The sequence below is a fragment of the Phragmites australis genome, chromosome 5 (assembly GCF_958298935.1).
Source record: "Phragmites australis chromosome 5, lpPhrAust1.1, whole genome shotgun sequence".
Lineage (NCBI taxonomy): Eukaryota > Viridiplantae > Streptophyta > Magnoliopsida > Poales > Poaceae > Phragmites > Phragmites australis.
This window is the reverse complement of record NC_084925.1, coordinates 29975975-30047751: the sequence shown is the minus strand read 5'-3', so window position 1 is coordinate 30047751 and position 71777 is coordinate 29975975. Positions and strand designations below refer to the sequence as shown.

Here is a 71777-nt window from a genome sequence, read left to right as displayed (position 1 = left end):
TAGCCAGTCGGGGTGGAGGACTTCTCGGATAAATCCGGCGTCGAGGAGCTTGCTGACCTGCTCGCGGATAAACTCCTGGCGCTTAGGCGCCTGCCGCCGGACCTTCTGCTTCACCGGGCGGGCGTCCGGACGCACCGCCAAGTGATGCTCGGTCACCTCCCTAGGGATCCCGAGCATGTCGGACGGTTGCCAGGTAAACACGTCTGTGTTAGCCCGGAGGAAGGCGATGAGCGCGCTTTCCTATTTGCTGCCCAGGTCACCGCCGATCCGGACGACCTGGGTAGCGCCTTCGCCCACCACGGCCTCCTTCGTCGGAACAGAGGCGTCGACGGCGAGTCGAGGTTTGGATGAAGAGGGTCCCGGAACCCCTGGAGAGCCATCGACCTCGGCCTGCGCTGAGACCAGAGCCATGTATGACTGCTCAGCGCAGGAGACGGCACCACCGGAGTCGGCGATCACAGACGACCTGGGTAGCGCCTTCGCCCACCACGACCTCCTTCGTCGGAACAGAGGCATCGGCGGCGAGTCGGGGTTTGGATGAAGAGGGTCCCGGGCCCCCTGGAGAGCCATCGACCTCGGTCTACGCTGAGACCAGAGCCATGTATGACTACTCAGCGCAGGAGACGGCACCACCGGAGTCGGTGATCACGGAGATGGGGCCCGCGGGGCCCGGCATCTTAACCATGAGATATGCGTAGTGCACGGCCATCATAAACTTGGCGAGCGCCGGACGCCCGAGGATGGCGTTGTAGGGGAGAGGGAGCTCCGCGACGTCGAAGAGGACGCACTCCGTGCGGAAGTTGTCCCGGCTCCCGAATGTTACAGGCAACTCGACCTGCCCGAGGGGCAGGGAGTGCCCGGGGGTTACTCCACAGAAGGGGAGTGACGGCTTTAGGCGCCTGGAAGACACCTGCAGCTTCTCAAAGGCCTCCTTGGAGAGGAGGTTGAGGCCGGCACCACCGTCGATCAGCACTCTGCCGACCTTAACATTGCAGACAGTGGGGGACACTACTAGAGGTAGTCGCCCCACGACTGTAGTACTGGCGGGGTGATCGGTCATGTTGAACGTGATCGGAGCATCCGACCACCTTAGGGGCCTCGCGGCCTCCTCACTCGGGGTTACCGAGCAAACCTCGTGTCGCATGACCTTGATGCCACGACGTGAGGAAGGCGTGTACGCGCCTCCGTCGACGAAGGCGACGGTGTGCTCGGGCTCCCGGAAACCGAGCTCGGCATTGTCGGGGGCAACCTCAGCATCGCCTCCTCCGCGGGACTCGTCGCGCTCCCTCTGGCGCTGCTCCACGAGTCCTTTGACCGTACGACACTCCGTGAGGTTGTGCCATCTGGTCTGGTGTATGGGACACCATTTACCTGGCTCGGGCCCCGCGGGAGCGGGGGCCCTTGCTGGAGCAGGAGCTCGGCCGGGGGCCGGGGCTCTTGCGGGAGCCGGTGCCCTAGCTAGTGCCGGGGTCCTCGTGGGGCGTCGGTCGACGCTCGGCCGGCGCTCTTGCCGGCGGTCGGGCGCTTGCGGTGCCATATGGGTGGAGCCTTGGGTCGGCTCGATGGGAGCGGCCTCGCGCTTCCTTCTTCTCTTCTTTTCCCGCTTGTCGGAGCGGGAAGAACTTGGCTGGTCGGAGGCGGGGCGAGGAGCATGCCACGCCCTGGCCTCCGCAGCCTTAGCACACTTATCGGCCAATGCGAAAAGCTCCGCAGTGGTCTCGATCTCGTGAGTACCTAGCTTTTCGAGCATCCGCTCGTCGCAGACGCCCTGCCGGAAAGCGACAATAATAGCATGGGGGGCCACTCACAGAATAGTGTTGCGGACCTGGCTGAAGCTCTGTATAAAGCGCTGTAGCGTCTCCCCTTCCTGCTGTTGGATGGTGTGGAGGTCGCACTCCAAACCGGGGCGCGTAAACGTGCCCTGAAAGTTGGCCTCAAACTGGTGGCACAGGTCATCCCAGGAGCTAATAGACCCTGGGGGTAAGTTCATAAGCCAAGAGCGGGCGGAGCCCCTCAAGGCAACATGAAAATAGTTTACCATCACCTTTTCGCTGCCTCCGGCCGCTTGGACGGCCGTCGTGTAGATCTGCAGGAACTCAACGGGGTCGATGGACCCGTCGTACTTCTCCGGTAGCTCGGGGCGGAACTTGGAAGGCCACCTGACCCGGCGGAGCTCGGCGGTGAAGGCACGACAGCCGGTGCTATATCCCGTAGCGCGAGCAGGGGTCCTCGGTGGCGAGTGGCGGTGAGCCGGGGATTCCCGGTGGCCTTGGGCCGGGAGAGAGGAAGCCTGGTCCTCTGCCCCAACCCCCTGCCGGGTCTCCCACTGGCGCTCGAGAGTAACTCGGGCGTCCTCGTGGCCCCTCCGTTCGTCAAGGCGCAAGCGGAGGTCCCGGGCTTCGGACACGGCAAGGGGGACGGCACTCCGCCTGAAGGCCCCTCAACCCGCGTGGGTGTTGCCCGTTGAGGAGCCGGCTCTGGCGGCACCACGCTGAGAGGTGGTGCGAGGACTCCCGGCCTGCACCTGGCGACGGGCAGTGCCAACCAAAGTGACGACATCTTGGATCCACCGGCCTTCCGGAGTGTTCGGCGTGGCCTGAACGGGCGGGTGCCTGAGGAGAGCATGTGCTGCAAGCAGCGCGCTCCCCGGGCCGGCCTCGCTGAATGCGAGCCTGCACCGGGATGGCACCCGACGTGGTCCAGAGGCAGACCTGGCGGCCGGGGTCCCGACCTCTCGCTGGGGGTCAGAAAGTGCATCAGCAGCGGCGGCGGCGGCCCTGCCGGGCCCAGCACCTTGATCCCCTTGAGCGGGAAAAACCGCGCACGTGGATAGCGGCTGCTGATGGAGCGCAGCATCGACTGGGCTCTCCCGAGTGTCGGGCAACACTCCGTCACTGGAAGTGGAGCCGGAACGCTGGAGACGGTGCCCACCAGCCATCTTTTCCTGTGAAAAAAAAGCAAAACAAACAAATCCAGGGATATTCCCCCCTACCTGGCGCGCCAGCTGTCGAAGAATGAACTCCTGTCGCAGGGACCCGAGAGACCCCTTTTTAGAGATTCGGCCGGGGGGATGATCCTGAACGAGCTTGCTGGGGAAATAAATGGGAACGGAAATAAATGCAGTGGCTGGTGGTGGGAGATGATCGACCTAGTGCAAGAAAGATGGGTGCACCGGGGTTTAGACAGGTTCGGGCCGCACGGGGGCGTAACACCCTACTCCTGTGTGTGTTATATCTCTTCTTGAAGGGAATTCTCCAAGGATGTATCTGGTTACAGGAGTGAGCTGTCTACAGAGAGCTTGAGGCTCTCATGTTCTAGCTTGGCTTGAGTTTGTTCGTGACGTTCTCTGTCTTTTGATCTGGGCTTCGGATGCTTCTTGAGGGCTTCCGGATCTGAGGCGGAATTCTCCCAAGATGAGTCGTGAGTGTGTGCCTCTTCAGCTGTCTGTCTTGTGAGCTGTGAGCCCCTTTCCTTTTATAGGTGCGCCGACCTTGACTTATCCTGAATGGGAAAGAGGGTGCGTACGTGCCGAGGTGCCACGGAGAAAGACGTCATCATTCCGTCTCGGCGAAGTGACAGGGGCGGTGGAAGATTGCGGCGTGTATCCGACCACCCGCCACTGCGGAGGTCCTCCGGCGCCATTAAGAGGGCCCACCGGACAGCCGCAGAGGTGCCCGGTGCGCCCACCCTGTCTTGTCCTTCTGCCGGGGCAGGGTGGCAGGCGGAGCGCTTCGATTCTGGCAATGTTATCCCGAGGCACCCGGGCGAAACGGGACGGGACCCGTGCATTTAATGGACCCACGCCCCCCTGCCAGAACATGGCAGGGTCTGACACTAGGGCGTGGGCAGCTGAGAATGTCAGGATGTCAGGATGTCAGGCCGCGCGTGCCTATTAAATGCGGCATGTGCGTCTTTGACTGGCTGACACCCCGGCGAGGGGACCCTTCGGGTCGTCGAACGATCTTGCGCGAACCTTCGGGGAACCGAGTCCTCGGGGGCTGCCACGTGCAGCCCTGAGCACTCTCTCCCGAGCACTCTGGTGAGACCTTCGGGGAACTGAGTCCTCGGGGGCTGCCACGTGCAGCCCCAAGCACTCCCTCCCGAGCACTGGGGGAACCTTCGGGGAACCGAGCCCTCGAGGGCTGCCACGTGCAGCCCCGAGCACTCTCTCCCGAGCACTGGGGGAAACCTTCGGGGAACCGAGCCCTCGGGGGCTGCCACGTGCAGCCCCGAGCACTCTCTCCCGAGCACTGGGGGAAACCTTCGGGGAACCGAGCCCTCGGTGGCTGCCACGTGCAGCCCCGAGCACTCTCTCCCGAGCACTGGGGGAAACCTTCGGGGAACCGAACCCTCGGGGGCTGCCACGTGCAGCCCCGAGCACTCTCTCCCGAGCACTCTGGTGAGACCTTCGGGGAACCGAGTCCTCGGGGGCTGCCACGTGCAGCCCCGAGCACTCTCTCCCGAGCACTGGGGGAAACCTTCGGGGAACCGAGCCCTCGGGGGCTGCCACGTGCAGCCCCGAGCACTCTCTCCCGAGCACTTTCTTCCCGGTACTTGGACTCCGCGGATCATCGGGGAACTGGGGTGCTCGGGAACCAGAGGCGGCGGCCCCGAGCACCTTCTCCCGGGACTTAGCTTCTTCTTATCTTGCAGGGCGGACCTCGCGGGATGGTGACGCGTGGCGGATGGCCGGCCCGGTCTCGGGACTCAGGGACCCCTGGTTCCTGATACACCGACACCATACAATTTTATTAGATAAGGATAGACTGTTGAATGCCCTTGCTTGAATAACATTCTCACATATGTAAGCATAATAGTGGACAAGATGTGCCTCTTCAAAGCCAGAGATACTCATCAAGTTATCATAAAGACCATCTTGAATATCAACATTTGTAGTGGTAGTCTTCTCTATAGCTTTGGCAATTTTAGCAAGACTTTTGATCATCACATACCCCAAATCATCATCACCAGCTATCTTGGCCCTCGTTGGTGTCTATTGCCTGAGGACTCCCCACAATAGTGCCTGATGTTGTAGCTTCACCAATGTTGGCTGACATTGTAGCTTCATCGACACCTTCTCGTTCATTTGTTGCTGTACAATTTTCATTGCTAGTTTCTTTGGTTGCATCCTCTTTCTCTAAATCAATCACATATGTAGCAAGAGGTTCACTGCATCCCTTGACATACTTGCCAGTTGCCATAGCATTTCCAAAGATTGTTGCCATCTCATGATAGTGTTCCAATGGAGTGTTCAAGAATTTGGCATCATCCTTGTGATCCCGCCAAGTTCAAACAAATGTAAGTACATGCAGCAAGTATGTATGACATGTATAAACATTACTATACTCTTAAATTTCTGTAACAAGAAGTTGTATGCATTTTTTTAGAGTATATTATCGTTCTTTTCATCTCGATGGGGTGTGTGATTATCTGGTCGCCATTAGGTGCAGATGGTATTCATACTTTTACATAACAGCTAACCTAAGTATCAAATTGATGTATCACATCATTAGTTGAAATTGGTGCTATGAAAGCTACCACTAGAGAACAAGATTTGGCACCTCATCAGTTCCAGATTTCAGGGTACCATGGGTTGAAAGCTACCACTAGAGAACCAGAGAATGTTATGAAATGAATGATGCATTCATAAGTGAATTTTTTAGCATGAGTTAAGGAGAATTTATGAGCATTTGAGTTAAGGACCATGAAACTGACTACAAATTTGTGAGCATCATATAAGAAACTACCAATTGGATTAAACATTTAACCCAAATATATCTTAGATTTTTACTGGTTGCAATCATTCAAATAAAATTACCACAATCTTAAAGCAAGATGCAACAAGCTTACCATAACATGATCTTTGTAACGCCCTAGGTCAAGCTTGATGGTGCAAGTGTTTTCATCCCAAAGAGCGGCACTTAGGTTCTTGAGCTTTTGAATCTTTTTTATAGACCTTTCTCCACTTTCTAAGGTGGTTACCAACCTGGGTGCCAGTAACAAAGAACACCAATTTGCTCATTTAAAGCCTTAGAACAAGCATTAAGATAAACTTGCTTGAAGCCAGAAGAGGTTCAAGTGCCATTAGCCACAAGTTGAGATAAGTAGGACAATACGAAGGATGATATTGCATTCGTCCACACAATCAGACCGGTTCCAGCACCTTTAGACTTAGAGACATCCCCATCATGTTCAAGATCCATTTCCAAACTCAACACTTAGCATATATTGATTTCAGAAAGTAACAGCACCAGCATAAGTAATATAAGTTCCTTGCATCAATACACCAACCTCAAAGGCACTTCTTTTTTCAACCATGTACGTGTATAGGATAAAAGGTTGATATCGATCACACATCACAAATCCATGGTATAACAGTAGTCTCAGCAAACCTATTCTCACAGATCATCATGAATCAACAGTACATCCATTTGATCAAACACAAGGTACCAAATATTGCCAGTACATCCATTTGAAAAAAGACAATACAAATTCAGAACATTACTAACTCATTATTACATAAAAGAGCTAAAGTTAATGGCCATAATGGTTTTGTTGGTCCTCCCACATTCTCTCAGCAATCAGTTGCCTCTTGTCAACCATGAATCTATGGTTGTTTGCTTGCTCCCTAGCTGACCTATGGGGGTTAGGTGTCCAAATGTTTTCATGTAGAATGAAACGATCAGTCCCTTGAGAAAGAACCTAGTTATGGAGGATGCAGCAAGCTATGACAATATCGACTTGAGTAGGGTATGAGAAGAACAGGATAGCATCATCTAGAACTTTGAACCTCCTCTTGAGTGACTCAAAGGCATGTTCTATGGTCACACGTGGGGAGGAGTGCCTGAGATTGAACAATTCCTTCTCATTTTGGACCGGATTGTTCCCCCACTCATTCAAGTGATAGCGCACACAGCGAAAAGGTGGCAAGAACCCAGGTTTGGCTCCATATCTCGCATCCACTCAGTTAAATTTTCTTATGATATGAGGGACACGATGACTACATTGTTTTCCAATAAATTGGTGTAAGGACACATCTAACTATAATAATATTACCTTCTGGAACTCGTAGGCCATTCTTACGCTCTAGTGCATCTGCTAAAACCACAACATCATGTGCTATCCCCTCCCAACCAGCCAGAATATATGTGAATTTCAGATCAAAATCTACAGTGGCCATCACATTTTGAGTAGCGAATGACTTTCTACCACGAAAGGCTAGCTCCATAGACTTACCAACTGATGCTCTTACATGTGTTCCATCAATAGCTCCAATACAATCAAGTGTCATACCTCTAACTCTAAGGTATAATTGTCAAGTGTCATACCTTAAAATATGGATCCCATCTTAGGTTCCCTGTAATTTTGGTTGGGGTATCCAAAGAAGGTGGCTTGATAAGCTTATTTCTTAGCTCACCTATGGCATGGAGGACTAGTCTGAAATATCGGCTAACTGTTTCACTTGATCTACCAAAGTTTGTACCAATTACCCTATTCCTAGTGTTGTGTCCAACTATATCTAAGAATATGGCAACTTGCTCCTCAACACATACATATATAGTATCGCGGAGCAAATACCGTTCCCTCAAAACTTGACACACTTGAAAGAAAGATGCTATTAAGCCTAATCATATTTGTGCAGGTTGTATCATTCATGTAAATTTTACTGTTTATATAGTCGATTCTAGCCTTATCCCTTTCCTCCATTGGACCATATGTAATAGGTTCTCTCTTGTTCCTTAATCTAGACCGGACATACAAAGCAACCATAGAAGCCACCACATATGCAGCAGTACTGATCAGCAATAACTTTCTCCTTTTAAGCTTCCTCTTGTCCATCTACATGACCCAAGGCAATGCAAACATGTATGAAAAAGCAACATATAGGTTACATGCATAGATTCAAAAGCTACCAAATTTTGCTGTCAACATATAGGTTACATAAAAAGGGAGATAGTAAATTATCAGTTGATCATAAGATGCTTCTGTATAAAATACATACAAAAGTTAAACTAACATAGCAGAAATCAAAAGAGAAACACCAAAAGATATAAAGTTGATTAATCACATCCAAATCAAAACCTTATAAAGTTATTGCAATCACCAGTGATAAATGGCTAGATCGATTTTTAACAGATAATAACAAAACTGAAGTGAAAACATTTTCTAGATGTTCCACACTGCATGAGAATCCTTATTGTGTATCTACGGAACAAGTTAATATTAGCCATCTGCCTGGTCCAAGCAATCTTTAGGTGATGCAACGCAGATATTTTGTGACTACCTTAACTGTCAAACAAGGCTAGCATTCAAATGGACAGAGACACAGTAAACAGCAATTTTCAACGATAGATTTAGCATATTTTTCAGATAGTAGATGTAAAAGCAAGAAATCAGACAGCTGAAATCACTACAATTATACTACAAATTGGAATGTTCTTGCAAGCGCTCAACACCAGTTCCCACAATCAAGGCCCATAATTTGAACCATATCATGGTCATGCTTCTAAAGCAAGAAAAAAGGTGTGGTGGCCATCTCAGAGTAACATAATATTAGCTCAAATTTACCGGAACGTACGCAGAAATCACAATTATAATTGCTTAAAAATATCCCAGGTTGCAATCCACCTAACCGCAGTACCTCTAACCACATTTCACCAACGAGAAAAAGGATGCCAGTCCTGCTGACAATTTGAAAAGTTGCTACGGCCGTGCATGGCATGTTTTAGATTTTTGCTGAAAGAAACACGCATGACTAGATTAGATTTACAGGAATGTACCCAGAAATCAAAAGAAATCTTCTCAAAAGCATCATCTAGGCTGAAATCCATCTCACTGCGGCATCTATAGCCCCATTTCCCAACCAATCGCGCCCTATGCACAACCAAACCAAATCTCTACCCCTGCAGCGAACCACAGCAAAAATGACAACATCTTTCAGAAACGTAAATGCTAGAATCTAAAACTGCATTATTGCGCCAATGACCAAATAACTAAAATTGATACACACGAAAAAGCCCAGTAATGCAGTAATCTGAAATTGCATTATTTAGTGGTGCACTTCAAAGAACTAGTAATCAGATCTATCAAAAGTTTCAACATATCAAGATATGTAACAGCATAATCTACCACAAACAAGCACGAAGCCTCCATTAATCACAATTTAGGGTACATGAGTACAATTTCGGTTACATACCTTATGTTTGCGGAAAAAGCAAGTCAAGAATGGAATGAGAAAGGATGAATCTTTGTGCCCAATGCCTCAAAATCCCTCTGCCACCAACGCCGGATCGAATCAGAGTTCACACCACCCGCCTGCAGTTCTTTGCCGGGCACCGACACTCAAAATCTTGGTGCCCGACATTGCAAAACCCCTCTACCACCGACGCCAACCTTTCTGTTGCCGCTGCACCCACCGTAACCCTATACCATGCATAGGGTTTGCGGGTTTGTGAGATCACACGATAAGGAGGGAAGGGAGGAGGAGCACGTGGTCGTGCCAGGCATTCGATTGTCGTCGGCAGGGTTCCAGCGAGAGATCTGGTGAAGGGATCGATCCTTAGTGACGGGTCACACGAGAAAGGGGAAAGGAGCGACAGGTCATAGGAGAAAGGAGCGACGAGAGGATCGCATGGTTCCCGGACAGTGTGGTTCGATCGATTTGGACGTACAGGATGGTTCAGCATCTTCATCGAATATTCTCCAAACCCGGATCTCTCCGTCCAGGATGGATTGGTTCCATCTAACGAACCAAACGTGGGATGAGGTCTGATCCTGGACGGTTCCGTGCATGAACGCCATGGTGCGGGCATCCAAACACATGCTTACAGAACCTCTCTGTTCATGGACAGAATGCCAGTTTATCTATATGCATGTTCGGTGTTCCTATGTGTTGTCGTGAGCTAATCAAGAAGCGTCTTCGAGTATGTTTCCAGCTTCGCTCCTGCATCCAAAATCCAATAGGCCGACCTTCCACGCTAGGGCCAGACGGCCTTTTTGACCCGATGTGCGCAAGTAATTTGTTAGTTGGCCTGCGGCCAACACATGATCGCACATTTCTCTGTAGCTGAATTTTTTATATATTTTATTTCTTTAATATTTTTAAGAATATATGGTTGTTTTAAAAAATCGCAGGTCTAACCAACCGTCGTCCGTTCATGTCTCACCCGTTGAACGAGCGAGATCTTATGGGCCATAGTGGTTAGCGAATTAAATAACTGGAGAGAGAAAGATCTCACCCGTTCAGCGGGTGAGACCTTCGTGGCGTCTCCGCCGTGTGGGCCCAGGGTGAGACCTTTTGGGTATTTAAACCGGCGTAGCCGGCCCTACCGACGTCACGCCTCATTTGTTTCCCACTGAGCTGAGAGGAGAGGAGGGGAGGGGAGGGGAGAGGAGGGGAGAGGGGGAAATTTTGCGGTGAAGCTCTACCGAAGGAAAAACGTATGCTTTTTTCTCTGATTTTTTTTATAAACTCATAAGGATAGTCATTAGTGTTAGGTTTTGACATAGGTGAGATGCTAGATCTAGAATTTTTTTTACAAATCTAGTAGGATATCCACTAGACGTAGGTTATAATTTAGATCTAGTTTTAGAATTAGGGTTTGATATAGTTTACCAATTAGATCATGTTTATATGTATATTTTAGCAATTAGATTTAGTATTTAGAAATATGTTTGGTATTAAATGTAAGTTTTAGACATAGTGTAGTCATAACTTATGTGGTTGATGTAGGATTTAGAGGTGTTTGATGTACGGCCCGGGAATATTTTGTTCTAGTATAAATTACATATTAGGCTATGTTTGTAATGAATTTTTCATTGTAGATGTAGTTTTACATAATTATTTATGTTCTGTTGCAATAATGTTAGGGTTTTCATTGATGGTTGCCAGGTATGTCAGATATGTGGTAGTTTTGGATTTTTTAGAGGACAATGAAATATTATATGGTCCGAAAAGGGTAGTATTGTTCATATTTTAGTCAATGGACAAGAGTATCTCCAAATCTATGAACAAAGGTGTCGAACACTTTTATGTTTGGTTGATGCGGAGTTTCAAAATAGAACCCGAGATTCAAGAGATGACAATTAATATTGTGGGCAACAATTACAGAGAAGGTGTGTACTGGGAGGTGTTCCTGCTCTGGGAAGATAAAGTGTGGAAGAGGTACCTACATGATGTTGCGCATAGAGGTTGGCCTCCTATGTTGCTTGTGCAATGGAAGAATAAGGAGGTATTTGGGGAGGTGCAGGGTGGGGTACACGGAGGAGGAGGGTGCTGAGGAAGAGTATGGGGAGGATGTCGATCCAGATGGTGCACATTCACCGAATTATTTGAATGAACCTACCGATGAGGCAGACGAGGGGGAACGAATCCCTTCTCTAATTGAACAGATGGAGCGGGATGATTGTGGGGCTAACGAATCCCCTGAGTATGACATCTCAAATGATGAGGATGATGCTCTAGTTCCTGAGGACAGGGACAATCCCAACTTCAAAAATCTTGTGGTGAATGAGGAGAATCAAGTGGCCCGAGAGTATACGCAGAATGAGGTAACTCATGGTGCTAGGTATCCTACCAGTCAGGGTATAAAGGATGCTGTGACTCAATGGACGACATCACTTCGATAGTTTTATATTGTCAAGTCAAGCAAGAAGGAATATGAGGTCAAGTGTGCGAATGAGGGTTGCAGGTGGTAATTGCATGACTTCAAGGGGAAGTGGGTTGATTATTGGAAGGTGTTGATTGTGGTCGAGCACACTTGCATAATGGACAAATTTGAGCCTAGCCACAGGAACAAAACCTCATCCTTTGCAGCCAATGTGATGTACACACATATTGTGAATAACCCGAACTACGAACCAGAGTACATAATCAGGCAAATTGAGGAGGAGTACAAGTACACTATCAGCTACAACAAGGTATGGAGGGCAAAGAGAAAGACAATTGAGATGAGGTTTGGGACCTATGAAGCGTCGTATGAGAATCTGCCACATTTACTACAGACCATTGCTCAAAGGAATCTAGGAACATATTACGACATTGATAAGTACACATTATTGTCCAAACCTGGCAAGTACATCCTAAAGCAATATTTCTTCGCAATAGGGGCATGTATCAAAGCTTTCAAGCATTATCGGCCTATCTTGTGCATCGACGAAACTTTCCTTACCAGCAAGTTTACGGGATAGGTCCTAATTGCTATTGGGGTCGATGGAATAATCAAGTTCTACTGTTGGCCTTCACATTTGTGGAGGGTGAGAACAACAGTAATTGGTATTGGTTCCTGTACCGTGTGATGATGATAATTGTTTGTGGTCGGTCGAATGTGTGCTTTATACATGACCGGCCTGCTGGGATGCTCAAGGCAATTCTGGATCTCTAAAATGGAACATGCAATGGCTTGATTGTATATGCGTAGCCAGATCTACAGAGTAGGTGGTGCATGATGCATTTGGGTGCAAACTTCTTCTGCCAATTTAAGAGCAATAATCTCACGAACATGTTCAAGCGGTCGTGCGGTCAAAACCAACAACGGAAGTTTGATGCTATTTGGAAGACACTAGATGAGCTGACAAAAAAGCAAACATACGAGCGTGAAGGGAAGCCCATGAGGGGGCAGATGATGAACCAGTACCTTTTGAGTCCCTACCAAAGGATAATGAAGCAGATATCACGCGGAGGAGCAAGTCATCTACCAGGTCATTTAGCGAGTGGATTGAGATTGAGCTGAAGGAGAAGTGAGTTCTTCTCTATGACACAAATGAGGCTAGGTATGACATTATGACTACAAATTTAGCAGATGTTTACAACTGGGTGATGAAAGGTGTGAGGGGGTTGCCGCTGGTGGGGATTATAGAGTTAATACTTCAAGGAAAATGCAAGTATTTTAGGGACAACTATGCAGTAGTGCACACGACGCTAAATAATGCTAGTATGATTTATTGGACGAAGATGACTAAGTACATGAAAGACAAGGAAGAGAAGGCAAAGATGCACCGGGTAAAGATCATGGGAACTGCACATAACAGATACGAAATTCTATGTAGGGACAAAGGAAGGAGGGGGGGGGCAAGCGTGAGAGATTTATCCACCATCTTTGATGACAGGTGTGTTTGCACCTGCTACAAGCCGTTACTGCAGAAGCCATGCTCCAATGTGATTATCGCGTGTGCTGTGATGGGTATGAGGACTCGAAGGTACATCTCCGACCACTTCAAGAAGGAAGCTTTGTTCGACACATGAAACCATGAGGTCTACGGTTTCAGGATTTATGGTTCTTTCATGAAGGAACCTGAGTCCAATTCTGTGTTTATCCCTTACCCCAATAAGATGAAGTAGAAGAAGAGATGGCGGAGAACTACGAGGCTCCGTAGTGATATGGATGAAGTAGAAGCTGGGCGTTGCGTGAAATTGTGCATCAAGTGCAACAGAATAGGACACACTTACAAGAAATGCACCGTTGGTGTCCCAAGTGTGAACCCCGCGGAAGCAGGTCCTTCCGGGTCTGGTGCAGATGGCAGATGTCCTCAGAGTCATCGATCATCGGCTTCATCGGCTCATTTAGATCGATTAATGTTATAATTCATGGTGTGATGGATATTCATGTGCACAACATTGTATTTTACTATTTTAGTATTGAGATTGTCACTATGTGCGAGGTTGTAACATGTTAGGTTGTGATTTGTTCATATATTTATGTACGATTTGAACAATCTATTATATTATGTTATATGTTGGGTGTTTACTTGTTCAGTTCCCATAAATAAAGACCAGTTTAGACCAGGTCTAGAGTGGTCGATACTTCTTACTCTGTATTTGTTTTGCATATACAAATGTAAATAACTTTTGAACATGCAGGTATGACGCATCTGGAGCTGCTTGACCTTGAGGTTGATGTTAGGCAACGTTCATACAGCATCGCGGTGCAGGCTGAGGAGCTCCTGGTACTACTACCTTGTATGCCGGATGAGCTCATGAGGATTAAAGAGTGTTAGATTTTGAGGTTTGTCCATTTTACATTTAACATTTCATACATATTTTTATCTTTATTCATCGCTAACTGTATTATGTTTGCAGGTTACGTGTAGCTGGCCTACTTCCGTTGTGCCGGGTGGTGGAGGTGGACATGTTGGCGGGGGCCTCCGGAGGCGGCCAAGCGGTTCAGCTACAACAGGGCCTCCCTCGCGGCCCTTGTCGATAGGTAGTGTCCCGAGACTCAAATGTTCCACCTGCCGTGAGGTGAGATGGCACCTATGCTCGAGGACATCTCGCTCATGATGGGCCTGCCTTGCGCGGATGCCACTGTTGGTGTTAGGGACATGGGCGTGGGCTGGTGCGACGAGATGCTAGCCCGCTTTTCGCCGATTGATGAGCTGCGTAATGTTGTAATTACATTTTCATACGACCCTCTTCTACACATGTTTTCATGTATATTTATTTTTGCAGGTTGACATGGAGGGGGGCTCATTCCACGAGCACGTTTGCGTCACGTGTGTAGTGGTGGGTTGACAAATGGGACCAAGCTATCGAGCTCGTTGTTGATGAGGATCAGCAACACTCTGAGGAGGCGTACACGGCGTACCTCTCGTGGTTCATGCCTTGGACACGAATCCGGGTTACGTACACATCGGCTGAGCTTCCACGACACGTGGCGAATGTGCGCGACAAGTACCTGACGCACAGGGATGAGGCACATTCTCTTGAGGTACGAATAACACTACGCAAGTACGTATTTACTACAATAGATGGTAAAAAATGTTCAATTAACTGAATGTTTCCTTTGCAAAGGGACATACTGCGCTAGATTGACGCTGAGGCACGTGCGTCGAAGCTGTGGCTCGACAGTGACGATGATGTCCCAAGGGCGGAGATGAGCGTGACGTTTGGCCGCATTATCCGAAATGTGGCCAAGGTCTTCCGATCGATGAGCTGTAGTTCATCCTCGGATGTTACGACAAGACCACGAGCGTCAGCTCATATCCCATCACGCACGTCCTCCACCTTCATTGAGCCACCGCACCCACCGGAATGTTCAAGCTTCGTCATCGAGGACGTCTTCAACCTCGGCTTCCTCTTCAACCCCTACTATGGCGAGGCGATCCTTCACCAGGACTGGTCACCCCTAGTATAGTGGCATGTTGTCTCGGCTTTCATTCTCTAGCACCGTTGACCCTCACTATGGTATCACAACATCTAGGCCAGCCTTCACCAGTGGTGGTGACCTTTTCTACGCCACCAGCGGGGTGATGCACCCTTACTCCATGGACCTAGGTCCTTTGAGTTCTCGCGTCCCCGGGACAGGTACGACACTCGCTTCATGCATAAAAAATTGTTACATATGTCACAGTTTATCGATGCTAACATGTTCTCTTCTTTGTTCCATGTGCAATGATCGAAGATCTCCATGACATAGAGGCACATGATAACTATATGGAGCTACTTAGTAGGGACGTTACTCAGTTCCCTTGGTACTACTTCATCTCTGGACAAGGCGATAAGCTCAGTACGTCACAACTACCTAGCGTGCCACTCTTGGAGGCATAGCCCTCCCAGGACTAGTACGTCACTCCACCACCGGCTGGATGTCCTACGCGACCGATCATTCGACCAAACCACCTCACATACTCAGCTAACCAGGTGAGAGTGAGGAGGTGCAAGGTCCTGAGGATGGATGCAACCAGGGACCTCGTCACTAAGAGGGGACGTAACTTGTAGGTAACTATGTTATTGCTACTTTCATGGTCTTATGTAATTGTCTATCTTCAAAGTACTATATTATTGTTACTGTCATAATATCTTTCTTCAAACTACTTATACAACGACCATTTCATAATAGTGGCATGAAAAACATATTGACTGAACGTACGATGGCATATACGATACCCCTTGTGGTGTATCGATGCTTCAACTTACATGTCTTAGGGAATGAAAAACAGTACACATCAAATATGAAATTAAATCCTCTGCCTACCGCATGATCACATTGATATTATTCGCAGTTGTTCCTTTGACCTGCCATGCGAGGCGACATATAGCTTCTTCTGACGTTTCTGGCTCTCTCTTGGCGCAATTATTTTTGTAGTTTCTCGATGACGACGTGAAGGTGACGGATATATTCTTGAATGTGTGGTTCTATGCACGGGTCAATCCAATACTGGAACCCACAATCATCCGTCTAGAAAAATTATAGATGAGATAAGTAAATGGTGTTGCAAAAATAGGAAAGAAAGTGAGTATTATTTTTTGTACTCTGAAATGTGGACAATGAAATAATCGACATCCAGAGTCACCGAAATGCTCATAAACTTGGACTACAACATCATCTCCATGTCGACATGACGGCCAAAATGAGCAAGGAAGAGCATGTGGTTTCCATATAAATCTCTACCATAGACGTCTAAATGTGGGTGTGGATGTGGTGGATCGATGGGACCATCGAGAGGATGAGGATACGCCATTCTCTCTATTCAATTCGAGGTCAAGAGATGTGTGAGTAGATAATGATTGGGTTGTGTTTATATACAAGATGTCTTGGCGGTAGTGGACTGATGTGGCAACACATGTTCTTTCGTTACATTATTTTGCAAAATAGATGCAATCAGATGTATACTCAACTTTCTGTAAATATCATTTATGATTGAGTAAAAAGGCATCAGAGTCACAGGATCCAAATAAGAACATAGTCTTTAGATATGAATTGACCACACGCCTCAGCTTTTAACATGAAATGACAACAACTTGCTGCAGCACAACATCTCTATCGTGACTCACACTTTAGACATGAAGTGACCACACGACTCATCTTTAACCATGAAATGACCACACCTCTATCATGACTCAGGCTTTACACACAAAGTGACCGCACAACAGAGCTTTAAGTATCCTATCCTATAGCTTGGACACATCCTAACTGCAATAAAACGATGAGGAAACACTTGCCCGTGACCTTATCCCTTCGTCTATAGTACCACATATCTTTCTCTCTCTATCGGCGGACGTTTTCAATATCTGCGCGAAAGGAATCCCTGAGACCCACCCTGGCATCGCAATAACTCTCCCTCCAACACACTCAACAATTCCTATAGTATAACCCCTTGTGTATATAAGGGTAACCCATCCATAGCTACTTCTTCTCCAACATAGTCCAACACAATCCCTTCCATGGCTTCCGGGTCCGGGTCTGGCTCCGGGTCAAATAAGGGTAGGGGTAAGATGGGCCCTTACAAGCTATGGTGTGACATCCTTGCCAGATGCAAGTGTGAGGATGAAAAGCGAAAGAGAAATGAAGACTAAGAGTAGAAGAAGAGGGAGCTGGAGTTGGAGATAGAAGAACACGAGGTATGCATACCATGGTGCGACTGTGATATAATAGCAAGTCTGAAACCGTTCCCGCTTGCCATAGTTTCTTGATTCTTTTGTGTGGTAAGTGTGCATGATATCCTACCTTGCTACAAATTTTATCTAATTCACCTGCTTCCCTCCAGTAGTATGAAGAAGAGTATGCGAACATCAACTACTGCTACGATGAGGCTGAGGCAATGAGGTGTGCGGATGTTGAATGGCTGAATATGAGGCTACAGTAGCTCAATGAAGAGTGGTGGGATAAGTGACTCACTACACGCGGTAACATGCAAGTTCCTCCACAATACGTGTGTGGCGTACCGACTGTGCCGGGGCCTATGGCACACAAAATGGCACAAGGGTACATGTGTAGCAAGTCCTACCCCATGGATTCAATTGGGAATATCTGGATGAGAAGCCTCCATCTTTTTCACCTACCCAGTAGATATTTTCTTGCACTCGGCAATCTATCTTTCCATAAGGCATGGTTTGTTTAGCGATAGAGCACTACATGCCATTGTAACTTATCGTAGAATGTGTACGAGTCGATGCATATTGCCTTATATACTGTATCCACGGACAGGCAATGAATGCTTACGATGACCCTTACTTGTGATATACTTTACTTTCTTCAATGAAATGACCGGGTTTTATCATTGTACCAATACGTTTTTTCTGAGCCCAATACTTTCATAGTATTCTCTGCCTTACATGCAGATGCAACAATAACACCTTGCTGAACTTTTGCAGAATGAAATGACCACACCAAGTAACAACTTTTATAGGAAATCTTTGTCAAGTATCAATGCCACAACTTTTTTAGCTTTCACAGCGAATCATATGCTCCAGCCCTCATGCAAGCCAATGCACCAACCCCAACAACTATAAATAACCCCACCCTCATCCATTGATACACCACTCCTTCTTTAGCTCTCTCATTGGCAATGTCTTCCTCTACTCTACCAAGCCCACCCAAGAAATATTAGGGGATTTTCATCCCTTAGGGGTTCGGACCGCCGATATGCTTCTGTAGCGACCCTTATAGGCTTCACGAGTCCTAGGACATCTCCTACATATATGGCCTATACCTTTTCATATGTGCCAACTACCAGTACGACAAGCCTCGACATTGATGGTACGAGTACCCACCAGTATAGCGACATAGATCACTCATGCGGCACTTTCCATATGATTTCATGCGCTGTCTTACTAATCTCCCATCTTCTTTCATTTGTCCAGTTTCCTCTATCTATCTATGACTTCATGAAATGACTCAACATGGAGCAAAATAAGCACCAGAAGCGGTGTGTTGATATGAGCATGTGGTGGAGGAGAGAAGCGTATGAACACCAGAGTACGAGCAACAACAGAAGGAACTATGACTAAAGCGTCAGGAGGAGGAGCTCATGAGGAAGACAGCGAAAGAGCGTGCCGCGGTTGAAGCACGTGAATTCGAGAGGGAAAGGAAGCGGGAGAGGGCCTGTCGCACTAAGGCGTAAGGCCTCAAAGATATGCGAAATGACAAATATCCTAGGTGCACTCAGTAGAGAGCATCTATTGTGACCCGATATTTTTTCATTCCCTATGACATGTTAGGATTAGCAACGGCACACTATTAGGATAGTTTTTAAGCGTACTGTACATGCCAACATTTGTTATCGTCATCTCTTTATGGTTAGGTTAGCCCCAATGACTTCCCTTCGGGGACCAAAATCCCGTCGTGAAGGGATTTTCGTTCCCTTCAGCGTTCCAACGGTTTCCCTTCACAGTTCCCTTCACGACGGGATTCTCAGGGTCATTCCCTTCAGGACGGGATTCTCTCTCCTTTCCCTTCGCGATTCCCCTCGAAGGAAAGCTGTTGGAGATGAGAGAAAATAAAGGGAATAGGAATGGGGAAGTGAATCGGGAAGGGAACGAAATGAAGGGAATATAGTTGTGGATGGTCTTAGAGTCCTTTTACACAGCGACGATAAACCTTATGTTCCATGTAATATTTGTCAGCGTATGTAACATCCGTATCGGGTTATATGCTAATAGTGCTTCACAACTACAATTGTTCGAAAAAATAGATTTTATATCCTCCCAACATAACTTCACTAAAAAAATTAGTCATACAATTTTACATCAAATAACTAAACAAATGTCGATAAATTTACATTGAACCATAATTTTCAGAACAATAAACACTGTCGACAACTATTTACACAACTACCATTTCTCGCCAAATGAATGCACACTCTTTTTTAAATTGCCATATACAAGAATGTTAAATTAAAAAATAAATTTTATATATGCAGACATCACCCATTAAACGGGCGAGATCAAGTTCTTACCCGCTAAAAACGAGCGACATAAAGGTCTCACCCGTTCAACGAGCAGAACAAGGTCTCATTCGCTGGACAAGTAAGATTTTTCTCTCCCCGATTATTTAATTTGCTGACCCTCGAGCCCCACAGATCTCGTCCGTTGAACGAGCGATTGTAGGTTAGATCTACGATTATTGTATTCTTAAAAATATTAACGAAATAAAACATATATAAAAGGTTTTCTCAATACCTTGGTAGTTGCCATTGGGCATCATAAAACTGCGTGAGTGGAACGCGGGCGTATCAGCAATCGACTTGCATGAGTTAGTCACTGGATCCACGAAGATTGCAGCTGTGCAGCGTACATACAAAACGCCGGATTCAGCCGTGCTCCACAGCGCGGCGCCACATAAACACTACGGCAGAGAAGGAGCAGCCAATGGATTCAGAGTCGGTCGGTCGCAGTTGTGGTGGTGCCGTTCCCAGGGCAGGGCCACCTCAACTAGCTCATGCACCTGGCGCTGCGAATCGCGCCGCGTGGGCTGGCCGTGCGCGTCTACACTATTACAGAATAAATTATCACCGTTGGTTTTATACCGATAAAAATTCTTCAGCACGAGGATCTACCTTAGACACAGTTTCTCATACCGAAATATTCAACTGAAGTATTTTATATCTTAAACTTAGATAAATAGAAACAGATGTTACAAACTTCAGCTGGGGAACATTGAAGAACTCTCGGTACATCGTCTTACGTCATCGTTTTACATTTTACACTATCCAATAATAATAAATAAATAGTAAAAATATAATCATCTTAAAATAAATATATTTTTTACCACTTACTTAGATAGGTCTATTATCACCGTCTAACTACTTAACCTACCGCTCATTTAGTTAGGGAGTTCGGAAGATAGAGAAACAGGCTCGAAAGAGCAGGCGACGGGCTCGAATGACGAGGAGACCGGCTACGCTGGAGAGACGGCGAGCTCGGCAAGAAAAGAACGGGCAGCATCTGATTTTTTTTGGGTGTACAGTAGCACAAAATGTTTGGCCGTTCGGCAGCAGCAAGCCAGCAAGGCCTTAGTGCACCACATCGCTGCTGGTGTTGTGATTGAGAACCTGCAACGGAAAATACCTTTGCCGTTTAAACATTTCAGCGTACGTACCTCAAGCTGGCATTTGGTGTGCAGGTGTCATTGCAGACGTACGAGACTACGAGCTCATCGTGTCGAGCAGAGCTGCAGAGTGCCAAATCTTGCCGCTCTCTGGTACGTTCTCAGCTGAACCCACGCACGCACCGTTCTAGGCGTCTAGACGTACGTGTCAGTGTAAGACGTGTACGTGTAGCACCTACCAAGCAGGCCAACACCAACTGGTACAACGATTATATGCATCTGTGTAGCTGGCTGCACCCTGCTGGATCAGGCCTTGCCACGGAGCTAGCCAAACCGACTGGTCCTTGCGTTGTTGTTGTTGCGCTCAGGTACGTACGTGCGACACAGATCGGCAGCATGAGCCAGGCCCAGCCCGTCCGCGCCGGCGACGTGTACCCACCGTCCGCTACCGACCACGAGGCGCGCCGCGTGCCAGACAAGATCATCGGTCAAGGTCAGGAGCAGCGCGATGGCGGCCTTCAGGTCACCGAGACTGACCTCTCCGCCGGCAGGCGCATGGTCATCGCCAGCGCCGGCAGCCACGTACGTTACTCACCATTTGCTTGCTAGTACATGCTTGCACCCCAACACAACGGCATTGCTGTGTATGTTCTGTGATCTTGACGCTGGTCCGCGAAACGCACTCATGCAGGTGATGTCACAGCTCACCGTGCCCGTGCCGGACAGGAAGGTCGCGGAGGCCACGGACGCGGTCACCATCGGCGAGGCCCTCCAAGCGCTGGCGTTGACCTCGGGCGGCGACAGGCCGGTGGACCTTGCCAACGCGGCGGCGGCAAGGCTGGCCCTAAGGGGGTCGCGCGGGACGGTCACCCCAGACCCTAAAATCGTGGGTCCTCTTCATATACCTATGTATAGTATATATGCTTAACAATTCGTATCACAAGAGATAGAATGAAGCCTAAAATAGCAGGTAGGTCTAACAGTTCGAATAGTAGAATACAGGTGACCTAGTTCCTTCGATCCAAAAAAATTGAGTGACTTGTCTGTATGCTTAGCTTGTTTGGCTCTTTGTCTGTTTCGTGTTTTTTCCATCCAGACAATCTAGTTTTCTATATTCCGTAGAACCACGACTCCATGGCGTTCCATATGCCCATAACTTCAATCGAGGACAGGCGTCAACCACTGCCATATGAGCGATGTCGCTGGTTTTTCTCCTTTATAGTTTTTACTCCACCTCAATTAGATTCGCACCTTGCTGAGATCGTACATTTCAAATATAAAAAAGTCCCCGCTCGCTCTAGCGATTGATGGGTTCGACTCCATTGCACGATACGGGGCTTTTTCGCGTGTGCCTAATCATCGCCATCACAAAACACAACCGTTCACACTACTAATCACAGAAGCACGCAGCCGGTCGAGCACCAGCAGCTGAACCTAACCGTTTAGCAGTAAGCAGCTGTCTACCAGCGCAGCGTTTGTTCTGCGGTGCTAGCACCTACGAGCAAATAGCTCTAAAACCATATTATGGCTGCAAGCTACCTGCTGCATGTACTGGTGAGTAACTAGAGCTGCACGCAGCAAGTTGTACATAGACATGTAGATACAGCTGATCGAGTGAGTATCTCTACCTAGCTAGTATGTATTAACACAAGCATACGTACGTGTATTCTGATCCCTCACAATTTTATTCCCACGAGCATTTACGATAATTTTATTCTCACAAACATTTACGATAAGCTAGAATAAATTAGAATACATCCGATCGTCAGTTAAAATAACCTGGAATACGTCTGATTGGACGCATTCTAAGTTGTTCCAGCTTATCGTAACAGACGTATTTCAAGTTGTTACAGGTTATCGTAAATACTTCAGACTCTATCTAAAATATTATTTTTGCAATTGATATATAAATATTTCAATGTTTATGTTCAATGGGGTCCGTTTTTAGTTTCGCTCCGGACCACTGAAATCTAAGATCGGCCTTGGGCGGCGGTGAAGGCCACGGAGAGGCGCGCGACGGGGGTTGGCAGGGTCGTCCCAGGCGGCGTCGCGGCCGCAGCGCAGCGGGCTGCAGAGTCGAACATGAAGCCGGCGCAGGCGCGCAGCTAGGAAGACAAGGTGACGCTCAGGGTCGTGGTGGGCAACGCCCCGGCGGTGATGCTAGCCAACAAGGTGGCCACGTAGGAGGACGCCATGACGGTGGCGGCCGCCACGGGGATCAGCGCAGGGAGGGGAGGCACCGGCATGGGCGAGGTCGCCGATGCGGTGGCAGCGGCCGCGGAGATGAACGACGGGGACGCTGTAATTAATGCTCAAATCAATGTTGTAACGCTAAGCTCGTACGCGTGCCTCTTCAATAAATTTGGTCATGCATGCGTGGCAATCACGCGCCCTCAACCATACACGACGATAGAACGGGCACAGAACTACTGCTTCGGTGCCATTGGCCATGGTTGCGGCCGAGAAGGCAATTATGTACATCGACGGAGCACGCCTGGTTCCGCCTAATTGTGCGCTAATCCACTTAAGTTCTAGCCCAGAGATCAAACACACATCATTAGCGAAAACGTGACTGATTTACCGAAGCCAGACAACACCATCTAGGCTCGACGGTGAGTTGATGCAGAGAGTCGGTATAGGTGTACGTGGCGGTGAAGAGTCGATGCCGTGTAATCCGTCGGTGGAGCTCGCATGTAGTCGATGTTGTGGTAGCCGGTGTGATGTAGAGCCCCATGAAGACGATGGCGATGCGGCGGCGGCCTTCACCCCGTCACTGTGCATGATCAGATATAGATGCGTTTGTGACTGTACAGGATCAGATGTAGATGCGATTGTGGGGGGGTGTAAAAACCTACCACGAATCGGTCGAGCTAGCGCTGGACACCCCTCCATTTATATTGCGCAGCACGAGATAGGACCACAACCATAAGTTGGTTGCACTCTCAATCAGAGCCAGGGCCATCCCTAGGCATGTGCGGCATGTGCGGTCGCACAAGGCCCCTAAATCCCAGGAGCCCCCAAGCTGGGCCGAGTACCCTGGTTTATTCTTCCTATATGGGCTTCATTTCGATTCACTACAGGTAGGCCCATGTTTAGTGATTTGACCCTCATGGTGGTTCTGTGGTAGTTCGGCACTCCCAATCGATCCCTTGACTGTGACGTCCTCTTGGTTCTCACCTGAGTCCTGACGGCGCACGTCGCACTCGCACGACAGTGGCGTAGCGGCATCGCCCAGCGCCATCAAGGCATTGGGCATTCAACCATTAAGGCAATCACGACATAGAATTCACCATCAGCCACCGCCCATCACTCCATCAGGTTCGAGCCAATAGCCAAGCGCCCAAGCCCTATTTTCTCCTAATATTGATGGGTGACATGTGCATCCAGCATCCGTTAATTTTGTTCTTTTCATCTTTTGTGTACATGTGAATCAGTTGATCTAGTGTTACAACTTGCAAGCCATATCTTCTGCAAATCAAGTTAGAAAATATGATTATGGTCATCAAAAGCATAAAAAAGAAACAAAGAATAGACAATCTAACTCAATCTCAGAAAGGAGCCATGGATATGTTTATTATAAAAGAATTACAAGTTCCTTCTGATAATCAAACACTTGATCAGACCCTACACTTGATAATAATGTTGCTAGTGATCCTAATGATGGTGAGACAGAGACAGAAAACATTGTTCAGGAAGTTCTTGTTGACAACACAAATATTCAAGTGGCTAATAATGGTGATAACATCGATGACACTAGTTCACCTGCTGCAAATGTTGGTACTTCTTTTCAGCTTGATTTATTTGATTGAAGATATTGTGAAGCCCTTGATCCTAAATAGGTTGACATTTTAGCAAAAAAGGGTCCTAAAAGAGACTTATCAATTCAGAAAGATCCTAAAGATAGATTTGTTTAGAAGGTTTTCTTCACTATTCCATACTAGAATTCTATAAAATGGAAAGTAGTGCAATAGATATTGGCTTGTGTATTCCAAAGAACTCGATAATTATTTACAAAAGGGTATCAAAAAGGTCAGTTGGCAAATGAGGGGCTTAATGATTGGATACATCTTGGCAATAGACTTAGAGAGCATGAAACAAGCACATATCATGTTTTGAATATGGTCACTCAGTATAATTTGCGTAATAGATTGCAAAAGGATCAAATTATTGCTCAGCGACAACATGTGAAAGAAAAGAACCACCGGAGAAAAGTTTTGTTCAGAATTGTTGCCATTGTAAAATTTCTTGCTAGCATTTCGTGGTACTAATAGCAAACTGTATGAAGATAGCAATGGAAATTTCTTGGGCGTGATAGAAATGTTGGCTGAATTTAACCTGGTTATTCAAGAGCATGTTCTTCATATACAAATGATGAAACTCAAGTTCATTATCTTGGTCCTAGGATTCAGAATGAGTTGATACAATTGCTTGCTTCTGCTATTAAGTCTGAAATTATCAAGAAAATAAAGCGAACAAAGTATTTCTCTATCATACTTGATTGTACCCCTAATGCAAGCCACCAAGAACAAATGTCTTTATTATAAGATATGTGGATTCATCTTCAAGTTCTGTTTGCATTGAAGAATCCTTCCTAAGATTTTTGGACGTAAATGATACAACTAGGCCAGGACTTTTTGATGTGCTTGAGAATGAACTAAAGCATCTTTATGTTGATATAGATGATGTGAGAGGACAAGGCTATGATAATTGGTCAAATATGAAAGGAAAACATTAAGGGGTACAAAAGAAACTTTTGGATGTAAATCCTAGAGCTTTCTATTCTGCTTGTGGTTGCCATAGTCTTAATTTAACACTTTGTGATATGGCTAAGACTTATGGTAAAGCTAAAGACTTTTTGGAATCATCCAACGTATCTACACAACTTTTTCTAATTCTACCAAGAAATGGCAGATTCTGAAAAATAATTTGACATGATTGACTCTCAAGTCAGTGTCATCTACTCCTTGGGAGAGTCATGTTAGAATTGTTAAAGCTATCATATTTCAATGTGAAGAGATTCAGGAGGCTCTACTTCAAGTATACGATAGTGATAATGATCCAAAAATAAGTAGTGTAGCTAAATCTCTAGCAATTAATGAACTTGGAGAGAATAAATTTTTAGTGCCAATAGTCATTTGGTATGAAATATTATATGCTATTAATTTAGTAGGCAAACACTTGCAAACAAAGGATATGCTTATTGATGTTGCTATTGAGAAAGTTCAGGGGTTGGTTTCTTTCTTCAAAGGCTACATGGTAACTAGTTTCTTAAATGCATTGGAGATAGCTAAAGAAATTACACTTCAGATGGATATTGATACAACATTTCGTAAAAAGTAGGAAATTAACATAAAGAGACATTTTGATGAGAACCCAGATGACACAAATGTTGCCACATAATCTGCAAAGGAATCATTTAGAATCAACTATTTTATACCTATTGTTGATCAAGCTATTTCCTCGCTTACAAGGAGATTTGAACAGTATCAAAATTATTATAATACTTTAGGTTTCTTATTTACTTCTAACACATTGCAGTCATTGAATAATAAGAGCTTGAAATCTTCTTATGATCGTCTTGAGGCTGCACTTAAAAGAGATGGACAATCTGATATTGATGCTAATGAACTGTATGTGGAGTTGATTTTTCTCCAATATTTCATTCCAAAAGAAAATATAGGCCATGTTGAAATTCTAAAGTTTTTTGAAGCGACATGATTGTTTTCCCAATGCAACTATTGTATATAGAGTTCTGTTAACCATTCCAGTGACTGTTGCACTTCTACAATTCCAACTAGTGGTAGGAACCTCATTCCTCGCATGACCCAGTTATAAATATCTGCAAGATTTGTAGTCATTACTCCATACTTTGCACCACCACTGTCGTACAACATAGCCCATTTTTCATTTGGCTCATTACATATCCACTGTGAGAATCTCCTAATAGCTGAATCTGATCTCCTTACTATCTGCGGAGTATCTGTTGGAAGATGTCCGAGAGCTATCGGTTCATCACCGTTAGGTGCAGCCTCCGCTGTTTGTTTTAGAGTCAGTTCATCAAGTCTTGCCCATAGGGCATTGAACTTCCGTTGCTGATTTTGACTGCACAACTTTTTGAAAAGCTTCATCAACTCTTTGTTTTAAACTGTCTGTAGAAGTTCGCACCCATATGGCGCATGCACCACCTGCTTTTGAGGTCGGGCCACTGTACTGCTACACCTCGTCAAACACTACCATGTTGCATATCCAGCAAAGCCTGCAATAATCCTGTATATCTATCATGAATTAGACACACATCTAGTCGGTCAAGAACAATAGCATGTTTGACCCGCTCTAGGAACCAATACCAGCTGTCCCCGTTCTCACTCTCCACGAATGCAAACCCTAGTGGCAGGACTTAGTTATTACCGTTAACCCCAATTGCAGACAATATCTGCCCTTTGTACTTCCTAGTCAGGAATGTTCCATCTAGGCATATGATGGGTCGATAATACCGAAATGCTTTGATAGTTGCGTCGAATGCAAAGAAAGTATGCTGCAACACTCTTTTCCTTCTGTACTCCACATCAGTAGAGGGGTAATGCTTGATATCATAGTAGCTACCTGGGTTCTTTCCACAAATTATGGCTAATTGACGAGGTAGATTGTGATATGAATTTTCATATGTTCCGAACCTCATCTTAATAGCCTTTTGTTTCGCCCTACATGCCTTCGCATAGTTTATTGTGTACTGGAACATTTGCTCAATAGCACGTATTATTGATCGTGGCTCATACCTTAGGTTGTCCACAATCTCCCCGTACATAACATTTGCAATAAAGGCAGATGACAGGTTCCGGTGGGCGAACTCTATTTCCTCAATGTGACAATTATGTTCCTTAACTATTGAGCACTGCCAGTAGTCTACCCATTTCCCTCTGAATGCGTGCACCCGCCAAGGACACTGCGTCACCAAACACTTCACATCGTACTCCCTTTTACTGGATTTAACAACCTTGAATTGCCTCCGAAGAGACAACGACCAGAATTTCACTGCATCAATAATTGTCTCCTTTGTAGGGTACATAGCACCCTGGGACACCTCGTTCTCATGGTACTGCCACGGTGTCCGATCAGCCTCGCTAACCACCAGCTTCAAAAATTCATGATCCCTCCACTCTGCAGGAACTGGAGCATTACCATCCTCGTCAGATGAATCCCCATCGGCAAGACCTTCCTCCAACTCTTCATCCTCCAACTCCATCTCTTCAATGATGCTAGGGATGTGCTCCCCTTCATCGGCTACATCCATCGGTTGCAGCTCTGGAATATCACCAACATCCTCTCTGGACCCGACATTAACCTGCTCTGATTCATCTTCCACTGCCTCACTTGGTCCTGCTACTGCTTCCGCAGAGTTCACCTCAGTTTGATCTTTCAGTTACACCTCAGCTAACAAAACCAGAAGCAGGCCACGTTCACAACATATATCTATATACTGCCTCCAAGTTGATGTGGCTTCGATGGAAACAAGCTCACCAAAGTATCCATGACTAGCATGGCTGAGGAAAGCTTTCAACTTCAGCTCATGTTGCTGTGAATCCAGTTGGAAAAACCGAATTAACCATTTGCACACACCCACAATGGTCCTCTCATTAGCTTTACTAAGACCCTTCATGACATGACGAAATCCAGATAAATCTACACAGTTACGACCGTACCTAATTTCACTCTCACCATAATATATCTGAAAAATTAATTTATCTGCCATCCCTGAAAACACCCGCAAACATAACCAATATTAAGACCGACAAACTATATTTCTAATTATCGGATAAAATAATTTACCGACACCAATTCATACATAACAATAGGTTTTAAATAATAGTCCTAACCAAACTAACCTATAAATATCACTCTATACAATCTATATTTACTACCTATTGTAACGTGTGCAAATTAAACGTTACCATTTTCTAAATGCTACATCCTAGATTCGCAAATTATCATATAGTGCTACCTCCTATGTCGCATATTACAACCCTACAATTATTATTCTATAAAATCTACATTTACAAACCTAATATAGTAAAAATAATATTCTATATTCACTGCTATCATATAATTTTCTAAGTAAATTTGACAATTTCCTACTAAACATAGAATTTTCTAAACCCTATATCATACATGTCTAAAACATATATCATATACTACTACTGCACTAATTAACAACAATAAAAAGAAAAAAAAAGACTTACCCAAAAATAATCTTCAAATTCGTGGCTCAAATGCAACAGGGCTTCGTCGGGCTCTCTTCCTCCCCTCTCCTCTCCTCTCTTTTCTCCATCTTCACATTTTTTTCTTTTTTCTGAATAAAATGGGATTTTTGACTAATTTTAACCTCTTTTATAGAAGAGGCCCAACGGCGCGGGCGGGAAGGACCCTTACTGCCCCCTGAGAGGGCGGTAAGGTCCCCTACCCACCTCCTCAGGGGGCGGTAAGGCGTTGGACACAGGCGGCTCTCAGAGGGCTGCAGCCCTCTCAGGTCAGCCCTCTCAGGGGCTGCAGGCGTCTAGTTTTATAATTTTTTTCTATGAGAAATTTATTTATTTAAATTTTTAATAAAAAAAAACTCTGACAAGATCCGTACTTTGGCGGCAGCATGAGTCAAGCCCAGCCCATCCGCGTCCATGATGTTTACCTTCATCCGCCGCAGACCAAGAGGCCTGCCACGAGAGAGACAAGATCATCGGCCAAGGTCGGGAGTAGCGCGACGGCAGCCTCCAGGTCACCGAGACCGACCTCCCCGCCGGCAGATGCATGGTCACCGCCAGCGCTGGCGGCCAGGTACATTTCTTGCACGCCTTGCAGTTGCAGCGCACGTTCCAAAGATCTTGACGTTTGGTCTGGGAAACACACTCTTGCAGGTGATAGCACAATTCACCTTGCCTGTGCAGGAAAGGGAAATGGCGGAGGCCACGGACACGGTCACCATCGGCGAGGCCCTACAAGTGATGGGGCTGACCTCGTTGGGCGACAAGCTGGTGGACCTGGCCGACGTGGTAGCGGTGCAGGCCGAGGAGATGCGCGCGACGGGTCTGGGCGAGGTCGTCCCAGGCGGTGTTGACGACCGCGGCGCAAAAGGCCCCGGAGACGAACATGAAGCCAGAGGAGGACAACAAGGTGAGGCTCACGGACGTGGTGGGCAACTCCGCGGCGATGCTGCCGGCCAACAAGGTGGCCACGAGGGAGGACGCCGAGAAGGTGGCGGTCGCTGCAAAGCGCAACGCGGAGAGGGGATGTGCCGGCAGCGGCGAGGCTGGTATCGCCGAGGCGGTGGCGGCGGCCGCGGACATGAACGAGGGGAGAATGATGTATTCATGTAATGCTGTAATGTTGTACCGTTAGCTTGTACGTGCGTTTCTTTAATAAAATACATCATCGTCTCAGGGAAGAGATTGGCCACGCACAGCAATCGAGTGCCCACTCAACCATGCACGAGCGCACGACGCGTCGACGATAGGGACGGCACGGAACTGCCGCTTGGGTGCCTTTCCGCCACGACGGCGACCGAGATGATCAGTAACCTGGATGGAGCACACCGCGCCGGTGAACACGTGGCGCCTTTTTCACGATAGTGTTGGCACCGGCAACGCTGAGCACGACAGCGATGGCAGAACGGGTACATTTCTCAGGTGAAGAGCCGGCCAGCGCCCATGTTGGTGCCGTCGTTTGGTTCAGCGACCAGGTTGAACCGTTGAGGCCACTACAGGGTCGGGAAGGTCAAGCGGAGGCCCGACCCGAGGAAGTTGACTCGGCAAAGCCCAAGCGGAGGCCCGTAGCAAGGACCAACTACGTACTAGTCGTGGGCTGGTGGATCGTGGCTATGCAGTGCTGTGGATTTTTTTATATTTTTTAATTAAAAATTGTAAGTATATGTTTCTGTTTCGAAATTTTGCAACTATAAACTCAATAATATTATCTAGCAATTGAAAAAAAAAATTAACGCAAACAATTACTTGTAGAATGAGAAACAAAAAAGAAAAATTTTAGCATCTTTAAATTTGTTTTTTCTGTTTCTCATTTTATACGTTATATTTTTCTGAAAATTTTAGAGAGATAGGTGATAGCATTCTCTACATTATAATTACCTTTAAAAAATTTGTATTACTACTTAGAGAGTGTTTTGAATTTTGAGTGTATTGGAGGTCTACATTTTTTAATTTTTTAAACATATTGCTTGTTGTCACCCTTTCAACGGGTGAGAGAGTTTATAGTTGCAAAATTTCAAAACAGATTTATATATTAATAATTTTCGGATTTAAAAAATATAAAAATTAAAAAGGTCCCGTGTTGTGCGTGGTCCCGAAACAGCTGGGAGTTGTAAAGCGTTCCGTGTACGCGCCGTGTGGAAGGGTCGGTAGTCAAGTCGTCTCCCCAGGTCAAGTCCGCTAAGCCCAGTTTAATCTGATGTGCGCCGCGATGGATCATGCGGGATCTGCATCGGTTGGTTATTAATTTCCGGAGCCCAGCTTTAAAAATTACGCACCACTAACCTCTCGCACATCTCGGCATTGCAATCGCTGACTTGCAAGTCGAGCTCCCAGTCTTGTTTTGTTAATTATTCAAACGAAAAAAGAAAACTATGTGCAAATTTTCCCATGTGCTCCTTGATGCGAGGCTAAGTTGCTGTCTTGCGGACATACCAAATTGACTGATAATTATGGGCATGGCAATGAATCTCCAATGGAGACGATGATGGAATTAAGCAACCGAATGAGAGTGGTATACTGCTTGCATGCAATTAAGCAACCTAATAAGAGCACATGTTGGGTCTTGTCGACACCGCTGACGAGTCGTATAGGCTGGCCTAAGCTTGCGTGTCAGACGGGGCGGGCGTTTCTTTTACGAATCGTATAATAAAATAAACCCGTCAACCACGTCCAAAAAAATTCGGTCATTTAGTTAGGACTGTGATGTCGTCCTATCGATCAGTAGGAGTGAGAGACTGAGAGCCATCGCCGTCTGGGGCCGTACGTCACGACTCTATCGCATGCAAGTATCCTTCTCGCGAAATGATTGCTGCATTGCTGTAAACTAGTGGAACGGAATCACGTCGCAGTCGGGATTAAGCGAAACCTTTCTGAATCTGATAATTAATCTGTTTTTGCCGATCTCCCTGGATACAGTATAGTGCTCTAGAATCAACAGCGCAGCGGCATGCTGCACCCTGACACACACCACACAAGAGCATCTGACTGCTCGAGCGCTTAGAGAAAGCTTGGCCACCAACCTCCAGTTGACTGTTAACATGTACTAGTAGTGTGCTCCGAAACACAGTTTCCATTTTCCAGGGCGCTAGGGTCTTCAGTGGACTGATGCGATGCTGGTTGAAGTCCAGCAACACGTCACAGGTCGTCAAGCCGCGGGCCTTGAGACACTTGATGCAGTCTCAACTAACACCTCAAATTGCTGGCTCACCTTCACACACTCTTGCCAGTAAGGACTCGGATTCGTCCAGATACCTATGTCTGTGTCATCCTGACCACAAAGACTTCGTCGTGATATCGATGTACTCATTGGGGAGGCCTTCACGGAGGTGAAAGCCGACAGAAACTGCTATTCCACCGGTTAAAAGATGTTTCAACTGATAGTAGTAGCGGAAGATTGACAAGATAGGCTTCACCCCTACGAAAACCTCACACATATACATTGTGGTGGACTTGGGGTTGAGGTTAATGAGCTCGATGTCGTAGAAAGCAATAATTTCCTTGAAGGAATCTGAGGTAGGGATCCAGAAGTCGGAATTGAAGAATGCTTCGAACATCATGATCTCTTCGCTGTTCGGGCTCTGACGAGGACATATAATTATGTATTATATATTTTCTAAATACAATGTATGTTTAAGGGGTACCAACGTCGTGCGTGTCATTTACTCATTTTGGTATGGTTCTTAACCACCATAGAGTATCTAAGGCATGGGGATAAATATCGGGTAAGCAATCGTACCCAACAAGGAAATCACCCTCATATTTGGTAGGTTTCCCCTAGATATCCAGAAGACCTATGATTCAGATAAGATATGTTCGGAGGAGTTCGAGTAGGTTACGCTTGTCTTGCCCTGACTATATAAGGAGGAGAGGGGGTACGTCCAAGACACGCCAATACAAGCCTACAAGTCCTTCAATAACAGAGCAACTCGCGCCTTCAGGATCCATGAAGTCGTGAAACCCTAGATCAAACCTAGTCGAGGAGAAACTATACACATCCATCAAAAATCCATGGTAGAAACCGTCATCATCTGACTAGGGCTTTAGAATCAAGAACACGGACAAATCTGCCTAGATCCTTAGGACTAGACACACATACCCCCTCTTATTTATAATATATGTTCCTAAGATAATCAAAGCAAGACAGGATGTAGGGTTATTATCTTTCGAGAGACCCAAACCTGTATAAAGATCCATGTCTCTTTTGTGATATTCTTTTGTGATTAGCAGATATCCCTATTTTATTTATAAATATTTTTGGTAGTCATTTACAGACCATTGATAGGCTTGGAATCTCCTCTCTATCTTTCGATCTTCAGGGGATCAGCCTCTTGGAAGTGATCAACTCTTCCTTCTCCAACTTCGAAATGTGGGCCTCTGACATCTCCAAGGTCACCCACAACTTGCTGAAGGTCGCTATTGGAGAACTTGGGTGCTAGAGATTGAAGGAAGGCGGGGGTGGGGGGGGGGGGAACTCATTAATTGAAGGCAAGGGTTTTAGAGACGCGAGAGTGGATGGAGACAATGCCTGTATCCTTTTGTATTTACAAGGAGAAGAGGTTTTGCGACTGTTCTGTGATGGGCTCCGATGTTATCGCTCTAGGTTAACGGTGTTTGTGGTGGTTGAAATTCCAAAACACATTTTTAGACATCATAATTATTTTAACTCCCTTCAGAAGTTACGTCCATTTAATGCGATATTCCCTAGGGATGCAGAAAAAGAGGAGGTGACATTTGGGCTTTTGCAGTCGGAATTGATTTGCCAACTAGGTAGGCTTAGAACTCTATTCGGTCGGAGGAATTCCTCGATTATGAAGGTTCTATTCGGTCCGAGGTAATTCCCAAGTCGGAAGAACATTTTTTCGAGGAATATTTCCAACTAGGTGACTAGTAAAGTCAAATTCTCAACATAATTTAGATGTCCTCTTCTGAGCAGAGTTGGGGGGCTAGTTGATGAGGAATGTGTAATTAATATGATATATCATTATAATGGGTACACGTCATACACATGTCCTTAACCCAATATGGTAGGTTTTACAACTGTCATCGGGTAAATAAGGCATATGCCGATAATCTAAGCAGTTCATTGTGTTTTATACGGAAACCATATCCAGATTAGGAAGGAATCTTCTAGAAATTTGAAAGAAATACTATCTAGGAAGGCTGCGCTCAAAGTTTCCAAGTATGATACAACTGCTTTGCCCCGACTATATAAGAAGGGAGAGGTGGTATGTCAAGGGGACCCGATCCAATTCCAGAGACTGACCCAATCCAAGAATCTCGGATGCAAAGCCAAAGAGATCTCGAGCCATATTGAATTCCTAGCAAGAAGTTGGATCACCAATACAAAGCAAGCCTAATCTGATAGGAGTAGAGACAACCTATTAAGATCCACAATAGAGTCATATCATGATGATATTCATTCGACAAGGCTTCATGACTTAGAACACAAGAGAACTAGTCGACAGCCTTAGGATTAGGTCTAAACACATACCAATTGTTATTGTCTTTTTCTAAGATTAATCAAAACAAAACATGACATAAGGTTATTATACTATAGGAGACATGAACCTATATAAAATCACGTGTCTCTTCCTTCAATACGCACAGTTGATGACCAAATATTTTTACTTTCTATAATTATTCGTATAATCAACTTTACCAATCATTAACATCTACTGATTGCAATCCAAATGTGCCAGGTCCGTCAAAGTGCATCATCGATAAACACACCCACATCTCAACAGGAACACATACAACTAAAAAAATTCTCACATCATTTCTTCCACAGTTTCAGGTTAGAACCATCAAATGCAGAAAAAATTACTTGAGGTAAAATTGTTCCCAAACTATGCGTCATAGATGACAAGGTGTGCCATGGAGAATTCTCTGAAGGATAGTGAACATGAGTATAGGATGGGGATATGTTCATACCTCCAACCGGAGGAGCAAGGTACTTGGGTCATGACGAAACTAGCACCCGGCCTCCGGTACTCAAAATCGTAGGTGGCTGAATTACCCTAATGCTTCAGTAGAGTGAGAATCCCCTAGGTGAGTGGGAGCAGGCGTCACAAGAACAATGCATGTACCAAAGTAGAAAAAAAAATAAAATGAAAACATATAGGAGCATATGGCAACAAAATTCTTCTCTTCATGCAATCTCACAATTTTTCACATTGAAGTTCTCAATCTCCCTTGCCTTTTACCTCAACTTCTTTATAGTCCATAACAACAAGCAAATAAATAGGAGAGAGTAATTGCTGCAAGTGTGCCAAACTAAAATGGAGCCGTGCACATTATTGAAGGTAACTGGATAATGGAGAAATGTATTGTTATCACTTACCAAGAAAATATCCTACATCTAGTACTCCAGTGTTAACACCACACCATACCAGCTCCTATGCAGGGCTGCCCCAGCTTGCTGCCATTGCTGACTCTGTCAGGCTGCCACCCATGGAGAGCCTGCGCCAGCGAATACGATGGGGACCATAAGCTGCTTCTTCTCAGCAAGTCATCCAAGATCACCCCTGCAAGTTCAGGTACTGATGGACGGCTGCCCTTAGTTCGAGCGGGCCTATGGCGATTCAAATTTGTACAGAAAGCTTCAATTAGGATCATTATGACATGCAACGATACCTCCAAACTATCAGTTTTGATTCTATTTGAGTAAATCGTACATGAACAGGCCTAGATCACATGACACAAAAAAAAGTCAATGAAGCGATTTAGAATTAATACCAATTACCAATGGATTCACACTTTCATAAAGCAAAGAAAAGGGAACTTTTTAAGCATTTTTATCAAACCTTCTCCCATCTCTATAGTCATGCCAATTGCTTACTCCTCCTTAATTGATTGAGTTTACTGATAATTGCTAGCTACTTGCAGCCGGCTTGCATGTTGCCACCGCTAACCACCTCACTGCAAACTCTTTCCAAGCAGTGGTTCCCTGCCTGCTTATTGCTATGCGAAATCGACCCTACTTGCCTTCATCCATAACATGAGTGGATCGAGGTCAAAAGAGATGGGAGTGATTTGAGGGGGGAGTGTACCTGGAGATCGGAGGTCAACACTTGAAGTTGCGCTACCCATATGAGACCAAACATCAGGTGGCACAATGAAGGACCGCCCAAATCGATGTTGCTCCTGGCCAAATTGAGCTTCACGAGTCCAAATCGCATTGCTCCTCACCAGATCAAGCACCACAAGTCCAAATCGGTGATGCTCTGCGGCATCTCATGGCCCAAATCGACGCTGCACCCCACCGAGATCTGAGCTCCTCCGCGAGTTCGAGCGAGAGATGCCCTCGTCCATCACGGGAAGGAAGAACAAGGCAAGAGGCTTCATTAGAGGAAATAACGGCAGCTGTTGTGACGATCATGCTTAGGGCAAACGAGGGCATAGGAGCGCAGCGACAGGTGGGGGAGGACGCAGCCAAATCGATGCGTAGATTGGTCTGTGGAGGAGAGCAGGGCGCTGAGAAGAGATCGTTGTGGCTGTTGCGGTAGAGAGGGCGGCGGAGAGGAAACTGGCGACCTTTCTGCGATGGTGTCACAGAGGTGCGGACGGGCTGGGGAGAGGATGGAGGAAAAATGGATCAAGATCTGAGGAGAAAAAATGGGAGCGGAAATAAATTATTAAAAAAACTTAATGCGGGATGGAAGGAAATATACTGTTTTTTTATAAATAGGAGAGATTTAGGGGTTGAGTATGGGATTTATGGGATTCAAGATGGACGCGGGACTTATTAGAGATTTTTGAAGTAGTACAGATAAGAGATGCTAGTTTACAATTACATAAAAATGTTTCTTCCTTATCGCAACGAATCATGACCCTACAATCAATATATGATGGCTAGCAATCTTTCTTCTACCTCCCATCACTACAACCATCTCCTCCTTCCTCACATTGCGCAACTCACTCCAGCTCGCTCCCCCTCTCCGCCCGCCACCTCATGTCTTCGACAGCGTCTCTACCATTTGCCGCTCCTACGCTAACCTGATGTCACCGTTGCCCCCCCCCCCCACCCCGGCCCTTCCTATCTGAGAAACTAAGTGGAGAATGTCTTGGTTTGCATGTGGTGAGATGTTGATAATAGTTTATGTGTCTTGAATTTGGTTAGCATGAGTTTGTGAATGTTTATTCTTGTTCATGTCTAACTTGAGTTGACGGTGTTTGAAATTAGTGAATTCTTCTCTGTACGTAGAAAAATTACACACACCGAAAGTTCCAGTTTTCACCAGAAGTTCTGGTGAGGGCAATATATACTCGCCAGACTATTTCTTGCAGAGAGTAATTTTTCAGACAAAATTGGAGATCAATGCACCGAAATATCTGGTGAATGTGGTGGCTACACCGGAGGGTATCACCGGAGCATTTTCAGTGCTGAAGCAGAAATGAAAGTAAATACCAGATGGTCCAATGATGGACTTTGAGAGCGTCAGAGTATTTTCTGCAGAGAGGAGATTTTTTTGCCAAGTCTGGTTATGTACGCCGGATAGTCTAGTGTTGTAATTATGAACACCGGAGAATGCACCGGTCATTTTGTTACAGAGAGGTTGCAGGAGGGTGATTCGATGGATTGACATACACCGGATTATCCGGTGATAGACATGAGATCACCAGAAGCTTTCACTGGACATTTTCCTATAGAGAGTAAAAATTTCCTAGAACAGATAATGTTACACTCAACTGATGATCCGGTGTTCAGGAGCAGAACACACCGGAACATTCGGTGTTCACGTTTTCTACAGAATGTGCTCTAAGTTGAAGTTTTTGATATTGTGCTAACCTGGAGATATTTTAAAGGGTGGAGAAATGTGTTTACTTGTTTCATGGTCTGCAGGTAACAGATGCAACTTGGCGATCGACGGCGGGTGATCAAGGATAAGCGGGTGCTTGATGTTGGACGATCAAGGAGGGCTGGATGGAGTCAAGGGTGATCCTAGATATACACATGAAGATCAATTAAAGCATAAAACGAATGATGAAAATAGCATGTTAACAAAGTCAAGCGAAGGGGATGCCGGTGCAAGTGACAAGGCGGCTCGCCGGATCAAGAGTGGGAGAGACTTACCGGCGGTTAAGATCGCAAGACGGAGGACACGCGTCTTCATCGAAGCGCTTGCTTCATCTGGCAGCAAGTGACGGCTAGTCACGCTTTGAGAAGTGTGCTAGGGTTCCGTAGTTTGGCCTTAAAACTGTGAGAGAACTAGAGGAGTACATGACACCATTACGAAGCTTGCGTCGAGACGAAGCTAAGTCGTAAAGGCGTTGCGGCCGTCTGATGAATGAAGAAGAAATAAACTAAAATACCCTCGGTAGTAGGTACAAGTGTACTATAAGAGAGTAATATTTTGAGAAAAAGCTAGAAAACTTAGGGGTAAAATTTTTTAGCCTATAAATAGAGGGGAGGGCTATAGAAGAGGATAAACCAGCCATTTGAGCCCCTTGTGTCACCTATATGAGAGCATTATGTTAAGGTTTTAGTGGAGATGAGGATGGGTGCTTAGCCTATGTAATAGATAAGAGTTTTAAGAGAAAATTTTTTGTAATTCGTCTAAAATAGGGCTGATCTCTTTAAGTAATGAGGTTTATTTTGTTTCATGTGCTTGAATTCCTCTCCTTCTAGTTTTTCTTGCCTTGTGTGTAAGTTTTTCTTTTTTGGTTTTGATTTTATCTTTGTTTTTGGCTGAAATTTTAGCATCATATGAGATTATTATTCTTGTTGCTAGAGACATAAAATTCATATACACGCGCTTACGTGATGAGGTCTTAAATTCTCTTACCTCTAGACAATCAATTTGTAGAGTTTCGTTGTTTAATGTTTATCTTTTTCTTATTTCTTTACTAGTTATGATCTTTCGAGTGCTAAGACATATGAATTGATTTTAAATGAAACATATGATTCATATAACAGTCGTAGAGTTGTGCTGTCTCGATTTTCTCTGGTTAAAATTTCTATTTATTTTTACTTCCGTTTGAATTTTAAGATGTGTTAGATGATCCAAATAAAAAAGATCATCGATTTAATAAGAAATTTATTAAGATAACTATTCACCTGTTTGTATTCATCCATCTTATTCCTACACTATCCGGCAGTCCTAGGCTGACCCACCCCGCGTCCACCGCTAATGTCGAGTCGGTCTGCTGCGGGACATCCCTCTATGCCCGTAGAACGGAGAACAACCCTCTTACCTCTACGCCATTCGTATATAGGCGTGCCCACTTGCAGCGGCAGGATCGGAGTCTGCTTTCATCGATGTGGCAACAAGGCGACGGGATCCGGTGCAGTCGCAACTGCACCGATTCTCAGTCACCCGTTTTCGTGATGAACAGTGCAGGTGGATCGCTACAGTACCAACTGCTACAGTAATTTACAAATGTTTGCTTTAGGGAAGCACAGGAAGAGCCCTCTGTCTAACCGGATCAGTGTTGCTTGGGTACAGAGTGTGGTCTGGAGGGCTAGCCGAGGTTAGCAGGCATCCACAGCCGAGCCTGAGGATGCGAAAGCTTCGCCAAGTCGGACAACTGCTCTCTATCTAAGCACATGCATACTCGCCGCTGACTCGCAGCTTATTTCGACTAGTGTATTTCTGCCTCACACGGTTTCTTCCGCGTTTGACGCATTCAGACGAATTGAAGCTTCATCAGCAGCAAGGCCAAATCTTCCCTTCCAACGTACCAGAGCCAAGTCAAAAATGTTAGATCTCCCCTCTTTTCTTTTCTTTTTTTCTGATCGAATCATCCTAACCTGCCCCAGAAAACATCGTGACCTATGATTACAGTGCACGCACGTTAAACCCTTTATAAGAACTAATTTTTTTTATCAGAATATGAATATAAAAAAGACTTAAGGATGCTTAAATATATCCTTTCAAATTCAGTAATTAATAGAATAAATCACACTTTTACCACTAAACTATATCCGGTACATGTAGATTACGATACCAATACTACTAAACTATTTAGAAGGAGGCTATATCTAATCAATCGGAGAAAATTCATGACAGTGAACGTACACTACTCCACTAGCTACTCCGCTATATATAGCTGCGAGACATACCTCTTCTCTGCACTTGGTCCCTGTCTCCGTAACCATCGAGAACTCGTCACCTCAAATTCTTGCCCCCTCCCACCCCCCCCCCCCCCCCATCTCGACACTCGCGAGGCATTTGAGCTTTAAAGTTTGGAGCACCGCGCGCATCCGTACCCCCAAGAAATCAGCCATGAAGGTAGGCGTTTCATATATGGCGGCTTCAGATTCTTTGCAGCAGCTTGCTCGAACCATGTTCTAATTTCGACTCAATCTAAGAAAAAAGTTCTAATTTCGATTCAAACACTGCAGCAAAAGATCGTGATCAAGGTGCAGATGACGTGCGACAAGTGTCGGTCCAAGGCCATGGCGCTGGTGGCCGCGGCGAGCGGGGTCGACTCGGTGGCGATCGCCGGCGACGACAAGGACCAGGTCGTCGTGGTGGGCGACGGCGTGGACTCCATCAAGCTCACCAGCGCGCTGCGCAAGAAAGTGGGACCCGCGCAGCTGGTGCAGGTCGGCGACGCCAAGAAGGACGACGCCAAGAAGCCGCCGGCCGCCGCCGTGCCCCAGTACATGTCGAACCCATGGTACTATCACTACCCGGCGCCGCAGCCGCCGGTCAGCGTCGTCTACGAGCACCCCGCCGGCGGGTACGGGTACGGGTACGGGTACCAGACGCCGCCGGACAGCAATTGCTCCATAATGTAGAGAGAGCTATAGCATGCGTACGCCCGTACGGACCAGTGTCGTACATGCACAAATTTTCCCCTTTTTTTTCAGCACTACGCGAATACAACTACACTATTGGGACACGAATCCTCTGCATTAATGACTATTAATACAGAGGATTACTGTTTGCACAGTAATATGAGTCTGCTGCTACAGTAGAAACAGTATTTGATTCTACTGTACCACGGGATCTGTACTGTAGCGTTACTGTAGCAGTAGATCCAATCCATCCACCTCCAAATCAATGGCTGTAGAAACAGTATTTGATTCTACTGTACCACGGATCTGTACTGCAGCGTTACTGTAGTAATAGATCAAATCCATCCACCTCCAAATCAATGGCAGTAGAGTGCTCTTAATACACTCCACTGTAGCTCTCTGCAGTTGCCAGTGGCAACTACAGAGGATCCGTGTCCACACTATTGTACTATTTGGCCTGTTTGAAATGCAGAAATTTCACAGGTTTTTTACAGAATATTGATTTCCAGTACTAGGAGTCTGGAGAAAAAAAATCCCACGTTTCAAAAGGGGCGCCTCTTCTCGGCTTTGTGTGACAGAACCAGGTTTTGAGCCAACGCTAACTCGTTGTCTCTTGCAACATCATATATACTCGTACTCCCTTGCGTGTCAAATGGGAGGCTTATAACTATGGTAAACCCATAGACCACGTTCTAGAAATTCTTTCTTGTTTGGACCGTGCCTTCTCGTCTTGTCGAATTGAGTGAGCAACGAACACTCTTCCAAGGTCACCGTAACTGGCTCTCGATCCGAACGGCGAGAAGATTAGCAGCACGAATTCTTCATTGGGGTGTCCAGTGGAGAGTAGCAGTACTCTGCACAGCAGATAGGTTAAGTTGATCTTGAAGCCTGCAGCGACTCCTCTTTCGTGAAGAATGCAGAGGTACCAATGTACCATCACCGCAGATTTTTTAATTTCGATAACTTCAACGCAGAACCAAACATTGGCTAGATTTTTTTATACTTAGCCAATAATTTCAGTATTAGTAGTAGCAGAACCAAATTATCGTATACTGCTACTAAAGTAGTGTGCCAGTCCTGGGTTCCCATCCAGTCTCCCACGGAATTCAAAAGTGTAGACTTCGTAGAGCTTTGTTGAATTGGTGCTGAAGCTTCTGGTGGAATTGGTCTCGAGGTGATCGCTGCTGCTGCGTGTCGATGATGATTTCTTCAGTTGCTTCCGTTCCGCCACGCAACAGCCGCGGCCTTTTCTCATTCCGTGCCACGCAGTGAAATTTCTTCTCTGCGCGCGTGCCCTTGAGCGCAGGACCTGCTCCTTCCCAATCTACTGAAAGGGAAAACGAATCACGCCGAAGCTCGCTAGACAAATCGCTCGGGACATAGTCTAAAATCAGACACGCGTGCGGACTAGGGTGTGTTTAGTTGTCCGAATTTATTTCAATCTATTCTGTTGAGTGAATAATTTTAGAAAAATATATGTTTAGTTTTCATATTTACTGTTTCAATTCGATCCGACGAATGTAAATATACACCTTCAATCTAACTTTCACTCTGCAGCCTAATCTGATAGATACAGACAGAGCTACCTAGCAATATCTTAAAATCATCTTTATACGGATAAACAATCACAATTTTAATTTTTACATCTGCTCATACGACCACAGATTCAATCAATTAAAAAAAACTCAGCTCAACTTATACAAATAAATATAACTAACTAAATATTTTTATTTTAAAAGAATATGATCTCACTCAGCCAGATTATATCTGCAGCTCTAAAAACCAACACACCCTTAGCTGCCCCCGCCACGCAGTCTGCCTGAAGTGAAAACCTTGCCCATGAAAGTGTTTTCTCATGGGCTTGTTTTTGTTCTGGCAAGGAGCGTAATGGGCCCAACTCTACATATTCTGGCCCATTTCTATTACTTCCGGCTTTACGTTTCTATCACACTTTTCCCGGAAAAAGTTTGGAGTTCGCCCACCAGAATCAGACTCCAGCAACATTTTTGTTTGAGACAAATTCAACATCAGCAATTTCACAAGAAACCTGACAAAAAAAACACGTGTGAGAAAGTTCTCCAACTATCAAGAGGACAAAATCAAAACGCGCAAGCACTATTGAGTCTTGTCTTCTTTGCGGCAAATTAATGACCGTATGTTATATCATTGGTGGATCTAGAACTATAAAGTAGGAGACTCTTTTATTCTTCTTTCTCTTCCTTCTCCTCCTTATCTTTTCTTCTTTTTCCTCTTGCACGCCCAAAAATTGAGAGGGGAGAGGAGGGCTTTGAGGGTTTCGATGTGCATCTAGGTAGGGGCTTGAGCCCCACTCTGGCGGATCCGCCCCTGCATCAGGTCAAGATGGAAAAAAGCTGGAGTTTCGAACTTACTCCGCATCAAGAATGATCCTTTTCTTCTTACAAAAACAAAGACACGAAAGAGCCTATGGGATATCAACACGTCACCTCGATGATTCATGAACTTCTTTTTAGATGATGACTGACTAAGTTGGCTTGACTAGATGACAACATGGCAACCATTTTCCAACCTCCACTAGATTTGTTAAACTGATCATCTGGTCTTACCCACAATCTTGACTAGGCTGCCACCAGCAGGTCTCTCAAATCATCCCTGGCGCAATCTCAGCCGTCTACCAAACCGATTCTCTGCGTCCAAAGGCCGAGATCACTCTGAATGCTCAAAAATGGTAGCTCATATCATCCAGATCGCAGTCTGAACTACCACGCCGGGTTTTGTTCATCGTGGGCGGTACTCTACTTGTAAAGGAGACGCACAATGCCAAGGTAATTGCCGTGAAATGAACCGGTTGCTGTATTTTTCGTGCGTGTCTGAGCCTCTGTGACATATATAAAGCGACACGCTGCTCTGCTCTGCACGGACCAGCTTTGCTAGCTCCTGCTGATCATTTGCTTGTTACTCAACGACGCCAGCATGAGGGTATGTGTACACAAGCGCATCTCGTCTCGCGACGGGAATTTTTACCTCTAGATTTTGCTCAGGTTTCATTGGGCTGTTCTCCTTGTTGCTGCAGACGGAGATGGTGATCCGGATGCAGGGGAACTCCTCCGAGAAGGGCCACTCCAAGGCCATGAAGATCGCAGCTGAAATCGAGGGTACGAGAGATGCAACTTAACTTTCCTCTGTTTGTTCTCCACGAACAAAGTAGTTGTACTCAATGCTTGCATGCGATCAATGGAGCAGGGGTGGAGTCGGTGACGCTGGCGGGGAAGGACAGGGACCTGCTGCTGGTGGTAGGCGACGGCGTCGACTGCAACTACCTGACCACCCGCCTGCGCCGGAAGCTGGGCCACGCCGACATCGTCGAGCTGCGGACCCTGCATGACAGCGGCAGGGGAGGGGGCGGCGGCGGCTACGGAAACTATAGCTCTCCGGTGCCCAGCAGCTACACGCCAGCGGCGTCGGAGTACTACCATCACCAGCCATACGAGTACTACCACCCTCCGCCGTACGCCGCCGCCGTCGTGCACCACGAGTACTACCCAGCTGCCGCTGACCCCAACAGCTGTTCCATCATGTAGCACCACGTACCACTAGTGTCGTTAGTGTAGGTAATGCTTATGCTCTGTAGGTGGATATGTTATTTTTTTTCCCCATACAGCAGTTTCATACTGCTAGCTTGTCTCTCAAATCGGGGCTTGTTTCTTAGTTTTCCCCCGTTTCATTCATTTTGTAGTAACATGCTTTGCCTCTGGTGTCGATTGTGAAGCTATTGAGGTGTGAAATGTGAATCCCAGTTTACTGTTATCTTGGATTTGATCTCTCTTTAATCGATTGATCAGCCCCGGCTGGAGAAATGCAAAACCGCATAGGCTTATACACACACGTATTATCTTGAATAAACCATAGGTGTTACACAGTGCTGAACGCTTCTGAGGGACGCCGAACAATACTAAGTTTATTTGGACTCTGCTTCTAACTTATTGAAAAGTTGTGATTTTGGTTTTTCTGAAAAGTTACTTTTGAATTTTAGCGGTTAGATTTTATAATATTTTTTTTAGCTTCTCAGCATACTACTTCTCAGAAAAATTAATCTCAGTTAGCTTCTCAATTTCTAGTTCGTTTTCTTATAAATATACTTCTAAAGAAGTTAAAAATCACTTTTCAATAATCCGTTTGTTTGAATTTTTAACTTCTAAATTTCTAACATAAACAAAAGTCAGAAGTAACTAAAACAAACATGCCTTAAAAGCTCAGTGGCAAACTGCAACGGTGCGCAGTTATAGGTAGGTACTGCATGTTTTCTGTTTCTCCTGCAAAGAAAATCTACTGCACGTGTTCGGGAATTGGAACAAGTATATAATTCACACTACTCATTAGCATGGTACAAGTACATCTTTCATTTAACTGAATAAGTTTAAGATCGACGCAATGGCCATGAGAAAACAAAACTTGCATCCGTGCAGCTCATAGTTTGGTTTTACCACCGCCGACCGGCAGTCTTGTCCGGTCTGTGCGCACATGCCGTGCCTTATGGGTGTTACAAATCCTTGGCAAGTCATGGAATCAAGTGGCAAACGAGATGCACGCCTATCTAGTCTAGTTATCTACTAGGCAGAATGACAGCGCGTTGCTACGTTCGTCTCGAATAAATATTATGCTGCTGCGTCCGTCTCGAATAAATATAATACTAAAATATTGTGTAATTTGTAGGTTGTATTTTGGAGGTATGATCGGTCTTTTTTTATTTATTTTTTTACAGCCACACTCATTGGAATGTTGCGATTGTAGTTTTTTTATTTAATACGTCAAGGTCTATGGATCAATATGTATTTTTTTCTATCAGGCATTTATGTATCAAGCTATTAAATTGACAGTGGTGTAATTCTTTTTATCTAATTTGTTTTTTTTTTGTCATTGCTGTTTTTTAAGTATGAATCATCAATGGTGAGGGAAGTGGAGATCTAGAATTTTTTAATCTAATTTTGGTCCGACGACTAGATTTTATCTGGTCCTACGTGTATGAGGGAATAAATGGGAGAAGTATTAATTTAAAAATGAGGTCATTTTTTTTTGCTAGCGGCTAAAGTTTCCGCCGACGACTAAAGTTTCTGAAGGGAAACACTGGATTTTGTCTGGATGTACGTGTATGAGGAAATAAATGAGCGAGATATTTTGTTGTTTTTTAAATGGAATAACTTTGTATGTATATATACATATATATGTGTGTGTTTGTATATATACGTATATATATGTGTATATATGTATATATATATATATGTATATATATACAGTGAGCAGTTTTGATTGGTTGATTGATGTACCATAGCATGTATTACTCTTGCGTTAGTGAGCCATGGCCGAGTATATGGCAGTAAGCACAGGTATCGGAGTAATCATGTGTGCGTCCCAACACCCACTGCAGAGAGGAGTCCAGAAGCACGCACCGACGCAGTGGCGGACCCAGAGATTTCAGTGAGCCTGGGCTAAATACAGACCGTGCCCGTACAAGTTATGTTTTGCCCAAAATTTGACCGATCCAAATCACGAATTTACTTATAGCTTGTATAGAAGTAAAGAGGCGAGTCGGGGTGGAGCCCGGGCGGGTGCCCAGGGTCGCCGGGCCCTGGGTCCGCCACTGCACCGACGCATGCGAGGCGTGAGCCCACTTAGCATAGGCTTGCTACAGGAGCTACAGTGCTCGGCGTGCTGAAGGGGCTTCGATTCCTCCCCGCTTAGTATATAGTATTGATGACGTATTCATCCTTGTCTTTTATGCATAGTACGATCGAACTGCGCGATCTTAAACTGTCCTTCAAACGTGTGTGAATATCGGCATAGCTGCCATATGACTCTTATCCGTTTGTGTCCAACGTGTAATACTTTGGATAAAGCAACTACAAACAAGTTGCATACAATTTTTTTTTTTTTTTGGCCCTCTCTATGTTCTTAGACAATGGAATAAAACATAAATAACATAAAGGGGCCCTCATGCGGTGAATGTTCACCGTCTGATAGGAAGGAGGCAGAAAAGCATGAACACCACCACCTCTTTCTCCTCCCCCCCCCCCACCCACTCTTCTTCTTACCGCTCCCGCCCTAGCCTAAGCCTTCAGCAGTATCGGTTTCTAGCGCTACAGCATTGTATACAGTGCAAATGTCGAACGGTCTCATTTGCATCTGGCTCCAGCAGCATCGGTTTTGGTCTCTACAATGATGCGGGCATTTTACGAGAGGAGGAGAGGATCGGTATTTTTGCGGGAGGAATGGAGATCCATAACACTGTTTACAAAAGATGATTATAGATCTGAAGAGAGATAAAAAATGATAGAAAATAGAAAATAGAGTAGCTGCTGGAGATAAAAAAAAATATTTCTCGTATTTGCAAGGTTGAGATCTGAGTCTTTGTGTGGTTTATATGCATAACATCAACGCCCAAAGAGATAATTGGAAGCAAATGTTACAAAGAGGATCTTACAAAAGCGCAATAGAAACCACAAATACTGTAATACAAGTATGATAACAAAAGTTGCTGTCAAAGAAGGATTCATGGTTAAAGCTGTCTAAATTCTATTTTAGAATAGCAAGTTGCAACAACTAACAAGTATAAAACAATTTCTTTGACAGATGTAATATATTGTATGATGATGCACATTATAGATGACACTAACAATAAAAAGTATGTGCTCTTTTACTAATAAATGGTACTGTTTTTTCTTCAGAGGGGACTATGAAGTCATGCGGGCAGCCTCTGGAGAGAAAGGCTTGCGCAACCACGGTGAGCATCAATCACTGCTTGCTGCCTTCGTCTTGCCCGCTGCCCATAACTTTGGCGGTTGCATGACACCGCAACCCTCCTCCCTTCCAGCGGCGGCAGCACACCACCACCACGTGTCCCTGGCTCCCTGCTTCACTAGTAAGCAATGAATGCTCATAAGTTAGCAAAATCATTTTCTAGTCGGGAAAAACATCATGTGCAAATCATTTGTGTACAACTCTGTTACAACCATATATTTAAACTGTCATATTCATTTGTGAGCCACCGTCTAAGTGACTTCAACATTCACCAACTGATTAATCCTTGCAGGTTAGCTAAAAGAAGGGTCGGCGGACTTGTTCTTGCCCATCAAGAGAAGCTAATGGGTGGAGGTGGTCCTCCTTGATTATATGGTGTTGTTTGGGCCTCCAATGGTCGAGATAATTATGATTGATCGGGCAAAGTCTTTTGGTCAAAGTCATCAGTTAAATATCTCACCTTGTGAGCTCTATTAAACGATGATGACGCTTTGTTTGGCTACCAAGTACCAACTAAACAAGGCCTTCCCACATGTGGCAGGCTCCTTTGTCCTGTCAGTACTTCAGAGAAGGCGCACACTTTTCTGGATCCGCACACTGTCCTGTCAGTACTGTATCACAAACCCTGTCCGTCCATTCGTGATCCAGCGGACAAAAAATCATAAACTGCAAATTACTATAACACAAAGTCAAAAGATGCGAATCCCACTTTTCTTTCCTCTCCCAGCATCCACAGGTATATAGCAGCTCCTAATTGCTTTCTTTGGAGCACCTCTCCAAAGACAGCAGCAGAGCAGAGCCATGAGGGTAAACATCTTCTTTCGATAGCATCTGTTTTTTCTTGTTGCAGATCGACTTGTACTTTATATTCTCTTTCTTTGGCCTATTCTAGCACAGTTTTATGAACTTGTTACTGCATCTGTGGAAGAATTTCAGAAGGAGATTATAATCCGGATGCATGCGAAATCCGAGAAGTGCCGGGCGAAGGCCATGAAAGTGGCAGCTGCGGTCAGCGGTATGCCTAGCTACATGCTCTTGTCGTGCTTGTGATCACGAGTTGTCGTTCACTCGTTCTTATCAGCCAGAGATTGATTTTGAGCAGGGGTGGAGTCCGTGACGCTGGCCGGCGGCGACAAGAGCCTGCTGCTTGTGATCGCCGACGGCGTGGACTCGAACAAGCTGACCAAGAAGCTCAAGAAGAAGGTGGGCAATGCGGAGATCGTGGAGCTGAGGACGCTGGACACCTTCGTTACGGCGCTTCCGCTCCCGCGCGCGGCCGCCGGCGCTCCGGGGAGCAAGGGGATGGCCCAGATGGCGATGCTCGCGCAGTCGCCGTATAACCACCACCAGTGGCAGTACAGCTACGCCGCGGCACCCAGCCCGTACGCCTACAACTACTATCACCCGTCGCCGATGGGCGGCGCCGTCGAGCGCGGCTACGGCTATGGGACCGGGATCAGCAGCTACTCGCGCGCGGTGGCGCGCAGCCACCCGGCCAACTACTCGCCGCTGGTGGAGAAGCACGACTACCAACCCATGGACCATTCCTCCTCCAGCATGAGGAGCAAGGAGGTGGCGCGCCGTGAGAGCGACACCAACAGCTGTGCCATACTCTAGTTCTCCTACTCTGGTGATGCCATGATTGACGACGGTGTTGCGATATGCAAAAGGTGTCGCAGCGGATCGAACCTGCCAGCTGCTTGAATCTTGATTGACTGTTTGCTCCATGTATGGATTTGTTGTCTGTGGTTTCATTCTGATTTGTTCTAGCAAGTGTGGAAGGTTGTAAATTTGTAGATGTTTCTGTCGGATGGATCGAAGTGGTGGCATTCGACCTGTTACTGTAGATTTTACCTGTACATACAGCAATATGTTATTGTTACCAGCAGTTAGCACTTCACTTTTATTTCTGTTGCATTTTTTTTGTGAAAAGGCAGAATCATAACTCTGAACTTTGTGCTTATGTATCTGATCTCTGAACCTTTTTCAAAAAATTTGATCTCTGACCTTAAAATCTGAGTGTTTTTGTCGACAATTGGTAAAGTTGATAATAAAAATATTTATTTAAAGTATGGATATTTATTCATCAACTGTGCGCATCAAAGATGATGATACAGGATTTTCTACAGGTTCAAATCTCTGGTAAAATAATAGCTCTACGTTCTGTTCTGTCTTGATTAATAAAGACAATTACAATGGGTCGAAATGTAAAATGTAGAAAACTTGGAATATGCTTTGGGGGGGGGGGGGGTGCTGCACTAGCGCATTTTGACTGCCATCCAAAATCAAATTTCTAGCGGAGATTAAAATACTCAGCGGTGGCGAGATATCAAACAATAAAGGCTCCCAGCTAGTGAAATTATTAATCAGCGATGGACTAATGAGCCTTTTCTAAAATAAAAAAGTGATGCTCTTCCCTCTTCAACTGATGATGATCTAGAAGTGTGTTCTCGATGGAATTTTAAAGCCTTAATTCAGTACTTGTCAGTGAGGCGGTGCCTATCCATTGGTGAAGTCAAGTCACGGGGTTTTGTCCATTTGCTGTCAGGTCACCTAATTCTAGATCCTCCAACTACTGGGTATGATTCAAGTGGGTTTCAACGACCAAAATTTTCGTGCTCGTTAACTGTAGATTTTTCTTGTACATACCGCAATATGTTATTGTTACCACTTCACTTTTATTTCTGTTGCCTTTTTTTAGGGAAAAGGCAGAATCATAACTCTGAACTTTGTGCTTATGTATCTGATCTCTGAACCTTTTTCAAAAAAATTGATCTTTGATCTTAAAATCTGAGTGATCTTGTCAATAATTGGTAAAGTTGATTAGAAAAATACTTATTTAAAGTATGGATATTTATTTATCAACTGTGCGTATCAAAGATGATGATATAGGATTTTCTATAGGTTTAAGTCTCTGTAAAGATAATAACTCTATATGCTGTTCTGTCTTGATTAATCTTAAAAAAAAATTATATTAGGATTGTGTTTAGATTTAATCATAAAGACAATTACAATGGGTCGAAATGTAAAATGTAGAAAACTTGGAATATGCTTGGGGGGGGGGGGGCTCTGCACTAGCACATTTTGACTGCCATCCAAAATCTATTAATCAGTGATGGACTAATGAGCCTTTTCTAAAATAAAAAAGTGATGCTCTTCAACTGATGATGATCTAGAAGTGTGTTCTCGATGGACTTTTAAAGCCTTAAACTCAGTACTTGTCAGTGAGGCGGTGCCTATCCATTGGTGAAGTCAAGTCACGGGGTTTTGTCCATTTGCTGTCAGGTCACCTAATTCTAGATCCTCCAACTACGGGGTATGATTCAAGTGGGTTTCAACGACCAAAATTTTCGTGCTCGTTAGATGAAGCACTGAGAAATCGGTGTTGCTTATGCACACTAATTTTCAGTCCTTTCTATTTTTTCTTTTTCATGTATAATGGCTAAGTGCACTATGCTAAGTGAAGAGATCAAAACATATTTCATCTCAAAATAAAGCTTTTCTCGTTAAAAAAATCAATGTTAGTCTTAGCAAATGTCACTGCTAGTACGAATCACTATCACCACACGCTCGAATTCGAATCTCCCTGACATATTCTCTGATGCAAGCTTGACAACCTTGTTCATAATACAAAGTAGAATCTGCAGGACCAGACTGGCGATAGACTGGTGTGGTGATGCGATGGCGCTGGCTCCGCGGACGATGGGCGGGGTTGAAAGCATGGGCGATGAAAATGGAGCAAATAGGGTGACGACGAGTGGTGACTACATATCTAGCGATAAAAACGTCATCAAATACGATAGGAGGCGAGCACATGTTCGATATATCGACGGTTATCAATTTTACCGTTTCGATCTGATTTCAAAAACTGAATGGTAACTAAACTTAAATTAAAAAATAAAAAAAATTGGACACAATTCTAAGATCTTTTATGAAAAAATATTAAAAATAATGTAGTTTGCACCATATTCTATAGGGACTAAGTTTGAAAAAAAAGTTGAAGCGTGCGGTTCAGTTATTAATTTATATTAAAGAAAAGCTTAACATACAAAAATATATTTTTCTTGCGTAGGATGTATCTTAAGAGGATCTTTAAAATTGATTTCACTTTATTTAGAGTTTCATTAATTTCTTTATAATTTTTACAAAGTTCACAAGCATAAAGTGAATATGTTAAGAAACAGTACTGTAATTAATTTTTTCATGTCTACTATTATTTTTTCTACATAAAGCATAGTATAAATAACTTAATAAAAGTAGTTTTACTAATTTTAGAGGTGTGATGGGTCAGTTATGAATTAATCTAGTCGCAACACATTTATACAATTATGTATGTTACAATAACTAATTCATGAGTTCATGTATTTTTAAAAGACATAGGATCATGTAAAAAGACTAACAAAATTAGTTTCATGATTTTTGGATTAGCATAGAGTAAACTATGCATTTAACTTGGTTTAATAAATACATTTTCTAATAGAAAAATTTCAACTTTTTTATAAGTATAAATACTTTTACCATGTAGATCATGTTACAAGAAAACTAATAAAGTTTGTTTCACTTGATTTGAAGCTCAGATAAATTAGTTATTGATTTTACAAAATTAAACTATTTTTTGGTTTTTTGTTGAACTTCACTAAAAATCGAGAAAATCGTTCGATAAATCGAGAAAACCAAGCAGTTACCGATAAAACCGAGCGGTTCTTGATAATGCAGAAAATTCGAGAAAACTGCTCGATAAATAAAAAAAATCACTCGGTAACCGATCCAATTCGATCGTTACCGAGAGGCGATTCTGACAAATTTTTAACCAAATTTTAAATTTTAGCAAATAATTTTTATCTGAATTTTAGCCGAATTTTGAGTGATTATCACGATAATCATGAATTTTTTATAACCGTCTGAGCTCAGTAACCGACGGCCGATCGGTAAGTTAAACCCTAGGCGAGCAGCATAAGGGAGCACATCACTGCATCTTCTTTCCCTTTTTTTTTTTAAAAAAAACAGGCATATGAAGTATAACAACACTACTAGGACATGGTTAGTAAAATATATGAGTAAATTTTGTAAATCTACACTACAAAATTATATATTTTTCTTTCTATTTTAAAAAATCACAGTTACTTTATATTACTTTATCACAAAACTACACTTCTTTTGGTTTAACTATTACAAAACTATATTTTTTTCCTCTCATATTTTACAAAATCACACTTATTTTTCATCACTTAATCACAAAAGTACGATTCTGTTACTAATGAACAGATTAACAAGGCAGGTTCATGTGTCATACTTACAAACTCTAGCCCTCACTGTTTGCTAACATGACTTACTACGCTATGTCACAATTACTTATCAAATTAGCAAATCATACGTGATATTTGGACTCTTTCTCTTGGAAGCTACCGATCTAACGTGAGTTGAATTTTTAGGAAAAAAAATTGGTGTTTGTGAGGGCCGAAGCCTAAAGTAGGATGCGTGAGCCCATCTTGTCAGATTTGTTTATAGTAATAGAAGTGTAGTTTTGTGATTAAGTGATGCAAAGTAAATGCGGTTTTGTGAAATATGAGAAAAAAAATGTAGTTTTGTGATAGTTAAACAAAAACAGTGTAGTTTTGTGATAAAATGATATAAAATAAGTATGGGTTTATTAAATAGAAGAGAAAATATAGTTATATGATAGTTTTAAGATGTAGTGTAGTTTTACGAAATGTAATGAAAAGATAATTGAAGTACCTAACAATTCCTTTTTTAGGAACTGTTCGACTAGCGGAGAAGAGGAAAAAGAAGCACAAAGGATGAAAGGAGCCTGACGTGCTATCCGGCCCATCGTTATTCGTAACGACGGGTGGCGGCCCATGAAATGGAGAAGGCCCGGTATTCGAAGGGCCTGGACTCCTCGTAGCTGCGGCCTGCTGTGCTCCACCTCCACTGTTCTCTCTCTCTCTCTCTCTCTCTCTCTCTCCTCACTTTCTCCGATCATCTCATCTGCGGCGCCGGCGACCAGCGGCCATGCGGGTGGCACTCAGGGTGCTCGTCATCGTCCGCGACGGCGCTGGCTACGGATCAGCCCTCGCCGACGCTCTCCGCCCGCCGCCGGGGCTCACGAGGTTTTTCCTCCCGCCCAAAACCCTAACCTAACTTGCCCAAAAGCCCGCAGCTTCCGCTTACTTCCCCTTAACTGGTGGATGTTTCTTGCAGGGATTCCTCACCCTTCGAGATCCCGCTCGGTAAGTACGGCCTCGACGGCGAGAAGGCGTCTGGCGAGCTCGTGAACTTCTCGGATTCCAGTGGCTCACCTCAGGTAAGGGTCTAAGAGGTTTTCTACACATCTCATCGATCCGATTTGTGTGGTGCAAGTTAAAATTTAGCTAAATGAACGGGAGGTTTGTTGTTTCTGTTGTTGGATGAGCTGAAGGTTACTAGAATAAGCAACTGGAAGAGTAGTCTCCTTTGAGGAGTTTGCTAGGGGACAGTACTATGTTTTTATTGCGCCTTGAAAGTCCCTTCTGGTTTTGCAACATGATATTGTAGTTAGAAATTTGGAGCAAGGCCAGGAGATTGAAAAGTGAAAAATGTACGTGGAGGGTGGGCACCGTCTCTCTCCCTATCACGATTTGTGGAACTCCCTGAGGAATATAACTTACTGGAAGAGCCAGGGTTCAGAAACTTAGGAGATGTTCCATTCGTTGGGTGTTTGGTAGTAGTGGTCTTCCTTGGTGGAAAAGAGAGGAAGGCTTGGTTCACCTATCTTCCTTCGCATCAAAATCCAATGTTGTCATGATTGAGTTCAATCATATTACTGATAAACTGAAGCTAGGTTACAGGTGTCACTTTGTCCTTGTTTCTGTGAACTTGCATCCTGACCTGATCTCAATAAACGTGTTGTGTATGCTAACCTTGTTTTTGTTCTTGTCTACATCGTTACTTGCAATAGTCTACCTGATGCATCAGTACTAAATATGTTTTAGCAAATATAACAGAATTCTGTTTTTCATGATTTTCACTCTTAAATCTCGATCAACTTATCACATTTGACCAACATTAAACTGACATCGCCTGGTAATGATGACACAACTTGAGGCAATCTACGCCAATGGAAAATGACACTTTCCTACTGGGTTTCACACTTTTTGGTTGTCTTGCTTGAGTTTATATTAGATGGAATAAGGAAATCAGCAATGTTTTGGGAAGTTTAACATGTATCCTATGTCTATTGGTTTCATGTTTCTTTTCCTAACAATGTTTTAGTTTTTGTCAATACGGTCCTTTTCTAGACTGATATTCAGCTGTTAGTAAGGTACCATGGCTTCCAAATTACACAATTGTAAGGGCTGTATACTGTCGAGCTGTTGGTCTACTTTGAGGATCATTTGCTAGTGAAGAATTGACTATATTTTGTTATGATGTGAAAGATCATTTCTATTCCTGTCCACTAATATTGGATCTGCCCTATTTTCCTTCTGCGCTCCATAAGAAAATTGTTGTGTTCAAGCTCTGTTATTTATTGCCAGGTGTCCGTTTTTGTTCTGCCAGACTATAAACCTCCTCTTGCGGCATGTGCTATGAATGAGGTTTTGCAACTGATTTCTTCTGAAGCTACCTCCACTGAGCGAGTTCTAATTGTCCCATTCATCACAAGATCGTCAAGCTATCATGATGGAATGGACCATGCAACAAAAGCATCGCCTGTACTTTATAGTGATAAAATAGGGGCAACAACGGACTTTACTCGCTCATTGGTTGACGGGACTACTAAACCTCCTACATCCTTACAAATACGTAGTGAGCCAATATTATGTTTGTTGGAAATGGTGCGCGTGTTGAAGATGCCTACAGTTCTTCTTGTCACTTCTGGTGGGCAGCAGCGAGGCAAAAGCTCTACAGATTCCGATCTTGAGGTATATCTGACTATTACGTTGATCCTAATTGAATTATTCTTCACCCTTATTCAAGGCTCATGGCATTGATAGTTTCCTGTATTTCTGCCTTTCTTTGCTTCTGCCTTTTCCCCTTTCTTTTGATGGCTGCAGACTATGTTCATACTGAAATGGGCGAGTGTCAGAATTTTACTGATCAAGTCCAAACATACTTAAGCATATGAAGTAACAATTTTAAAATGGATTGACCTGTGATCTTGGTCCTCCCAAGCATTTGTGGTTGCAACTAAGATACAACTCTCTAATAGATTTATATCGCAGTAGATTACATTGCCTTTATAGTTCTCTTCTTTCCAAATAGAAAGTAAATATATCAATATATCATGATTTTTGTTAAGGTCATTTTGTATAGTGCATGGTTTCTTATATGTATATCTAGTAATGCAATGTTAGAAGTTTTATACTTTTTGAATTATGATATTGTTTGAAGTAGTGTGGCAATGCACAGCCACCCATAGCGAGCAGTAGAAGCCTGTATGCTAAAAGCGTCCTGCTGTAGTTTTGAACACCTGTGAAAGGATGCGGGTTTTATTACTTGTAACTTGTAAATTGCAATGTTTGCTGGCTCATCCAGGTTCTTCCTATTGTGCTTGCAGGTGCTGCAATGCGTAGGAGACTACTTGGCCCGGCACATCAACTTGGAGTTCTCAAAAGAAACTGTCCTTGAGAGGGGGATCGAGAAATCACCGATCGTTCAGGAACCCTGGCGTGAACTGTACGGCTGACAAAATTCTGCCTTGTCGGCACTATCTGACTTATAGCTTTGTCAGCATTGCATGCTGGATTCGGATGAATTTGCATGTTCTTGAGCTGGAATCGCGGAAGATCTGGTCTTTCGAAGTTTGTAATATGAGTCTCAGTCTCTTTACAACAGCAAAGCCTGGTGTACTAGTACACTTTGTCTCTTCTTCAGTTGAACGCGAAATGAACAAAGCTTTGAAATGTCTTGACGGACAGTAATCAAAATTTAGCCTTTTTTTTGTTCCAACTGGAATGAGCAGGGCATTGAAGCAAAGCTTCAACTTTGAGTATGAGGTCTAGTTTTCTAAGGAGATCTCACATAATTCGGCAAAGTTTACACAGAATTCATGCAAATTTCTCGAAGGGTCCTTTTGTTTATCAGATGGCTAGCGTTCTCGCTTACGAGGGCCTGGTTTGGTCAAACTCGACGAGATCCCGACGCCAACAATGGCGACGGTGCCGCGCCGCAAGTCCGTCGCCAGTTGTTGACATGCCATCCGACACCCGGTCTCCGCCGCCCCCAGCTCATCCATCTCCGGCATTCCCCCAAAGGACTCCCATGGCGTCCCCTCCGCCCTCACCTGCCCCCGCCGCGCTCCTCGCGCACCTCGCCGCCGTGCTCTCCTCCCCGGACTGGCGCTTCCATCCCTCGCTCCCTCACCTCCCGGCCCTGCTCGCCCCGTCCCTGCCGCGCACGTTCCTAGTCCCACTCCCGCTTCTCCTCGCGGCCGCCGTGGCCCGCGCCGCCGCGCCCTCTCGCCACCTCCTTGCGCTCTCCCTCCCCATCATGCTCCGCCTCCACTCCCTCTCCCCTCCGCCGCTCCGCCCGCTCTTCGACCGCTCCTTCAGCTCCCTCCTCGCCCACCTCTCCCGCTTCGCCCTGACGCCGCTCATGCTCCGCCTCTTCGCCCACATGCACCGCCAATCCCCGCCTGCCCCCACCGGTGCCACCTACAACGCCCTCATCCGCTCCCTCTGCCGCCGCGCCGACCTCCGCCGCGCCCTCCGGTACCTCAGCCTCATGGTCCGCTCTGGCTGGCGCCCCGACGCGTTCACGTTCAACTCCCTGATCGTTGGGTACAGCCGCACGCAGCAGCCCGAGTTGGCCCGCAACCTGTTCGACAAAATGCCGCTGAGAGGGTTCCCGCAGGATGTAGTCTCTTACGCCGCGCTGATCGAGGGGTTCTGTGATGCTGGGAGGATCGACGAGGCACTGGAGTTGTTCAGGGAGATGGAGCAGCCGGACATGCACATGTATGTGGCCTTGGTGAAGGGGCTGTGTGAGGTGGGGAGGGGGGAGGAGGGGCTTTGTATGCTGCAAAAGATGAAGGAGTTGGGATGGAGACCAAACACTCGTGCTTATGCAGCTGTGGTCGATTTATGGTGTAGGGAGCGAATGGTTGAGGAGGCCGAGAAAATGCTCGAGGAGATGTTTGACAAGGGTTTAGCGCCCTGTGTTGTGACGTGCACTGCTGTTGTGAATGCTTACTGTAGGGAGGGGAGGATGAGTGATGCAGTGAGGATGTTTGAGGCCATGAAATTGAAAGGGTGCGAGCCGAATGTTTGGACATATAATGGGTTGATTTGGGGCTTCTGTAATGAGGGGAAGGTGTACAAGGCAATGGCTTTGTTGGACAAGATGAGAGGGTGTGGAGTAGATCCGGATGTTGTGACATACAATTTGTTGATTCGAGGCCAATGCATGGATGGGCATATAGCGAGTGCTTTCAGATTATTCTGTTTGATGGAAGGAAATGGTTTAGTTGCTGATCAGTACACTTACAATACGTTGATTGATGCTCTGTGCAAGGATGGGAAAATCGGTCAAGCTTGCTCTCTTTTTGATGGCCTGGAAGCTAAAGGCATAATACCTAATGCTGTGACGTTCAATTCACTGATAAATGGGTTATGCAAGACTGGTAAAGTCGATGTCGCATGGACATTTTTGGAAAAGATGATCTCAGCAGGTTGCACAGCAGATACCTATACATACAGTCCCTTCATTGAAAATCTATGCAAGACGAAAGGATCTCAAGAAGGATTATCCTTTATAGATGAGATGTTACAAAAGGATGTGAAGCCCTCAACGGTCAATTATACAATTGTAATTGACAAGCTTTTCAGCGAGAGAAATTATGGATTAGCCACAAGAATGTGGGGCCAAATGGTGTCACTGGGGTGCAGTCCCGATGTAGTCACTTATACTGCGTCTGTGCGTGCGTACTGCAATGAAGGAAGACTTGATGAAGCAGAAAATGTTGTGATGGAGATGAACAAAAGTGGGGTTACTGTAGATGCAATGGCATATAACACTTTGATGGATGGGTATACAAGTACTGGACAGATAGATCATGCAGTCACAATCTTGAAGCACATGACAAGTGTTGCTTCTATGCCAAACTATTTTACTTATTTGATCTTGCTTAGACATCTTTTACAGAGGAGGCTTGCAGAGCATGTGCCTTTGAAAGCAACTCGTGTGTGGAAGATCATAGAGCTTGCTGATATCTTTGAATTGTTTGAGCTAATGAAGAAGAATGGTATTCCTACCAGTGCAAGAGCTTATTCGGCCATCCTGGAGGGGTTTTCTGAAGATAGAAGATTGGATGAGGTGACTTCGTTGGTTTCTCGTATGAAAGAAGATAATCTACCTCTGAATGAAGATATATGCACTGCTCTTGTTAATTGTTTTTGCAAATTGAGAATGTATCCTGATGCTTGGGCATCACTTTGCTCCATGATTGGACATGGTTTTTTACCAAACTTGATGTCTTATCAGCGTCTGCTATCTGGGCTTACTGCTGAAGGACAAGCAGATAGGGCTAAAGAAATATTCAGAGATTCTGGATGGAAAGACTACAATCCTGATGAAGTTGTGTGGAAAGTAATAATTGATGGCCTGATAAGAAAGGGTCATTCAGATATCTGCCATGACATGATGTCCATATTAGAACAGATGAACTGCAGACCAAGTCGTCAAACTTATGAAATGCTTACCAAGGAATTGTCTACCAGGGAATGATGTGCTGCAACGATCACCTTCATAACTTGCATCAAATTCTCTGTCAGTTATGCAGACTTTGCCTCACGTTCAAGAGCAAGTTGACTATATGCACAAGAATTGCATATAACATGGATCATTGAACGCGCGCGCGCGCACACACACAGAGTTAATGCTCTCAGAAAGGTACTTAATTGATTCTTACTGTTGAAAGCTTCTGACTAAGTTATTAGATACAAATAACAGTTATTTTTATGTTGTGAGGTGATACCAAATTTTATTGGGCTTCACTGTGGTCACTGATAATATATGACTTGGGGTACTATTGGAGGAGCTCTTGCCCAGTGGACTCACACAGAAATGGCATTACTTTTTTTTTTGTCATTTTGCACTGGGAGATAAAAAAATATTAGTAGCACATAGAGTGCAAATTTAACATTTCTAAAATTGACACAGTAGTATGGGCTCGTTTAGCTCATAATATATTTAAGGCTATTCGAATAACACAAAGTAGCCTATGGCTGCATGACATCTAAGCAATACGACAATAAAGGTCCAGCACTATGGAGAATAGAGTGGGAATGATGCATGAATTCGTACATTTCTTGAAAAGCAACATTGATTCATAGTTTGACACATGTTTCTTGAGTTCTCCAGACCGCTCCTTGGACTCTTTATTTGCAGGGTACACAATTTTCAAGTAGAAACATTTGCTTCAATAAAACTTTACTAAAATGTTCCTCTTTTGAGCATTTATTAATTTTGTTTTGAAGATGAACAGAAAATTAGTTTTTTTCCTCTCCAAAATCATCAAACTGACATGATATTCTTTTGTTAGAACTGTGATTGTGGAAGTTCTGGAGAATGCTGCTGCTGAAGGATCTGAGAAGCCTAACGTGGGACTTCAGAGTGTTTATGCATGCAAGCTGACAGCTTTCAAGAGTTGACTAAAGCCCATACCAGGATCACTATGGTTCCGTGATATTCGCTCATCTGAGTATTTCGTTTTATGTTCACGGGTTCATTGCAACAATATGAGCTTCTGAATGATGTGATCTGATGTCAGAACTTGTAGTTGAGCCATTTCCTGGATTTCATTTGTGGGTGGAAGGTATTATTGTCTGCATAGCATACTGCTGCTGTCAGCATGCATATATCTAACAGGGGAGCCTTTTTCGCCTTGTACAATTTTTGTGTTGGGACATTCGTATTCTTTTGTTCTTGTTCTAATCCAAAGAGCAATATAGTGTGATTTGTATGTAATTGACTAAATGATTACTATTTTGGCCACTAATAGGTTGTTTATTTGGGTCCAGATGGTGAATGGTCATCCGGTCATTCTCCAAACCTAGCTCGCTTGTTTGGTTTGACGAATTGGTTGAGCTATTCCATCCCAGGATGGTGAGTAATGACTGACCTTGTATGTTGCAAGCATACATGTTCATTTGTCGTAATCTGAACTGCTCGCCAACAAATGGCTAGTGAAATACATGACATACTTCCAATAATCAATATGGATGGATCATGTATATATACAAGCCATGTTCGTTTAATCTATTTCTATATCTTGCTTGTTAGCATGTTAACCAAATGTCTATGATAATAATTCTAAACTGGAAGTGCCATTTGTTGGCCCTTCGTTTTATCGTCTTCTTTTGCTTCGCTGCCACTGCCCCCCTGCGATCCATTACAAGCTGATCCTGTCTGCGTCCGGAAGCCGCGATCGAACGGTCATGAACATCTCCTTCATCTCGCTGTTTCTCAAAAATGGAATATCCCGGTTAGCCTCCATCTCGCACTTGACAGCCACGCAGTGCATCATCTCCGAAGGCCCGTAGACCGTCAGCTCCCGCAGGCTGCTGTTCCACGGCGGAGCGTGCGGGTTCAGCATCGGCCTCGCGACGAGCACCGCGGACGCTGCCACGGCCGACGGCAGGAACCGAAGGCTGGACTCTGGTGTAGCTGTGCTGCGTCAGGGCGGCGAGCTTCCCGGTGCCGAGGTTGACCGTGGCAGGGTCATCCTCGTACTTTGCTGCGAGGAAGATGGCCGCGGCGCCTAGGAGCTGGAGCTCCGATCTCGGTACCGGTTTCTTGGAATCGACGTAGGACACGGCGTGGTGGAGCGTGCCTGGTGCGAGGTCGCAGCGCTGGGCGACGTCGTAGAGCCAGCAGAGAGGATGGTGCGCATGCTCTCGTTCAGCTCCGTCTGCGTCGCCGACGTGTAGTCCGGCGAGGGCCGGTGCTCGGCCTCCGTCTTCCTGGCCCGGGCGTAGGCTTAGAGATGTTGTCTTCATAGGGGTCGCAGGGTGGGGGCGCCATGGACTCCGTAGCTCCAGGAGCGACATTCTTGGTGCCGACGCGCGAGGGAAATGGGACCGGTATGGCGGTATGAGATCAACAAGCTTGTCGGGTGCAGGCCAGTACTCCTCTTTCAGAGCTCCGAGCCCCACCCCGTGAACCCTGTAGCAACAGTAGCAACGTTCTTGGCGCCGACGTACGCAAAGAGCGGAGGGAAGCATCATGAGACCAGCAGGAGACTTGAGAGCTTGTCGGCGGTCTGCCAGTACTTCTCTTTCAGTGCCCTGAGCCTCCAAAGCTCTTGGACCGCCATGAACTCCGTGGAGCTATTTGTAGCACCAGGAGCAGCATTCTTGGCATCGGTGCAGGCGGTCGGCCGGCTGGCGCAGGCATCCGACCCGTCCCCCAACTGTGGAAGCGCCATGGAATCCGTATTGGAGGATCTCCTATCATACACTCACGCGATCACGTGGAAACTCAGATCGAATCGAAGAATCGAGAGCGCAAGAGACTCAGATGTTTTGGTGCTGAACTGACGAGTTCAGCGTTTTCTTCAGACTCTGAATAAATATCGACAAGATACATGCAGGCCATTGAGGCCGAGATGCTCGTGCCACGTCGTGTGCCATCCCACACGTCGCCTCTACCCGTTCTTGGCGCGCCCACAAACTAATCTAACAGAGTCCCGTCATGGCCTACAAAAGCGGCGCACGACTGTTTCCATGAACTTATTCAGCTGACTGAAAACAGACTAACAGGCTACACTAACTGACTGAAAACAGAAACAACAGAAGAAGCTAGATCAGCGCATAGGATTACTTCATCATTCTCCTCCTTAATCCTTAATGCGCTTGATTTCTTGAACACCAATCTTGCTTCTTAAGAACTTGGCCTTCCCGAGTGTTTTGGTGAGAATATTAGCCAGTTGCTCATCTGTGCTCGCAAAATCGAGGTCAATTGACCCTTCTTTCACACAGTCCATAATGTAATGGAACCATGTGTCGATGTGTTTGCTTCGTTTATGGCAAACAGGATTGTTGCTTAGCGCTATGGCTGATTTGTTGTCAATATTTAAGGTCACTATCACATTCCAACAATGCATATACATGTCATTGAGCATTATAAGCATCATGTTTGATTCTAAGTATTGTGTATTATGGTTAAGATGAATTTTAGTTAATTTCCCTAGAATTTTGGGAATTTAATCGATGCCGTAAAAAACTGCTAGAAGATATGCGAGTAACTAAATTAGGAGAATTTTAATTTATTTTCCACATAGGTTTTGAGAATGAATTCAATTCAAATGGGTTCATCTTGAATTATAGTTGCCGTAAAACAATCCTTAGAATTTTTGGACCACTATAACACCACTTTTGAATTTAAGAAGAATAGGAAAAAGGAACTGCTGAAATTAGAAAAAGGAACACTTACCTGTGGACCCACATGGGCTGAGCTGGCCCCTCCCTTTTTCTCCTTCAGCTGCAGCAGCAGCACCCTCACTCACCTCACTCTCTCTCCCTCTCTCACTCAAACTCTCAATGGGAGAGAACACACCTCTCCTCCCTCTCCATCCCAAAATCTCATTCAAGAAGCTGGAATCAAGGTATGCATGCTACACCATTGCATTCCTTAGCCTTCAAATTTTCTATCCCTCGAAACATTCCGTGCATGCACAGAGGATTGACAAAAAAAATATGAAGAGTTATTACAAAATGAGTATAGGAAAGATAAGCTTTCACTCCCCCTTTGGCATTAAGCGCCAAAAAGGGAGAAAAGGAAAGACTATGAAGATCAGCATCTACTCGTCATCATCCTCGTCCTTATCCTCCTCCTCCTCATCGTCGTCATCATCATCATCTTCTTCTTGATACTCGCCCTCTTGTTCGCTTTCTTTTTCTTTTATCTCACCATAAACAGAGCGAGTATGGCGAGAGCGGGGAGCTGGACGAGGAACGTCTTCTTCTTCTACTTCTCGATCCGCTGCCTCCCACTCAGCAAACGGATCTCCAAAAATAGGCACTTCTTGATGGGGGGAAGTGGAAAGCTCTAAATGCCCTTTAATTTCTTTTACTTCTCTTCTAAGCTCATTTACTTCTGTGGCATTGTACTTGCATATAGAGAAGATTAAGCGAATCACATTTTTGATGTACTTTCCACGACCACGAGAGCCACGATCACGAGATTGCGAAGAGGAGGGTGCACGAGATAGAGGTGGGGCTGCACAGGATGAGCTTGCAACATGAGATAGCCTAGAGGATGTCTTCTTTTTCACATGATAGGACTCATGAATGCAATTTTTTGTAACCTTCTCAATGATATACATGATGTACAGAGCATATGGAAAGCTTTTTCTTGCATCAACCATGGCGTCACAAAGCTCGACCCAAATAAAATCACCAACACTATAGGGTCTTCCACCGGGTGCCATCCTAAGAAGAATGTTCCTTGACATGCCATGAAGCTTAGTCCTATCTCCCTTCTTTGGATTGATGGTTTGGCGAAAAAGAAGATTTAGATAGTGATAATACGGCTTCAACCCATGAATGAAGCCATCGATCATTCTAGGATCCTCATAGATTTCACCTAAGTCATATTCCGTGACCTTCTTCTCAACAAAAATTGTACCATGTTCATGATATTGTGATCCAAGAGTGAGAAGACGAGAAAAAGTCATGTAGTCTATGCAATAGTGAATTCCAAGTATTGTCCAATGAATCTCGTTCTTGCGGACACTGAAAAACAATGAGGAATGAAATTGAGAAATGATTTCTTCATTCCAATTATACTTGAAACTCATGACACCTTTCATTCCTTTCTCCGTGCAAGCATCGATGGCTTCACCAAAGATGGGATCATTGGTGTCTTCCATGTATTTCCAGTCAATGTATTGCATAGGGACAATGGGCTTGATCTTGCTTCGGTGGATGACGGATAGATAGAAATCAAAATGAAATTGACACAAAAAACGTCCATCAAAGACTCATCTCTAGGCCACAAGTAGGGGTCATTTTTCCTTTCTTTCTTGACCACTAATCCTTCATTCTTGTAGCTCTTTGGTAGTTAAAGATCATAGGGTTGATTGACTTGAGGAGAATATATCTTAAGAAATTCATTGTAAGCTACTTGATCCCTTCCAAAATTGAGATCAATATGTGGAGGAGTGTGAGGACACGTCCTTGGATCAATCCACTTGCCCAACCGATCTTCATCCCTTTTAGCTTGGGTCTTATGACCCCTTGCTTTTCTAGCAGTAGCATCACCACCATCACGAGACTCTTCAATGTGATTGCTTGACCACTTGCTTTCTTGTGGCAATTTTAATATGGACCCTAGTTGTGCGAGAACTACCGTCTTCACCTAGCTATTCTCCTACGCCAAAAGTAACAACATCTTCATATGACTCATCGAAGGGAGGAGGTCCATAATGTTGGGCTTGAGGATCATGACGGCGTTGGGTGCGAGCTTGTGTTGCTCCATCGCCACTGAAAAAGAGGCCGTATAAGCTATGGAAGAGGTTTGGACAGGATTCAACAATGATATCATGATTTAGACTTTGTTCTACAGACTGTGGAGTCTCTGTAAAAATTTGCAGACCCTTCACAAATGTGCGAAGTCTCTGCAAATATGCGGACTCTCCGTAGATCGCAGACCAAACTCTAAATCGTGATTTTGAAAAAATCTTGCCAAGGGATGCAAATGCCACTAGAGATATGTAATCAAAGACACATAAGGAGGATATCTACCAAAGGAATATTGCTCTAGGACATTCAATGAAGAGATCGGGCAAAAACTTGTTTTATACCTCGAGAGAGAGAAGAGAGGTGAACTTGAGGTTGATTCGCCGAACGTCACAGAGAATCAGCACTTGAAGAGTTGGTCTTGATGCAGATGCGGAGTCTCCGAAGATTAGGCCTCCAAATCACCGGAGATTGAGATTTGAGTGGAAGAACTTGAGAGAGAGAGAGAGAGAGAGAGAGAGAGAGAGAGAGAGAGAGAGAGAGAGAGAGAGAGAGAGCCGCCTGTGAAAAATACTGAATGATTGTTGGAGATAGAGGGAATTTTTAACCCAATGGGTAGATTAAAAGCAGTAAAAAAATGTCAAACTGCATAGTCTCCGCAGAATTTTATGGGCTCTCTGCAGAATTTTGCAGACTCTCCTCACTTCGTCCAACGGGAGAAAAAAGACAGATTTGAGATAGAATACGAGGAAATGAAAGAGGTGTGTTTCGATGGACATGAGAGATCATATCACTTGTGATTAGCCATCAATCAACCAATCAAAACTATAACCACAAATGACATGACGTGATCAAAGACCAAAAATCCAAATTTTATTAAAAACACACAACTCTAAGCCGATCTTTTAGAAAATTCCTATCCAAAAAGCTAGAAATCTACAACAATCTGTATGCAATAAGTCAAGTCACATTACGAGAATCTAAGATATTTAGTTCACTTCTCAGCTCACAAAACCTTTGCTTGTCTAGTGTCTTGGTGAGGATATCGACTAGTTGTTTTCGGTTCTCACATGGCGAATATCGACATCCCCTTTGGATGAGTGGTCTCTCAAGAAATGGTGTCAGATGTCCATATATTTGGTTCTTAAGTGTTGCATATGATTGTTGGCTATTTTTATGGCACTCTTATTGTCACAAAAAGTAGAACTTTGGTCATATTATAGCCATAGTCTCTCAAGGTTTGCTTCATCCAAAGTAGTTGAGCACAACAAGCACTTGCTGCAACATACTTGGCCTCGGCGGTGGATAGGATTACAGAATTTTGGTTTTTTGAGGACTAAGAGACCAAGGATCTACTCAAGCATTGACAAGTCCCTGAGGTACTCTTCCTATCCACTTTGCAACCGGCATAATCAGAATCCGAATAGCCGATAAGGTCAAAGGTTGAACCTTTAGGATACCCTAAGCCAAGGCAAGGGGTATGAACTATATATCTAAGAATTATTTTAATGGACATTAAATGATACTCTTTTAGAGCGGCTTGAAATCTAGCACACATGCACACACCAAGCATTGTATCAACGCTAGATGCATAAAGGTAAAGTAAAGATCCAATCATAGAGCGATATACCTTTTGATCCACAGCCTTGCCTTTTTCATTGAGATCAAGAAGTCCATTTGCTTGCATAGGAGTCTTGATTGGCTTGTCATTCTTCATGTCAAATTACACATGTGAAAATGTGGACACTCCGTAAAAGTGCGGATCTTTCGCACATCCTTAGTTAACCCAAACTCTGCTAAAGTGCGGACTATCCGCAATAATGCGGACACTCTATATTTGCACATTTTGAAAAGATTAGGGCTAACCTAGGTACAAGTGTTGTGTTTAATGTGTCTTTTATAGGTTTGTTAGATCTTTTGAGCACTTGTTTCTACACAAACAAGTAAATTTTGTATCCCCTTTAATAGTACGGCATCCTAAACTCAATTTCAAAAGATAAATGAATTTAAAACTATAAGATCCATGTGCCACTTTCCTTTTTCATTTTTGAGGTGATCGCCATATGTCAAATTGTTACTTGATCGAATTACACCTATCCATACTTTAATAAACTCATTAGTTCTTTAATTTTTTTGTCATTATCACCAAAACTCACTTAGTGACCTAGATGCACTTTCAATAGGTGATGTACAGATCGTGCCCTTCCTCTTCGATTCCCCCACGGTTGCCCACTAGCCCCCTTTGTCGATCCACTGGCATCCTCTGGAAGTCGTCGCATGAGAAGACTCCTCCATTCGCATCGACCTCAAACCGCCCTCAGCAGGTGTTGTCCTCATGAAGTCACGATTGCTATCCTGCCGCTGGTGCGCTTCCTCTTCTCACCATCAAGCAGCTATCGTTTTGGCCCCTGGCGCTGCCCAAAGCTTCATGCCCTTGGCCGATCGGATCTGGGACAACCTGATGGTGAAGGAGGCATGGAAGGTGTTGTGCACCATGTATATGGAGGCATCGCTCGTGGAGCTACGTGTTGCTGTCACCGGCGTCATGCCACACGCAGAGTACACAAAGACAGAGGGGGCTGTGAACTGATGAGGCGTCTTCTTCTCGGTCTAATTGATGCATGAATCGGACCTTTGGTTGGTGTAGGTATTCTCCATCATCTCTGTCCAGTGTGGATCCCTATCTCTCACACATGCAAAATACACATGTTCATTCTTCCTGCTGTACTGAACCCTTTCTTATATGCTTACATTCTTGTTGTTCTTATTGCTTCCTGTAATTTTACTTTCCTCTCATATTCTCATCTTCCGTAGTCATCAAAGATTATCTTAGTTGTGGTACCTGACCTATTTATTCATGCACTATGCTTTGTTTATATCAGAATGCAGTTCGAGTGGGTGTGGCAGTGCTTGGTAAAGTGGATTTGTTTGTTGCCTTTACTAGAGCAAAGCTGATGAAGAAACAAATCAACATATGAGCAAGGTTGATTCTGCATGATCCAAAGCCGGCATGATTTCTGTGCTTTTTACCATATATTTGTGTATGTGTTCTCATGTATTGTTCTCTTAGCAATTTTTTTTTGCTTGATCTGTAACCAAGATTTTAAGCATTAAGTCAACTTGCTAATAAAGCTGAGACATCCAAATATTGTCCAGTTCCTTGTAGCAGTGATTCAGTGTTGTATGTATTTGTGCATCATGTTGTATCTATTCATAAAATTCTTGTCATTATCTTGCTGATGCATATTGTCTTCATATGAGTGTGTTAATCACATTGGGTTTTTGTAGTCATGTTACTGTTGATGTATTTCGTTAGCTAGCCAATATCTACAAATGATATATATGTACTTTAATGACTACAAATCTAGCTAGTTTTCCTTTTTTTTTTAAACACACATCAGTGACGGGTCGGATCTAGACCTGTCATTGATGTACAATCATTAGTGATGGGTCAGATCTAGACCCATCATTGATGTACAATCATTAGTGACGGATGAGTCCACATTAGTGACATGTTCGGAGTGACGGGTGCTAATGACAGTTATCATCCATCACTAATAAGCTTTTCTGAGGTAGTGTGGCCTACTCCTTGCTACTCATTCCAAATACATTATCTTTGGAGTTGGGTTATTATATATACCCATATGAGTATGTCTCGCCAGTACCTTCGTGTTCATATTACCATCATTGAGTTTTTGCAGGTGAGGATGAGTTAGTATATGACTACTTTATGCCTGTCGATGTCGGTGATGAGCAAGAGTAGTGAGGTGCTACCAGTGGTGACTAGATTGTGCTTTAGGGTAAAAGGCGCCACCTCTTTTGCTATTTATAGATGTTATTCCGTTGCGTAGTGATATCAACATGCTAGGATATAAACTTGATGTATTTTTATTCTAGCGTTTGTTGGATGTTATGTTGAGAGCCCGAGTTTGTTTAAATGGCTTTCATCCTTAAATTTTAGCAAGTAGTACTTTAAATTGTTGAACTTGTAATAATTCTAGAAACTTGTAATATATTTAAATTACTTGCTCTTTGACATGATGAAGCTTGTTGTAAAGGTGTGTGTTCTGATCTTAGGCGTAAAATACATACCAGGAATACCAGAATTGGATTAGTCTTAATCATTTAGTGGCTGCGATTACTGTTGTAAGATGTGGGTTAGCACGTGGCATGTCGAGAGATGGATGTTTGCTAGCTCTCATCTTATTAAATGATCGCTCGATTTGATTAATTTGAATACAATTTGGACGGTTCTTACAATCACAATGTTCGGGTCCTCTCTAGTGAGATCGCTGAGTAAACGCCTGGGCTAAACTTGTTGGTACGCTGCCATGCTTGCAGCTATGTATTCTGCTTCACATGAGGAAAGCGCCACCACACGCTGCTTTTGAGATTGCCAGCTTATGAGATTCTTCTGATCATCAATTCCTCTGGTGAGATCGCTATCATTGTAACTGATCAACCTTGGATTCTTAGTACTTGTTATTGCAAAGTAGCACCTAAAGTGAATGGTTCCTGCTAGATACCTCAAGATATGCTTTACAATAGCAAGATGATCCAGTCTTGGTGCCTCCATGAATCTGCTTACGTACCCAACAGAGAAACCAATGTCTGGGTGAGTGTTCATGAGATACCTCAGGCTACCAATCAAGCTGCAGTACTGTTTGGCATCTGACAAAGGCAGGTTACTCTTCTTGCTCAACTTCAGATGACTTTCCATGGGAACTTGACAAGACTTGCACTCAACCATTTCTGCTTTCTCCAAAATCTTGAGAGCATAAGCTGATTGACAAATGGAGAGTCCTTGATTGCTTTGCTGGATTTCAAGCCCCAAATAGCAAGTTAACAAGCCGAGGTCACTCATTTGAAATTTCTTGCACATTTCATTCTTGAACTTGTCAATCTTTGTTGGATCAATGCCAGTGATGATAAGATCATCAACATGCACTCCCATAAGAAGCTTTGCATCACCATTCTTCTGGGTGTAAACACCATGTTCAGATTCACTTCTAATGAACTGCATAGATGTGAGTGTTGAGTATAGCTTATCGTACCACACCCTTGGCGCTTGTTGTAACCCATACATGACTTTCTTCAACCTGTAAACCTTATGATCCTCTTTCTCATAGATGAACCCATGTGGCTGAACAACATACACTTCCTCTTGTAAGACTCCATTTAGAAAAGCAGACTTCACATCCATGTGATGGATTTGCCAACCTTGGTGACCTACAATGGCAATCAACATTGTTACTGATTCTAGCCGAGCTACAGGAGAAAATACTTCAACAAAGTCAATCCCCTCTCTGTGCACATATCGTTTTGCCACAAGACGTGCCTTGTACTTGATGATCTTGCCACTTTCATTTCGCTTCACTCTAAAGACCCATTTCAAACCGATTGGACAATGTTCATCGGGGACATCCACCAACTCCCATGTCTTGTTGTCCTAATTTGATCTGATCTCTTCAAGCATAGCTTTGCACCAGCAGAGATGTTGCTCTACATCGGTCAAGGATGATGGTTCTTTAGCTATGGTGAAATGAAGCTCGTTGGTGTTGAGCTCTTGACGTGCATAGCCTGGTGGAGTTGCCAGCCCTAGAGAATCATGGATGTTGCGCATGTGAAGAGGGGTGTCATTGCGATTAGCATCAAGCTGCTTGTTGGAGTCAATGGACGATGCCGATGTTTGGATACTCCCATCAGAGACTCCATCAAAGAAGCTTCCTTCATGGCGTGGGGTTGATGTCGAGGACATGTCAACGCCAGGCACAGACATGTGAGCTAGAACGGAGTACTCGACGACGAACGTCCTGCTTGCCATGTCTACGGCTTCATTGTTGGTGTTGCTTGTCCAATTCCACTTGGTCTCCTCATTGAACACGACATCACGTGTTACCACCATGCGTTTTGAGCTTGGATCGTAGCATCGTTATGCCTTCGCCCCGCACTCATATTCGATGAAAATCATCGGAGTGATACGATCTTCCAATTTGTTCAAGTTGGGTTAGGTTACCTTGACATAAGCCACACAACTAAATGTCTTAAGGTACCCAACATTTGGCTTGCGGCCATACAAAGCTTCAAAAGGGGTCTTCTTCGTCATGCTTTGCGTTGGTGACCGGTTCAGGATGTATACTGTCGTGGAGACTAAAGAGGTTTGGCATATCCTTTGTCCTGAGCAGATTGCAAGCCATGGCGATGATCGTCTGGACCCTGCGTTCAATGATGTTGTTCTGCTATGGAGAGTAAGGTGCTGTCAGGTGTCGCTGGACGCCTCGCTCTGCATAGAAGTCTTTGAACTCCACAGAGGTGAATTCGGCTCCACAATCAGTATGAAGAATGCGCAGTTGTCGCCCAGTTTCAACCTCCACGTCAGCCTGAAACCTCTTGACCGCAGACACAACATCGCTCTTTGATGCTAGAAGAAAAAGCCACATATAGCGATTATAGTCATCGACAAGCAGTGAGAAATACCGCTTATTGCTAGGTGTTGCCAGCGTGATCGATCTGCAGATGTCATCGTGGATGAGGTTGAGGATGCTTGATGCACGGTACTTGCTTTGTGATGGGAACAGACTCCTTCTCTATTTGGTGGTGATACAGTTATCACAGAGTTGATTTGCCCTCTAAAATTTGGGCAGGTAGCACACCATTTCTCCGTGTGCAAGCTGACACACTGCGTTGAAGCCGAGGTGACCATAGCACGCATGCCAAAGCCACATGTTGTCACCGATCTGGGCCGATAGTCACTTGGGCCTGGTGATGTTCAGACGAAGCATGTATAGGTGATTTGGAGACCTTT

General features: G+C 44.7%; 5 protein-coding genes and 3 pseudogenes across 5 annotated transcripts; 7 read left to right on the top strand and 1 right to left on the bottom strand.

Moving 5' to 3' along the window:
* Positions 1 to 4964: 4964 nt before the first annotated feature.
* On the bottom strand, positions 4965 to 7839 carry LOC133917947 (protein ALP1-like; annotated as a pseudogene).
* A 13322-nt stretch (positions 7840 to 21161) lies between these two features.
* Positions 21162 to 24574, top strand: LOC133917946 (late embryogenesis abundant protein D-34-like; annotated as a pseudogene).
* A 4832-nt stretch (positions 24575 to 29406) lies between these two features.
* LOC133917945 (late embryogenesis abundant protein 3-like) lies at positions 29407 to 30152 on the top strand (annotated as a pseudogene).
* A 9983-nt stretch (positions 30153 to 40135) lies between these two features.
* LOC133917568 (disease resistance protein Piks-1-like) lies at positions 40136 to 40958 on the top strand. The gene is made up of 2 exons (XM_062361449.1): positions 40136 to 40248; positions 40362 to 40958. Exons 1-2 carry the CDS (start codon positions 40243 to 40245, stop codon positions 40758 to 40760), a joined length of 405 nt encoding a protein of 134 aa, XP_062217433.1. The 5' UTR covers positions 40136 to 40242; the 3' UTR covers positions 40761 to 40958.
* Positions 40959 to 43570: 2612 nt separating this feature from the next.
* Positions 43571 to 44546, top strand: LOC133917567 (disease resistance protein RGA5-like). Its single transcript, XM_062361448.1, has 3 exons — positions 43571 to 43718; positions 43813 to 43894; positions 43983 to 44546. Exons 1-3 carry the CDS (start codon positions 43713 to 43715, stop codon positions 44318 to 44320), a joined length of 426 nt encoding a protein of 141 aa, XP_062217432.1. The 5' UTR covers positions 43571 to 43712; the 3' UTR covers positions 44321 to 44546.
* Positions 44547 to 48237: 3691 nt separating this feature from the next.
* Positions 48238 to 49440, top strand: LOC133917566 (uncharacterized). The gene is made up of 3 exons (XM_062361447.1): positions 48238 to 48341; positions 48471 to 48549; positions 48637 to 49440. The coding sequence occupies exons 1-3, from the start codon at positions 48336 to 48338 to the stop codon at positions 49149 to 49151; spliced, it is 600 nt and encodes a 199-aa protein (XP_062217431.1). The 5' UTR covers positions 48238 to 48335; the 3' UTR covers positions 49152 to 49440.
* Positions 49441 to 53480: 4040 nt separating this feature from the next.
* LOC133919181 (uncharacterized) lies at positions 53481 to 56416 on the top strand. The gene is made up of 4 exons (XM_062363485.1): positions 53481 to 53644; positions 53736 to 53838; positions 55049 to 55435; positions 56071 to 56416. The coding sequence occupies exons 1-4, from the start codon at positions 53547 to 53549 to the stop codon at positions 56197 to 56199; spliced, it is 717 nt and encodes a 238-aa protein (XP_062219469.1). The 5' UTR covers positions 53481 to 53546; the 3' UTR covers positions 56200 to 56416.
* A 145-nt stretch (positions 56417 to 56561) lies between these two features.
* Positions 56562 to 60567, top strand: LOC133919180 (pentatricopeptide repeat-containing protein At5g65560-like). The gene is made up of 2 exons (XM_062363484.1): positions 56562 to 59402; positions 60055 to 60567. The coding sequence occupies exon 1, from the start codon at positions 56598 to 56600 to the stop codon at positions 59235 to 59237; it is 2640 nt and encodes an 879-aa protein (XP_062219468.1). The 5' UTR covers positions 56562 to 56597; the 3' UTR covers positions 59238 to 59402; positions 60055 to 60567.
* Positions 60568 to 71777: the final 11210 nt, after the last annotated feature.

Bases quoted from the DNA above. Each gene is read 5' to 3' on its own strand.
- LOC133919180 (XM_062363484.1), top strand. From the start codon at position 56,598: ATGGCTAGCGTTCTCGCTTACGAGGGCCTGGTTTGGTCAAACTCGACG.
- LOC133917566 (XM_062361447.1), top strand. The intron at 48,550-48,636 runs GTATGCCTAGCT...GATTTTGAGCAG, and splicing joins AGTGGCAGCTGCGGTCAGCG to GGGTGGAGTCCGTGACGCTG.
- LOC133919181 (XM_062363485.1), top strand. From the start codon at position 53,547: ATGCGGGTGGCACTCAGGGTGCTCGTCATCGTCCGCGACGGCGCTGGC. The intron at 53,645-53,735 runs GTTTTTCCTCCC...TGTTTCTTGCAG, and splicing joins CCGCCGCCGGGGCTCACGAG to GGATTCCTCACCCTTCGAGA. The intron at 53,839-55,048 runs GTAAGGGTCTAA...ATTTATTGCCAG, and splicing joins ATTCCAGTGGCTCACCTCAG to GTGTCCGTTTTTGTTCTGCC.
- LOC133917567 (XM_062361448.1), top strand. The intron at 43,895-43,982 runs GTACGAGAGATG...TCAATGGAGCAG, and splicing joins GATCGCAGCTGAAATCGAGG to GGGTGGAGTCGGTGACGCTG.